General features: G+C 44.3%; 1 long non-coding RNA gene across 1 annotated transcript; it reads right to left on the bottom strand.

The window, feature by feature from the left end:
* Positions 1–12,202: 12,202 nt before the first annotated feature.
* On the bottom strand, positions 12,203–19,894 carry LOC141049858 (uncharacterized). Its single transcript, XR_012220456.1, has 2 exons — positions 19,386–19,894; positions 12,203–17,937 (listed from the first exon to the last, which is right to left on the bottom strand). It is a non-coding gene; the product is annotated as an uncharacterized lncRNA (long non-coding RNA).
* Between the last annotated feature and the right edge of the window lie 52,195 nt (positions 19,895–72,089).

Below are 72,089 nucleotides of genomic sequence, written 5' to 3' on the forward strand. Positions count from 1 at the left end.
ACACACAGCTCACACGTATCACACACCCAGCTCACACGTATCACACACCCAGCTCACATGTATCACACACCCAGCTCACACGTATCACACACACACACAGCTCACACGTATCACACACACAAACACCCAGCTCACACGTATCACACACCCAGCTTACACGTATCACACACCCAGCTCACACAGCTCACATGTATCACACACTCAGCTCACACGTATCACACACCCAGCTCACACGTATCACACACCCAGCTCACACGTATCACATACACACACAGCTCACATGTATCACACACACAGCTCACATGTATCACACACCCAGCTTACACGTATCACACACCCAGCTCACACGTATCACACCCAGCTCAACCGTATCACACACACACAGCCCACACAGCTCACACGATTCACACACACACACAGGTCACACGTATCACACACCCAGCTTACACGTATCACACACCCAGCTCACACGTATCACACACCAAGCTCACACGTATCACACACACAGCCCACACAGCTCACATGTATCACACACCCAGCTCACACGTATCACACACCAAGCTCACACGTATCACACACACAGTTCACACGTATCACACACCCAGCTTAAACGTATCACACACAGCTCACACGTATCACACACCCAGCTCACACGTATCACACACACACAGCTCACACGTATCACACAAACACCCAGCTCACACATATCACACACAGCTCACATGTATCACACACACAGCCCACACAGCTCACACGTATCACACACAGCTCACACGTATCACACACACACAGCTCACACGTATCACACACACACCCAGCTCACATGTATCAAACACACACCCAGCTCACACGTATCACACACACACAGCTCACACGTATCACACACCCAGCTTACACGTATCACACACCCAGCTCACACGTATCACACACAGCTCACACGTATCACACACACAGCTCACACGTATCACACACACGCAGCTCACACGTATCACACACACACAGCCCACACAGCTCACACGTATCACACACACACAGCTCACACGTATCACACACCCAGCTCACACGTATCACACACCCAGCTCACATGTATCACACACCCAGCTCACACGTATCACACACCCAGCTCACACGTATCACACACACACACAGCTCACACGTATCACACACACAAACACCCAGCTCACACGTATCACACACAGCTCACATGTATCACACACACACACACAGCCCACACAGCTCACACGTATCACACACACACAGCTCACACGTATCACACACACACCCAGCTCACATGTATCACGCACACAACCAGCTCACACGTATCACACACACACAGCTCACACGTATCACACACCCAGCTTACACGTATCACACACCCAGCTCACACGTATCACACACAGCTCACACGTATCACACACACAGCCCACACAGCTCACACGTATCACACACACGCAGCTCACACGTATCACACACACGCAGCTCACACGTATCAAACACCCAGCTCACACGTATCACACACCCAGCTCACACGTATCACACACCCAGCTCACACGTATCACACACCCAGCTCACACGTATCACACACACACCCAGCTCACACGTTTCAAACACAGCTCACATGTATCACACACACACACAGCCCACACAGCTCACACGTATCACACACACACAGCTCACACGTATCACACACCCAGCTCACACGTATCACACACCCAGCTCACACGTATCACACACACACAGCTCACACGTATCACACACACAGCTCACACATATCACACACCCAGCTCACACGTATCACACACACACAGCTCACACGCATCGCACACACTGCTCACACGTATCACACACCCACACAGCTCACACACAGCTTACACGTATCACACAAACACAGCTCACACGTATCACACACCCAGCTTACACGTATCACACACCCAGTTCACACGTTTCAAACACAGCTCACATGTATCACACACACACACACAGCCCACACAGCTCACATGTATCACACACACACAGCTCACACGTATCACACACCCAGCTCACACGTATCACACACCCAGCTCACACGTATCACACACACACAGCTCACACGCATTGCACACACAGCTCACACGTATCACACACACACACAGCTCACACGTATCACACACAGCTTACACGTATCACACAAACACAGCTCACACGTATCACACACCCAGCTTACACGTATCACACACACACAGCCCACACAGCTCACACGTATCACACACAGCTCACACGTATCACACACCCAGCTCACACGTATCACACACACACACACAGCTCACACGTATCACACACAGCTTACACGTATCACACAAACACAGCTCACACGTATCACACACCCAGCTTACACGTATCACACACACACAGCCCACACAGCTCACACGTATCACACACACAGCTCACACGTATCACACACCCAGCTCACACGTATCACACACACACAGCTCACACGTATCACAAACACACCCAGCTCACACGTATCACAAACACACCCAGCTCACACGTATCACACACCCAGCTCACACATATCACACACACACAGCTCACACGTATCACACACACACAGCTCACACGTATCACACACCCAGCTCACACGTATCACACACACACAGCTCACACGCATCGCACACACTGCTCACACGTATCACACACCCACACAGCTCACACACAGCTTACACGTATCACACAAACACAGCTCACACGTATCACACACCCAGCTTACACGTATCACACACCCAGTTCACACGTTTCAAACACAGCTCACATGTATCACACACACACACAGCCAACAAAGCTCACACGTATCACACACACACAGCTCACACGTATCACACACCCAGCTCACACGTATCACACACACACAGCTCACACGCATTGCACACACAGCTCACACGTATCACACACACACACACACAGCTCACACGTATCACACACAGCTTACACGTATCACACAAACACAGCTCACACGTATCACACACCCAGCTTACACGTATCACACACACACAGCCCACACAGCTCACACGTATCACACACACAGCTCACACGTATCACACACCCAGCTCACACGTATCACACACACACACACAGCTCACATGTATCACACACAGCTTACACGTATCACACAAACACAGCTCACACGTATCACACACCCAGCTCACACGTATCACACACCCAGCTCACACGTATCACACACACAGCTCACATGTATCACAAACACACCCAGCTCACACGTATCACAAACACACGTATCACACACACACAGCTCACACATATCACACACACCCAGCTTACATGTATCACACACCCAGCTCACGCGTATCACACACACAGCTCACACGTATCACACACACAGCTCACACGTATCACACACACAGCTCACACACGCATGTATCACAGCTCACACACACAAGTAGCTCACTCATGATGACAGACAGCAGTCCTGCATAAACCAAGGAATGACGCGCACAGGACCTGTGATGAGGTCACAGGAATGGAGGAGTCATGGGTCACATGATCAGGGGGCCCTGACACCTTCCCTCCTGTGACCGCATCAATTACAGCCTCTTGCACGACCGCAGCATCAGCGTGCAGAGATTAAATTGTAGGTTCTGCGGGTAGAGGAGCGCATAATGCCGCCCCCTGCTGCCTGCCGCTTGAGCAGCTGGTGTATCGCCTCATTACAGCTGTGGCCCTGCACAGGGGTTTCATGACCATGTTGTGGACTGATTTTTCAAGTCCCGCTCACATGACTGGTAATACTGCATTGATCGAAAGTGACAGGAGACAGCAGTTGTCAACTATGGTAACAAACTACTTCTCCTCCCATATCGATGTTCTCCCTCACCGGTCATTCCCCTTTGACTATTGGGCCAGTAAACTTGGCACCTGGCCTGAATTGGCACAATATGCCTTACAGGAGCTCGCTTGCCCTGCTGCTAGTGTGTTATCTAAACGAGTCTTCAGTGCTGCTGGATCAATCCTGACAGAAAAAAGGACCCATCTGTCGATGTTGAAGATCTAACCTTCATTAAAATGAACCATGCATGGGTTTCAAAGGATTTTGTCCCACCCAACCCTGCTGACACGTAGGTTGCCAGAAAAAAGGCTTGCTTTTGTCCTCCTCTTCCGTGGACTTCTCCAATTACTCCATTTGCAGCTGCTGAATGTCCAACATCAACATATGCCAATTTTTCCACCTCCCTAACTGGGCTGCCTCCCCCCACAGGGTCGGGGTCACCACCTGGCGCACGCACCCGTGCGAGTGCCGTTGCCCTGGACAGGTGGGTGGGCACACTCTTTGGCACTGGCACAAGGTCCCTCGTAGTAGAATCAAGTGTCTCTGACGGCGGGGGTGCACACCCACCGTCAGACACACCGGCATACTATGAGGGGCCCTGTGCCAGTGCAGTTGCCAACGAGTGGGCCCCCCTGCTTGCTCAGCATCACAGCACTTGCAAAGTTGAAATTACCTCTCCCTGCTCCACCGCCGTGACGTCTTCCGCGTTTCCTGACAGTGACATTCTGGTCAGAGAGCGCGATGACATCACGTCTGTACGCCCTCTGCCTAAACAGTCCAAGTGCAGTGAGATGGAAGATGGGGACAACGAGGAGTCCAGACTAGTACAGGGATTCCCTAGCGAGGAGACTTATTTAATTGTTTTCGATGTTGGGACAGCTATTTTTGGGGAGCACTATACTCTGGAGAATGATATGTGAGGCCCACCATACACTGGAGCATTCCAAAGGTGGACATCAGACACTGGAGCAGCATTTACAGGGCCCATTATGCACTGGAGCATTAGAAATGGGGCCCATTATATATGGAGCATTATTTGGGCCCATAACACAGTGGAGCTTCATCCATGGGCACCAACATATACTGTAGCATTATGTGGAGGTCATCATATACTGTTTCAAACATTACACTGGACCAATGATTCTGTATCGAGAAATATATGGGCGTCATTACTCTGTATAGCGCACTACGCGGTGGCCATAATACTGTATGGAGCAATATACTGTCCGTTTTTGGAGCTATTGGAGAATTTAATATGGATATCAGTCATGAGATGTAAGAAGTGAAGTATTTCTCATTGTACTATACCGCTATTTCTCTACCGAATCAGAGGATCATGAATTGTGGTATTGTGTTAAAGGAGCCCATTGACACTCTGGCCCTGGGCCCACGAAAATCTGGAGCCAGCCCTATCCCCCCCACAACTTTAGCCAAATAACCCCCAGTTTTCAATGCCTATCTATTATTATAAAGTAAATTAAGTTGACAAGCTTCAGTAATAAGAATTGATGCTTTTGGCATTAAAATGGGCACTGTAGGTGTGCTTCTTGTCCTCCACTCCCTGCCGACGACATTGGCTCCCCATTGACTTGCATTGGGTTTCGTGTTTCAGTCGGCCTTCGACTTTTCACGATAATTGGCCGATTTCGTTCGACCCGACTTTTGAGAAAGTCGGGTTTCATGAAACCCGACTCGATCCGAAAAAAGGCAAAGTCGCTCATCTCTAATCAACATATTCCATTTTTTAAACCTACCTAACTGGGCTGACCCCCCCAGGACTGGGGTCACCACCTGCCACACCCAGGCAAATGCTGTTGCCCTGAACAGGTGTGTGTCCCCACCCTTGGGCGACGGCACTGGCATAGGGTCTCTCATAGTACAATAAAGTGTCTCTGACGGTGGGGGGGCCACTCGCCGTCAGACACACTGGCGTACTATGAGGGGCCCTGTGCCAGTACCGGCGCCCACAAGTGGGTCACTGCTGCTTGCTCAGGAACACAGGACTTGCAATACTTACCTCTCCTTGCCCCACCGCTGTGTAGTATGGCCAGTTAAATGCTTCACAGGGACAGCCACTACAAATTTGGTGTACTGATAGATGATTGTTAAGATGTAGCTATGTCCTGTCCTGCTGGCCTCTACCTTCAGATTACCAATGGCTACCATTTTTAATGGACGTCAACTCACAATCGGATGCAGTGCTGCTTTCTGAGCACCTTTCACAGTTTTCATAGTCACAGACGTGTGACTTTCCTGCTACAATTTTTCAATGTCTCCTCTCATGGCAATCCAATAGAATCCCCTTATGGCCTGTAGCTTCTGTGTTTTGCACTTCAAAGTGACCAGACAGATCATGATAGGCAGTGATGACCATGTCTAAAGCTCTCCCTGTGATCACAATTTGATGGAGACGAGTAACGGTGATGGGATCGATGCTACTGCAATACAGCAACCCTTTATTCACTAAATTGCGTTTTAGCTGTACCCACAGTAAAAGTCATTGAGGGTCAGCATTGCCTCTGTGAATTCTCCTGGGAGGTTTTCCCGTGATTAGTAATTCCAACATTTCTGAAATCACTCGACTTTTCGTCTGTACTTTTATCCATCTAGCTTCCTCTAGCGAAGAGTCTGGACAGGCTGACTGACACTGAAAAATATACGAAGATGTCAAAGTACTCCAACACTGTATACTGGTGTACGTTTCGAATACATTTCCCTTTTTCTCATTTTTATATTCTGGTGTAATCCATGCTAAGCCTGTGAGAGTTTGTGTCTTACTCTGGTAAAATATAATGAGAGTTAAAATGACTCCAACACTGTATGCAGCTGAACGCTTGTAAAACATTACCCTTTTCAAGTTTTTATATTCTTGTGTAATCCATACTGAGCCTGTGATTGTCTTTGTCTGAATCCTGAAATATAGATGGAGTTTTGCAATTACCCCTAGACTGGAAACACCTGGGATCTGCTGATACAGTACATTTTGTATTATGGTTAAATCCATACTGACTGATAGATCGACCAAGTAATAGAAGACAGAGATGCCCGTATGAAAGGTTCTGCAGCCCTGAGACCACCTTCCAAAGCCTGGCTGGACTCAAAGAAACCCGCTTCTTCCGCATCCAGGGACAATTACTGAAAACACTACCACTGTGAACGAGATCAAGAATCAGCAATGGAATTCCTAATACCTGCCACCTGTGAAGCCGTCACATGAGCATTAAGCGATAAACAAGTCAAAATTAACTCCTCCAATCACTGGAGGAGAGGACGCCGTCAAGCTGTTAATGGAACACACAACTCCCATGTTGTCACAATTAAAATGGATCCTTCTGTCCCGAAACTCCTCCTTCCATAGGTTCACAAACACCAGTATAGGCAAAATATCCAAACAAGCAATATTCCTAACAAGGCCCAGCTGAAACCACTCCTCAGGCCACGCAGCCGCCCACCACAGGCCCCTAAAATATGACACAAAACACACTCCATCACACGCATCTGTGAACAACTCCAAGTAAGCATTTACAACTGCCTCCTCTATGAGCAAAAAACGTCCGTTGTATTGTTCCAAAAAATAGTCCCACAATTCCAAATCAGCCTTATGTTCACTGTAAGGCCGAACAAAATGATGCGGAGCCCACACTCCTGCCGTAGCGCTCACCAACCGCCAAGAAAAGACCCGACCCATTGTAATAATGCGATAAGCAAAAGTCAAATTCAAAAGTAGTGACTGCACCTATGTCAACGACAATTTCTTCAACCGTCTTGCCCGAGACACCTCATCCCGCAACGCCTTTACCTTATCCTCCGTCAAGCGGAACTCACATTTTAATGAATCAATCACGATTCACAAAAACGATAGGCACGTACAAGGTCCCTCTGTTTTACTGGGAGCAAGCGGTACAACAAAACGCTCCGCCACCCATTCCAACGCTCTAAGTAACCTCTCCCAACAACCAGAATTAGCCCGACCGATACACAAACAATCATCCAGGTATTGAATCAAGGAATCAAAAGCCGATACTTCACTGACAACCCATTCGAGAAAAGAACTGAATGCCTCAAAAAACGGACAAGACACCGATCAACCCATTGTCAAACACCTATCAACCCAAAAAACACCACCCCAGTAACACACCAACAACTTAACACTATCCGGATGAACATGGATGAACATAAACGCCACATCAATATCCGTTTTAGGTAAAAGTGCCCCGTTCCAACATTTCCGGACTACTTTTCCGCCTCCTCAAATGACTTATAAAACAAAGAGCACAGCTCCGGGTCAATTCCATCTGTCACCGACCTACCACGAGGGAAAGACAGATAAAGAATGAGCCTGAACTTATGCTGCTGTTTCTTAGGCACTACACCCAGGGGCGAGACTACCAAATCCTCAAACGGAGGATCCCTAAACTGTACAGACATCCTTCCCAACTTAACCTCCTTCCACAACTGTTACGACACCACCTCAGCATATTGGTCAGCTGACCTCAGATTGTTAATCACCCGTGGCATCTCAAAAGGAGGGGTGGGAATTTTAAACCCGTCACTGAAAACGGACAACAGTTCCGACTTAACCCTATCCAGAAACCTACTTACATAAGGGACCATCGCGGCCAGTTTCAATGGTGTCTATCCCTTTTGAATTAGCACTCTCACTCTGCTTCTCCTCTCTGCTTCCTAAAGCATCTGGAAGCACCATGCGAGGTTCCTTTGCAATGGGATCAAAGGTGCTTGAATTTGCATCAATGTAGCCCCAAATTTACACTGGTCATCATTCAATTGCCAGCAGAGACCCTGCTTCTGGCTGACCGATTGCCCCGACTGACCCCCTTGCCCCTTGTCCACTGCTTTGTGCATTTGACGAATCGGCACCCCCAGGAAAGGAATGGCCGAACTTAGTCGGCGTCATAACCTTCAACCACAGACATATGTCTTCCTTTTCCCACCGAATTGCCGGATGAACTGCCTTCCTATGCCCTAACTGTTTGTCGTAACGGAGCCAAGCCTGAACCCCCTACACCCTATAAGCCTCCCCAATCGAATACAAAAAAGAGGAGAACAATTCTCAGGCGCCTTCTCTCCAACCACACTAGCCAAAATATCGAATGCCTGTAGCCAATTAGATAATCTGTGTGGAATCAATCGCCATCTCCGTTTTTCCTCCTCCTCTTTTTGGCTATCATCCTTCTACCCTTTGTCAAAGCTCAACTTTTCCAAAGGAAGCAGTGACAAAATCACGACATATTCGTCCTTCTATATCTTTTCCCACACCTGCTTCTTACGATGAGCGCCCAGTGGGCCCTCAAAGCATACATATACCTCAAACAACAAGATATGGCCTTGCCAAAACCCTGTATGATGACAAATGCACATATAGCAGGATATAGCAGGAGGCCAGCTGCATCCTGCTATATGTGCATTTGTCATCATACAGGGTTTTGGTAAGGCCATATCTTGTGTGAGTTTTTTTGAATTTTTTCTATGTTAGCTGTTTTCATACATATACCTCCCCATGCGCCCTGTCATCTACATTGATCCGACATTCCTTTTCCTTCTCAGTCTGAACCGAAACAGACACAGGGTCAGCTCGGTCAACTGACACCCCGGTAACCGCCCTCGACAAACTGGTCCCTCGCTCCTGTGACCCCATCCAACCGGCTAAATGCGCCGGGGGTGCTCCAAATCCAAATCCTGCATGGAAGTCAACATATCCCCCAGCCCCCCAATCCATGAAGGAACTTGGTCCACAACTCCCTGACCTAACGCCACCGGCCGGCCCCCCAACCCACTCCCAAACGCAGGGGACCTCACTAGAGATGAGGACAAAGAAGACATGGAGCCACACTCACCGGGCTCCGATGACGCTGTGACTCCTCCAGCCGCCAATCCCGTATCCCGCTGTGCGTCGACTCCGGAGCTTCCCCTCAGACCCTCTGTCCCCAGAGGTCCGCCACCTTGTGAAACAGGCTTTCTCGAAGCCGTCGCCCTCACGGGGAACTCCATTCAGGGTTGTTTGCCTCTCCGGCCCTCGCTGAGGAAGCGGGCTGCACAGCCACGGGGGTTTCTGCCTGCGGACACCCACCCCCCACAACCCCCACCAACTGCCTGTCGCACCGTCCATGCTGATCCACCGCCGTTGTTCCGGTCAGGGTGCCCGAGGTACTGGGCATAGCTGACAGCCTCAGGTGACGGGGGTTGCTGTCCGATGACCCCCCCTCTGGGTAACTCCCACTGCCGCCCCAAGAAGAGGAGGCAGACCGCCTGGCTCCATGCGGCCTGCCGTGATGTCATTGTTCATCGCTGACCCGGCGAGTGCAGGCCCCACTTCCCGCTCTGCTCGGGGAGAAGGATTTGCAACCGCAACTGGACCCAGCCCAGCTCGTGGATTCCTCCCAGCCCGGGGCCTGCCCGCACGCTTACCAGCAGGCACCCGACCCGGAGGGTCCCTGGAAGGGGCTCCGTCGCCAGCGCTGGGTCCTGGGATCTGCGTCAGGGGGATAAACGCTCCGTGGCCCTTGACCGCCGCCTCGCACGGGAAGAAACACCAGTGGCCGACCCGCTGCTTCCACCGATGATCCCCACGACCTGCTCCTCAATACACCCTGCAGGCTGCAACTCTGCTGCAGCGTGCAGCCTCTCCAATACAGCTGATATGGACTCCATGCCGTCTGGGCGTGGGACAGTCTCTGCGGCTACGTAGTGGGAACTGAGGTATCTGCCCCATAAGCCCGCTTCAAATACCCCCCCTTATTTCCATACTCCACTCCCCAGGGACAGTTAACCCCCTCCCTCCAATGTCATGTGGGCCTCCACTTACGCCTCTGGGGGGGGTTTGGCTCGCTCTGGCCCCTGTCTTTAGGGAGACACTTAGGCCTGTAAACAGAAGTTCTTATGTGCTTGTGCTGAACACAATTGTTGGGTACAGTTAGTGTGCAGTCACAGGGGAGGATTTTCTTGTGTGCAGCAGCGCCGATTATTAGCCTGCCTTATAGCAGTATTGCTGTGTGCTTTTTACACAGCACTAATACTTTTATTCTTTTTTTCTGCACAGTGAGCGAACGTTCATTATTTCCCACACCGTATACAGCTGTACGCTCCTCACACAGTACCGTGTCCCGGCTGGTATCACGAAGAAATACATGCTGTACCCTATACTATATACACCTCCTATCTTGTGATACAGTACCTTTTGATCGACATTTTGTATTATGGTCAAATCCACATTGAGTGAGCGTCTGAGGTGACTACGGAAATATATAAGCAGATTTAAATTGTACCCTATAATGTATGTACACTTGCTATCTGCTTATCCTGTACCTTTTTTCAACATTTTGTATTATGCTCAAATCCAGACTGAGTGAGCGTGTGAGGGTGACTCCGGAGATAGATCCCAAGATGTAAAATTTGACCAACACTGCAAAAAGCTGTATGCTAATGATACAGTACCCTTTTTTGCTATTTAGATTCTGGTGTAATCCATGCTGAGCCTCTGAATGTCTGTCTGTAACTCCAGAAATATATTTGTAGATTTAAGATTACCCCAACACTGTATACAGCTGTACGCTTGTTATACCTTACCCATTTACTGCTTTTTATATAGTGGTCTAATCCATACTGAGCCAATGAGAGTCTGTTTCTAACTCTGGAAATATATACTGAGATTTACAATGACCCCCTACACTGTATACAGCTGTTCGCTTCTGATCCATTACCCTTTTACTGCTGTTTATATTGTGCAATCCATACTGACCCTGAGAGCGTCTGTGTCTGCCTCCAGAAATAAATAAGGAGATTTATAATGTTTTAACTATACTATACATACCTTGTATCTGGTGACACAGTAACCTTTTTATACTTTTTATATTCTTGACTAATGCATACTGGGACTGAGAGCGTCTGTGTCTGCCTCCTGAAATGTCTACGGAGATTTAGAATGTTTAAACTATACTATACATACCTTGTATCTGGTGATACTGTACCCTTTTTCAACTTTTTAGATTATTGTCTAATCCATACTGAGCCTGTGAGCATATGTGTCTGCCTCCTGAAATACATATGGAGTTTTTTTCTATTTTAAGTATACTATATATACCTTGTATCTGTTGATCCAGTACCCTTTGTGCCCGAAATTCATCCTGTACCCACCACTCAAAGTGTATCATTGACACCTGGAACATTGGCCCACATGTGTGATTATTTCTTGTGAATCTTCTTTTTATATTATGGTGTGATCCATACTGAGCCTGTGAGAGGCTGTGTGTTACTCGTGAAATATATATGTAGATCGCCAAATGACCCCAATACTGTATACAGTACAGCAGTACGCTTGTGTCAAGGGAGTTTCAGTCTTCCAATTAGAAATCGTCCAGAACTGAATAAGTAAGATGCTTCTTTATTGGACATGCCGGCATGGAGAGAGAATGACAGCCACACCAGGTGTGGGCCGTCCTCTGTCTAACTCAATACATATTCTTAAGAGTTTAAATAGCAAAGCCAAAAGGCGTTGAAAACACTACATTTGCAAGAAAAAGAGTACATGGAATATGCTTACCTTGTTAGAAATTCTTATCTACAGTTACCAGAGAAGTCACGCAAGATAAGGAAAGCCAGCTAACATTCACAAAAAGTAACACCCATATATTACATCAGCTAAAAAGAGTTTCAAAGTCTTAAGCAAAAATAAATGGCATATATGCAGTCATGTGCATAGATACATATATGCATACATATATATACATATACACACACTCATACATATATACACGCATGGGTATATATATACATATATATACACATACACCCATGCACAGAAAAGAAAGGACTTTATTACAATTATTATAACATTCCCTCATCTTGTAATAAAATCATTTATCTGTACACATTGGGGACAGATTTCTTTTTGTCAGATTTCACAGAAGATCTTCATATAATCTAGAGGGAGAGTAATATGTATATTTATCATTAAGTCCAAAAATTTTCATTCTTTCGTTGGATTCCAAGATCTCCATTCCTTGATGCATAGTTTTTGTTATGGCAGAGTCAATCAGTCTTTGAACAAGTCCTCAAATGCATAGAACAGCACAGCATCCACAAACAATCAGCACTCCGGCCACGATGGCAAGAGATGTCAACGCAGAAGTGAATACTCCGGACCATTTCCCAAACCATCCTTCAGTCCAGGAATATGTCATCATATCCAGAGTTCCCAGCTAATTCATTAGACAGGGCAGTCAGTCCATCAAGAGCTTTGGAGATACTTCCATCAGAATCTGTATTAAGGATAAAGGGTGCAACAAAATCCTCCAAACATTTTATATACACCTCCCTTTTCTGCTACTAACTTGTCTAATGCCATCCTATTCTACCAAGCCATGAGAGGAGTTGGTACTAATTGCTCAGCTATCCCTTTAACTGCATCTCGGGTATAATTAACAAATCTCTGTTGGTTATAGTATAAGTAGTTTATCCAATCTACATTCATTTTTATAATCACCCACCAAATTATGGATTCCCACCCGGCTGCTACCTGGATCCTAGCCTTGTACTCGTTGGTCACTCCCCTGGGAACTCCAATGTCATCTATGTAGATACTAGAATGGAAGGATCCTTGCGGAGTTTCACGCTTCTGTCTCTTCCACTACGTACCTTTGGCCATATCCCTGTTGACAACAGGTGGAACCGTATGATTGGCTGGACCACCGCACAATCCCCTCGGGAACCATGTGGTAGTCTGGCTCTTATGCTTTTATCACCGCATAACCACCATATATCCGCTCTCAGGGTAGTCTGGTCTGACCATATGGCTGAGTACTTGGCCCTGTGGGAGACAATGATCCATTCTCTACAAGAGTCGCCTTGGAGCTCTCCGAAGTCGTGCCCATGCCCTGGAAGAATAAAACAAGTATAGTTACCAGGATTAGCAATCACCTGTGGTGGGAGATCCGGTTTCTCAAGTGGAGGATATAAAAATGATAACATTTTACATTTTCCTTCCCTTTCTGAGCAGACATAAGTTTTACTATACAACTTAATTTTTTTTTTTTAAGCTTTTTGCAATGTATTGAAGCCATTCTAACCATTCATTCTTCTCCTCAAAGCCTCTCTCTCTAAAGCTAGTTTATCTTCATAAGTTAGGTTAGACAATCTAACTATGAACCCTATAGACTCTGATATGGATTCTCTCTGGCATACCTTCCTTGGGTCTATGTATGCTATTATTCTGAACTTCTATGTAGAAATTTTATATTGGCTCTAATCCTGACATATCAGCTCCTATAAACTTTGATCCCTCATCTTAGGGTTTTTTAAAAGTTCTCAGTAGCGGATTACAATTATTCTTATTTGTGTAAGGGGATTTCCTTTTTCCTAATGGAGAATCAGGCTTTAAATCTATGTAGCTATAAGGCGTATACCTATAGTCTCGGGCTACAATTGTCCACGCTGCTTTACTCCAGTCAGCACACATACATCCCTTCTGCTATTAGAGCTCATAACACAAACATACTTATCAGACTCTGCTAGTTTCACAGCTTGTTCCCTGTCTTTGCATCATTTATACAACAGACAAAAATCCACTAACATGGCAGCCTCCTGCCCAATTTCAAAAGTAGGATTTTAAAGTCCTAAATCTGAAACCATTCTACCACCCTGGACTTTCCTCTCCTGCTGGGTCCATTACCCTCCAATCTCCCATCACTATGGTCACGAAGAATATACCTGTGACTAACCCTGATGTACACATCCTAGATCTGACCGTCTTGTCCGGGTAGGGGGATGAATGGGAGACTTCACCAGTTTGAGACAAGCTTTCCCTTGTGGAAAACCTCCCTTTGTAGCTGGACTTTGACAAGCAAGTCAGATCCTACTCTGTCCCTACCTGTCTGACAAGTTTATAGTGTGAGAGATGGATCCAAGAATCTTGACTGCAGTAGGAGTAGTCCACAGGACTTGGTAAGGACCTTCCCACTTAGGATGGTGCTGGTGTCTCTTCTTTATCACCTTCACAAGGACCCAGTCTGCAGGTTTTACGATCTCCGGTTTTGTTAGTGGGTTTCCTGGAACAAAACTAGGAGTAGAAACTTCTTTGTGAGTTAATATCTTAGCCATATATTCTGCTAATGTGCAATCAACTTCCTCATCTATCCTTTTAAAGAGCTTTAGCTGAGGTAACAGAAAAGATCTCCCGTATATGACTTCAAAGCCTGTCAGCACTACCGATGTCTGTGTGACATACATATTTAGTACAACCAATAGGAGACAGTGCAACCAATTTTTCCTGTTTCCTGTATGGTCTTTGTCAACCTATTTTTCAAGCTCCCACTGTGTCTCCCAACCAGTCCGGCTGACTGAGGATGACAGGCACAGCAGTTTCCCAACTCAATTGACAATGTTTTTAGGTAATAATAACATTACTTAGTTTACTATATATTTTCTGGAACCCCAAATCTGGGTATGATTTCCTTTAGAAGGGCCTTCGGTACCATTAATGCACCAGGGTGGACAGCTTCAATCCACCTGCTGAAAGCATCCATAATAACAAGGCCGGACTTTTTCCCTCACACTTGTTCAATAAAATCCATACAAATGTGTTGGAATAAGTATTCAGGGTGAGGACATTGTCCTCTCTCTGGTCTCAGATTCCTTTAGGAATTATTTTTGCACAAGTAATGCAGATTAAACAAAAATTTTTAATAGTTAGTAAAGCCATACATCATAAATACGTAAGATATGACCTCTACCATCCCTCCTGTTGAGACATAGCTTATGCCATGGCTCAATACTGTGACATATCTTAGGAGGTCACTGGGCAGTTTATACATATAGGTCATCTTTAAAAATAACCCCTTTTGTTACCAATTTTTTTTTTTCTTTTTTTCTTTTAATGCCAATAGCATGTCATCCACATATAAGAGCATCTGGCTACCTTCTGGTGACTCACATTGAGCTAGGTTAGCTGATTTTACCTGGAAAACAATAGTAGGTGATTCACCGTACCCTTGTAGGATTCTGGTGAATGTATACCTGCTCCCCTTATATGTGAATACAAACCAAACCAGGCTATCTGGATGTACCAGGATGCTGAAGAAGACATTACTGAGATCACTGTAAAGACCTTATGTTCCGGCCTCCAGTCATTCAGCAGAGTATAGGGGTCTGGCACTGTGGGGGCTCTTGGAATCACAGCCTCGTTTACAGATGGGGGCGCCCTCCCTACTGGAAACACGGCTGTGTTAAAAGGTGAGCTGGACAGGGTATAATCACCCCTATTTTCAATCCCACATCTGCAGGTCATGAGGACCACAAAGATTCTGGGTATGTGGTCAATTCTTCCTCTAATTCTAGGAAAGGATCAGCATTTCTCACTCGTTCCCGTGCCTCGCTGCAGGTGGACACTGGGTTTCGAAATGGTGTTCCACTTTAGTACCTGTGAATATGCCTGCAGTCTGGCATTGTAAAATGAGCCATCACCCAAATCCTCCCATCGTTACTTTCCTTACACTCTTCAACAAAATCACCAAGGAATTTCCATGATCTACCTTCACATCTGGAGAGGGAAACATGTGGCACGGTGCCTCTAAAAAGCAAAAACAACAATTTAATTTGTTCTGACAGTTTACAACTGACGGCACAGTTCCCTTTATAATTCCAGTATATGGTGTGCAAAGAACACTCTAGAGCATGAAAATTCCCATATTTTATATCAGGACCCCTGAAATGCCTGTAGTACATGGAGCAGTGTAGTTCTTCAGGTGTGTGAAAATCTACATTTGTATACCTTTATCTATTGCTTCCTTGATGAAGGACTCAGTAATAAAGGATGGTCTTGCAGTTATTAGATCTAGACTGTAATAATATCTAGATTCTCCATACCTCTGGAGCACCATTGTCTCAGCCATGGATTTCACCTATAGTCCTGCAGCAGTAGGAATTATTCCCAGGCTCAGGGCTTGCATTATATCTCTCCCACACAGCTGATAATATAATTTGTGTAATTGCAGCTTTACCTGTGCCGAGGGCCCGGTGTCTCCACAGGCGTAGACAATGGCTCTCTGTGTCTTACCACTTGCTCCTTTTACCACTATGCAGGCAGCAGACAGTCCAATAGTCGGTATCTCTTCTTGATGTACTAAGGTTCTAGTGGCTCCTGAATCAACAAGAAAAGTCACCTCATGGCTTCCCACAAGGAGAGTTACTTCTGGAAATACAGTGTTTTTTTATAAATGTATTTCTACTTTAGCCAAATTAAATATTTCCTCTCTTTACACATTTCTTGTACCAAATTTTAAACTAAGTTTATCATCCAATACGACCCATCTGTCAAAGGACACATTCAGGGTCTCCTAGTGGCCCCTTCTTATCTCAAAACCACAACCACATTCCACAACAATCCTCATGTTAACAGCTTATCTCCCCACCTCAGGACTGTGTGCTCTGGGTGGTGCCTACTCCTTATTTGTCAAGACTAAAAAGACATTGACAGCGATATACAATTTTCACTCTCTATTTGTTATAATATATAAGAGTTAGGCCTATAAGTTACCAATAAGGACACATTGCACATTTGATCTGAAGACTGTTCTCTCTGGATACCTGATGAGAAAGGACCATATGCAGTCTCATTCCAGGGATACCTTCTCGGTACAATCTAATAACTTTCCAGCCATCAGATGAAATGGTCAATAACAATCCTGCCTTACAATGAGGATAAGATCTTAAAATATATATCTATGGGATAAAGTCCCATAATGATGTTACATAAAATTCTTAAACACAAAAAGACAAACAACAAGATAAGGACTATACACAATATAAACCCTGGAGCACAATGGATTTCTACCCACTTTTAAGAAGTTTGACAAATATCAGTGAAATTAATATGTCAACAAGAAGATAAAAAACCAACAGCAACAATTCAATTACTGCTCCTAATATCCAGGATCTAAATAATCCTCACTGATTACACTATGTCCTAGATATTTACCTGCTTGTATCTCTATATCTTGCCATTTTCGTCCAATGAAGGCCTGTAAGGGCCTAGTATGACAAAACAGTGTGACAAACGTGAACGGTCCCCAAGGAATGTGGTCACGATGATAAATGTGGTCACTGATCTGAACGAGATAAATATGCTCACAGGGACTTCTGACCAGTGTAACAGTACAAACACACAACGTACAACAATCTTCACAGTTAGGGACTGGACAGACACATGTACACAGAGACATAAGACAAGAGATTAAAGTTCCCTCGTACTCCTATTCCTGAAGTGCTGAGATAAAGTCCAATGACACCGCCTCTTTATATACAGAGACGTTCCCGTTCTTAAAATCAGGTATTCAGAGCACCACAGGCGCAGACTCTCCTCAGTGAAACGAGGAGGGTTCAGTCACTCTGTGTTATTAAAAGAAAAACATAACAAAACAACATAGAATATTCTCTATGGGGATCAGGTGACATGTACCTAGGTGATTTATACCACTATAATAACCTATGAGTTGTCTCCAGTCCACACATGACTGTTGAACACGCCTACTGGACTCCCTCATTTACATTCACTCAAGATAACATTCAAGGAGTCTCATGTGTAACATAAAACATATATTTATGGCGTTTTAGTTCTATGTAATTTTAAAAGACAGACAAAACAGCACACTTAACAGAAAACAACATTCAACAAAGTACAGAAGACAAAACAGAATACCGGCAAAAATTCATCTTATACCGGATTCCTTAACCCCTTAGTAGCCTATTTTTTTTTTTTTTTTAAAACAGCACCCCCTGACATATTGAAAACTTCTGTCAGGTAGTTTATTAACCCTTCAGGTGATTTTCAGGAATTATTTTGCAAAGTAGTATAGCAGGATACAGCAAGTTGTCAGCTATAGTTGACAGCCGACAGCTGCTGGATCGTCACCTGTGTTGGGATGATATTCTCTTATATCTCAGGTCAGTAAAAAGATATATTGGCTGTCATTAAGGGGTTAATCTAACGAGAATCTCCCTCGATTCTCCCATCTAGATCAATTTAACGTGCACACGGAGTTTTTTATTCCACAGTAGCCTTCTCACACTGGCTTTGTACCCATTCAAAAAATAAAAAATAAAGATTATTGTTATTCAGAGGAATATCTTAAAAGAACAAGCAAACCTCAAATCTATGGAGCTTCGCAATTTACAGGAGTTACTATAGCTCCAATTGCATGTAAACCTCCAACATACAGGAGCCTCTCACTAACTCCAATTGGAAAAGTCTACCAGTTCCCTATTCAATTCCTAAAATAACATTCATCCCATTCAAAAAAAAAAATAAAAAAATAAAGATTACTATTATTCTTCGGAATATTTTACAAGAACAAACAAAACCCCATTCCTATGGAGCTTAGCAATTTACAGGAGTTCTTATAACTCCAATTGCATGTAAACTTCCAATTTACAGGAGCCTCTCACAAACCCCAATTGGAAACGTCCACAATCACAGTTCCCATTCAATTCCAAGAATAACATTCATACTGGATTAACAAGGTTACCGAATATAATGAAAATTATTAAATGTTCTTACCTGTATTCAGATACAGACGATTCCAAGACATCCTTAGACTATACGAAATCCGTCACTTTCCCTCAGACCGGGATAACTGATTAATGCCCCTGGTGACACCTAATGTCAAGGCGGAGGACTTACTTAAGGAGTCCCAGACTCCCCCGTGCACGGTTTACAGTACTCACCAGTGAGGGAAAGGTGTTGGATTCCCGGCCAACGCACCAAAATGTCAAGGGAGTTTCAGTCTTCCAATTAGAAATCGTCCAGACCTGAATACGTAAGATGCTTCTTTATTGGACATGCCGGCATGGAGAGAGAATGACAGCCACACCAGGTGTGGGCCGTCCTCTGTCTAACTCAATACATATTCTTAAGAGTTTAAATAGCAAAGCCGAAAGGCGTTGAAAACACTACATTTGCAAGAAAAAGAGTACATGGAATATGCTTAGCTTGTTAGAAATTCTTATCTACAGTTACCAGAGAAGTCACGCAAGATAAGGAAAGCCAGCTAACATTCACAAAAAGTAACACCCATGTATTACATCAGCTAAAAAGAGTTTCAAAGTCTTAAGCAAAAATAAATGGCATATATGCAGTCATGCGCATAGATACATATAATACATACTGTATATATACATATACACACACTCATACATACATACACGCATGGGTATGTATATACATATATATAGATACACATACACCCATGCACAGAAAAGAAAGGACTTTATTACAATTATTATAACAGCTTGGGATCCATTCCCCTTTTACTGCTTTTTATATTGCTGTGTAATCCATACTGGGCCTCAGAGCAGCTGTGTCTGCCTCCTGAAATAAATATGGAGATTTTGAATGTTGAAACTATACTATATATACCGTGTATCTGGTGATACTGTACGCTTTTTCTACTTTTTAGATTGGTGTCGAATCCATACTGGCCATGACATCGTCTGTGTCTGCCTCCTCAAACATATACGTAGATTTATAATGTTGAAACTATACAATATATCCCTGTTATCTGGTTTTAAAATGAAACGCCATGCAGGCCTGGGGGTTACTCAGTACCGGGCCTTTCAGGCTCTTTTAAGGAGGAAGTATGTCACGGTGGTGATTGGGACCCGGTCCGTGGCCCTGGGTGTCCAATAAAGAAGATGACAGTTCAGATGAGGGGGAAGATGGTATGATAATTAATTTGGAAAAGGGGGATCATGACGCCACCCGTGGTAACCGGCTAGGGTAGCCGACGCTGCAATGCAGATCCTCTGAGCCGGTGTTAAAGCAGCCAAGATGATGAAGCTCGACACGGGCAGAACTGTTATGAATGAGTCACCGGAGGAGGAAAAAACAAAAATGCAAGCTTAGTCCAGAAAACCAGAGAGGTTGGTAGCTAGTGGATTGCAGACCCCTGATCCTATTCACAACAACTAACAGTAGCCGTGGAGCGTTCCTACGGTGGTCCTAGACGCCTCTTCACAGCCGGAGAACTAAATAAGCCTAAAGAAAGAAAGGGGAAATCTAAACTGCCCCAGAGCAGACCCCAAAGCAATAGACAGCCCCCAACATGTATTGTCGGTGAAAACAGATGAAAACACAAACAAAGACAGAAAGACAGGCAGCGCAAACGATGGGGCCCAACTAACTAGATAGGAAAGGACAGAAAAGATGCTGACTGCAATCCGCAAAAACCCTACCAAAAATGTCCCAACACGTCTGATAAGAAAAACGGCCCTGAAGTCACTAGACTTCAAAATCCCTATATCAGCACTCCGATATATTCTGAAGACAGAGCAAAAGAGATTTAACCGATCAGGGACAAAAATGGATATTCAGCAGAGCCCCAGCCGGGGCTGGCTGAACACAAAACTAAGTAAATCAGACAAAATCTCATGGAACAATAGCAGAGCAAAACTTAGCTTTAGAAGACAGGAACTGAACTGGAGGCCAGAGCTCAGAGCAGAGAAATCACCAGCAACCCTACAGGGCGTCGGCTGCCTTATATCCACTCAGAGATTCTGGATGTCCAATCGCAATCCACCTATTCAGGTGACAGGTTTCTCCCAGCCAAATCAGTTTCACCACCTCCTTTCACCAGCAGAGGGAGTTCATCGGACATCAAAGGTGAACGAGAAAATGAGCTCACAACAGTACCTCCCCCTTGAGGAGGGGTCACCGAACCCTCATCCACGCCACCAGGCCGATCAGGATGGGCCCGATGAAAGCACGAACCAATCTTTCGGCATGAATATCAGATGCAGAGACCCAAGAATTATCCTCCTGGCCATAACCCTTCCACTTGACCAAATACTGGAGTCTCCGTCTAGCCAGACGAGAATCCAGTATCTTCTCAACCTCATATTCCACATTACCTTCAACCAATACAGGATCAGGAGGTGCCACCACAGGAACTACTGGCTCAACAAACCTCTTCAACAGAGACTTATGAAACATGTTATGGATCTTAAATGTAACAGGAAGAGCCAATCGAAAAGAGACCGGATTAAGAATCTCCAAAATCTTGTAAGGTCCACTAAATCTAGGTTTAAACTTTGGAGAAGCCACCTTCATAGAGATATTCTTTGATGACAACTAGTGTTGAGCATTCCGATACCGCAAGTATCGGGTATCGGCCGATACTTGCTGTATCGGAATTCCGATACCGACTTCCGATATTTTTTCAATATCGGAAGTCGGCATCGGAATCGGAAGTTCAAAGTTGATTGACAGCCTGACGTCATCATGATGCGCGGTGTGTGCGCATCATGATGCGCCGTCATTTCGGGCCTTCCGGGGGTCTCTGCCGGCCTGCCGGGGGGCTGTGTGGACTGCCCGGGGTCTGTACCGGCCTGCCGGGGGGCTGTGCCGGCCTGCCGGTGGTCTGTGCACCCTGTGGGGGTCTGTACCGGCCTGCCGGGGGGCTGTGCCGGCCTGCCGGTGGTCTGTGCACCCTGTGGGGGTCTGTACCGGCCTGCCGGGGGGCTGTGCCGGCCTGCCGGGGGGCTGTGCTGATGTCCGGGGGGCTGTGCAAGCATCGTCCGATGGGACTACAAGTCCCATCTGGCGATGCCTGCTACCATGACAGTGATTGACACATTAGCCAATGATGGGACAGTAGTAGTCCCATCATCCGGCTAATGTGTTAAATGTTAAAAAAAAAAAAAAAAAAAAATACTACATACATACTACATGCATGCTACATACATACTACATGCTACATACATACTACATACATACCACATATATACTACATGCATGCTACATACATACTACATGCTACATATATACTACATGCATGCTACATACATGCTACATACATACTACATACATACCACATACATACCACATACATACCACATATATACTACATACATAACACATATATACTACATGCATGCTACATACACACTACATGCTACATATATACTACATGCATGCTACATACATACTACATGCTACATACATACTACATATATACCACATACATACCACATACATACCACATACATACCACATACATACCACATATATACTACATGCATGCTACATACATACTACATGCTACATATATACTACATACATACTACATACATACTACATATATACTACATGCATACTACATATATACTACATGCATGCTACATACATACTACATGCTACATACATACTACATATATACTACATACATACTACATGCATGCTACATACATACTACATGCTACATACATACTACATGCTACATACATACCACATACATACTACATACATACCACATACATACTACATACTACATACATACTACATATATATTACATGCATGCTACATACATACTACATGCTACATACATACTACATATATACTACATGCATGCTACATACATACTACATGCTACATACATACTACATACATACTACATACATACTACATGCATGCTACATACATACTACATGCTACATACATACTACATGCTACATACATACTACATGCTACATACATACCACATACATACTACATACATACTACATGCTACATACATACTACATATATACTACATGCATGCTACATACATACTGCATGCTACATGCATGCTACATACATACTACATACATACTACATGCTACATACATACCACATATATACTACATACATACTACATACAATACATTCATACAATACATACATAGACATACAGTACATATAACATAGAGTAACATACTTACCAATACTTGTCACATTGTTCCCCGAAGCCATTGTCTTTTACGGAATAAATATTAACATAACAAACCACAAAAATACTCACCCACGATCCGAAGCAGTCCACGAGTGTGTCCCACGACGATCTTGGGTAGAGAACTGCAGCATCAGCTGTTGCTGCCGTTCTCTACGGGCTGCAGGAATCCAATGACGGAAGGTAGGTATCCTTCCGCACTGTATTCCTCCGCCACTTAAAAAAAAAAAGTCCCTAGTCTCACTTTATGCCATTGCTGTGTGGGAAATTCCACACTCGTGGACTGCTTTGGATCGTGGGTGAGTATTTTTGTGGTTTGTTATGTTAATATTTATTCCGTAAAAGACAATGGCTTCGGGGAACAATGTGACAAGTATTGGTAAGTATGTTACTCTATGTTATATGTACTGTATGTCTATGTATGTATTGTATGAATGTATTGTATGTAGTATGTATGTAGTATATATGTGGTATGTATGTAGCATGTAGTATGTATGTAGTATGTATGTAGCATGCATGTAGCATGCAGTATGTATGTAGCATGCATGTAGTATATATGTAGTATATATGTAGCATGTATGTAGTATGTATGTGGTATGTATGTAGCATGTAGTATGTATGTAGCATGCATGTAGTATGTATGTAGTATGTATGTAGTATATATGTAGTATGTATGTAGTATGTATGTAGCATATATGTAGTATGTATGTAGCATGTAGTATATATGTAGTATATATGTAGCATGTAGTATGTATAAAAAAATAAAAAAAAATAAAAAAAAAAAATAAAAAACAAATCTGAACTGAGACAAGTAAGTTAATGGGTATGCACAATGTAAGTGCATTTTAACACATGACCATTAACCAGAGAAAACAGAAAGCAAAAAACACAAATATCCTGAACTAAAAGTTAAAAATATACTGCAAATAATGCATAAAGGTAATAATAATAATAAGGGTATTTAGTAAACATAATTTTGATCAAAATAATGTACAAGCCATCCCGCCACGTCACGGCAACCCTTGTGGGACAGTCCCTACTCTAGTATTTAAAACCTTATTACTTGCCAAGTGGCGTGAATGTGAATAAGGGTCGAGCGGCTGAACCACTTGTAACAGCTTAGGCCAGACTGGATGGCTTTCCCAGCTCAGAAAAAGGGCGGTCACACCCCTATATGCACTGAATGCACAATGAAATGAATAAAAAACAAATCTGAACTGAGACAAGTAAGTTAATGTGTATGCACAATGTAAGTGCATTTTAACACATGACCATTAACCAGAGAAAACAGAAAGCAAAAAACACAAATATCCTGAACTAAAAGTTAAAAATATACTGCAAATAATGCATAAAGGTAATAATAATAATAAGGGTATTTAGTAAACATAATTTTGATCAAAATAATGTACAAGCCATCCCGCCACGTCACGGCAACCCTTGTGTGACAGTCCCTACTCTAGTATTTAAAACCTTATTACTTGCCAAGTGGCGTGAATGTGAATAAGGGTCGAGCGGCTGAACCACTTGTAACAGCTTAGGCCAGACTGGATGGCTTTCCCAGCTCAGAAAAAGGGCGGTCACACCCCTATATGCACTGAATGCACAATGAAATGAATAAAAAACAAATCTGAACTGAGACGGGTTGCCGTGACGTGGCGGGATGGCTTGTACATTATTTTGATCAAAATTATGTTTACTAAATACCCTTATTATTATTATTACCTTTATGCATTATTTGCAGTATATTTTTAACTTTTAGTTCAGGATATTTGTGTTTTTTGCTTTCTGTTTTCATGTAGTATGTATGTAGTATGTATGTGGTATGTATGTAGCATGTAGTATGTATGTAGCATGCAGTATGTATGTAGTATATATGTAGTATGTATGTTGCATGTAGTATATATGTAGTATGTATGTTGCATGTAGTATATATGTAGTATGCATGTTGCATGCATGTAGTATATATGTAGTATGTATGTTGCATGTAGTATATATGTAGTATGAATGTAGCATGTATGTAGTATGTAGTATGAATGTAGCATGTATGTAGTATGCATGTTGTATGTATGTAGCATGTATGTAGCATGTAATTTTTTTTTTTTTTTTTACATTCAACACATTAGCCGGATGATGGGACTACTACTGTCCCATCATTGGCTAATGTGTCAATCACTGTCATGGTAGCAGGCATCGCCCGATGGGACTTGTAGTCCCATCGGACGATGCCTGCACAGACCCCCGAAGCCTGCACAGCCCCCCGGCAGGCCGGCACAGCCCCCCGGAGCCTGCACAGCCCCCCGGCAGGCCGGCACAGCCTCCCGGAGCCTGCACAGCCCCCCGGCAGGCCGGCACAGCCCCCCGGAGCCTGCACAGCCCCCCGGCAGGCCGGCACAGCCCCCCGGCAGGCCAGCACAGCCCCCCGGCAGGCCGGCACAGCCCCCCGGCAGGCCGGCACAGCCCCCCGGACCCTGCACAGCCCCCCGGCAGGCCGGCACAGCCCCCCGGCAGGCCGGCACAGCCCACCGGAGCCTGGACAGACCCCCTGGCAGGCCGGCACAGCCCCCGAAAGGCCCGTACAGACCCCAGAGAGGCTGTACAAGGGAAAAACAGGATTTTTCTTATTCCGATACCGGAAGTCCCATAGACTTGAATGGGACTTCCGGTATCGGAATCGGCGATACCGATACTTTTTTTTAAGATCGGCCGATCCATTCCGATCCGATACTTTGAAGTATCGGACGGTATCGCTCAACTCTAATGACAACCAAACCATATCACCCACCTTAAACCGGGGACCAATGGTCCTATGCCGGTTGGAAAACCGCTGGGCCTTTTCCTGGGAGAGAGACAACTTATCCACCACTTGGTCCCAAATCTGGTGCATTCTCTCCACCACAGTGTCAACACCTGGGCAGGCAGAAGACTCCACCTGCCCTGAAGAGAATCGAGGATGAAACCCAAAGTTACAAAAAAAAGGTGACATCAAAGTGGCAGAACTAGCTCTATTATTTAAAGCAAATTCGGCCAAGGGCAAAAATGAGACCCAATCATCCTGATCAGCAGAAATAAAACATCTCAAATAAGACTCCAAAGTCTGGTTTGTTCTCTCCGTCTGCCCATTGGTCTGAGGGTGAAACGCAGAGGAGAAGGACAACTGAATTCCCAGCTAGGAACAAAAAGTCCTCAAAAATCTAGAACTGAATTCCTCTGTCAGATACAATGTTCTCAGGAATCCCATGCAAGCGAACCACCTGTTGCAAAAACAAGGGCACCAACTCTGAGGAAGATGGCAACTTAGGGAGTGGTACAAGATGGACCATCTTAGAGAATCTATCACAAATCACCCAGATAACAGTCATTCTCTGAGAGACAGGCAGATCAAAAATAAAATCCATTGAAATATAGGTCCATGGCCTCCTGGGGATCAACAACCCACTAGAGCGAGAACAAGGTTTAGACCAGGAGCAAGTCCCACAGGACTGCTCAAAATTCCTGACATCACGAGATAAGGCGGGCCACAAAAAGACATTACTCTCTTCCTCCACTGGTCAGGAACATACAATTTTCCAATGGGACAACGCTCAGGTTTGTCCTCCTGAAACTCTTCCGGAGCACGTCTCAAATCGGGCGTGATGGCAGAAAGATCTACCCCCTCACCTAAGATGGTAGCAGGCTTGGTCGCAATAGGAGAATCAGCAAAGAAACTCCTAGAGAGGCCGTCTGCCTTGACATTCTTAGTGCCCGGAAGAAAAGAGACCACAAAATCAAAATGTGTGAAAAACAAGGCCCACCTAGCCTGTCTAGGATTCAAGCGTTTGGCCGACTCAAGGTAAATCAAATTCTTGTGGTCAGTGAGGACCACGACTTGATGTCTAGCTCCCTCCAACCAATGTCTCCACTCCTCAAATGCCCATTTCATGGCTAACAGTTCCCGATTCCCCACATCATAGTTGCGTTCAGATGGGGAGAACTTTCGTGAAAAGAAAGCACAGGAATTCATTTTAGATGTTACCGGATCTTTTTGGGACAAAACAGCTCCTGCACCAATCTCAGAAGCGTCCACCTCTACCTGAAACGGGAGTGAGACATCAGGTTGCCGCAAAACCGGAGCAGAAGTGAACCTCCGCTTCAGCTCCTGAAAGGAAGAAACAGCCACTGGAGACCAATTCAGCACATCAGCACCCTTCTTAGTCAAATCAGTCAATGGTTGGGCAATACCACAAAAATTAGCTATAAATTTATGATAAAAATTAGCAAAATGAAAAAAACTTCTGGAGGGCCTTCAAAGAAGTGGGCTGAACCCAATCATAAATGGCCTGTACCTTGGCCGAGTCCATTTCAATAGTTGACGGAGACAAAATAAATCCCAAAAATGAAATCCTCTGTACACCAAAAAGGCATTTAACATACAGGGAATTCCCCCTCAAAATCCGGAACACAGTCCGAAAATGTTCCACATGAGAGTCCCAATCCCTGGAAAAGATCAAAATATCATCCAGATAGATGATCAAAAATTTATCAACAAAGTCCCGGAAAATATCATTCATGAAGCACTGGAAGACAGAAGGGGCATTAGTGAGCCCAAAAGGCATCACCAGGTACTCAAAATGTCCCTCCGGAGTATTAAACGCCGTCTTCCATTCATCCCCATGCTTAATGCGAATAAGATTATACGCCCCCCTGAGGTCAAGCTTGGTAAACCAGCAAGCACCTTTAACTCTGGAGAATAGATCAGAAATAAGGGGTAACGGATACTGATATTTAACAGTAATTTTGTTGAGGGAACGATAGTCAATACAAGGCCTTAATGAACCATCTTTCTTGGCCGCGAAAAAAACCCCAGCACCCAAGGGTGAAGAGGATGGTCTAATAAACAGACTTGATAAACGAGGAAGGGATGTCGCATTGTATGTTCGAAACGCGTATATCTGCACAGAGATTGAAGCTTCAGAGACTGGGAGTTCTGTGGAAACTGTTTGGGTAAGAATACAAGGACAGAACAATGGAAAGGACACCATTGTAGGCATTTACTACAGGCCGCCTGTGCAAGCCGAAGATATAGATGAACTCTTTATGCATCAGATGGCCAAGTTCTCCAAAAAATATGACATAGTTGTCATGGGAGATTTCAACTATCCAGACATTTGTTGGGAATCTCTCTCAGGCAAAACTAACAGGTCAAGGAAATTCTTATCCTCTCTTGCTGACAACTTTAGCTTCCAAAAGGTAAGGGAGAAAACAAGGGGAACTGCTACCTTGGATCTAATCCTTATAAACAGGGAGGAAATGGTTGAGGAGGTAAAAGTGGCTGGGACCCTAGGAGGTAGCGACCATGCTATTTTAGAATTTTGGATTACTAGAGGTGGAAGACCTGTGAAGACTCAGACGTCAAGGTTAGATTTCAGAAAGGCAGATTTTAAGGGATTCAGAAAGAGAATTGGAGGGATCCAATGGCTGGATATCCTTAAAGACAAAAATGTCCAGGAAGGATGGGAAATCTTGAAAAATGAAATTCTCAAAGCACAGTTGTTAACAATTCCGAAAAGAGGGAAGAATAGGAAGCATTTAAGGAAACCAGGATGGATGAACACAGAACTTAAGCACATGCTAAAAAGGAAGAAAAAAATGTTTATAAAATGGAAAGAGGGAGGCATATCTAAAGAACAATATAATGCTGTCTGCAGAACCTGCAGGGCACAAATCAGATTAGCTAAAGCTGAAAATGAACTGAGGCTTGCAAGAGATGTCAAAAGCAATAATAAAGGATTTTGGGGATATGTCAAAAGTAAAAGAAAAGTCAAAGATGCTATAGGATTTTTACAGGATGAAAATGATGAAATGGTAAGACAGGATGTTGAGAAGGCTGAACTTTTAAATTCCTATTTTGCATCTGTTTTCTCTCAGAAAGGAAATGCAACATCAACTGTTATTCACTGTCCTATTAAGGGAATAGAAGAATCCAGGATATCTATAAACAGAAAGATAGTGAGGAAACACTTAGCTAACCTAAATGAATTCAAGTCTCCAGGTCCAGATGAATTACACCCCAGAGTACTGAAGGAGATAGCAGAAGAAATTTTTGAACCCCTCTCCATAATCTTTGAAAATTCTTGGAGAACAGGAGTAGTGCCAGAAGACTGGAGAAGAGCAAATGTTGTTCCTATCTTCAAAAAGGGGAAGAAGGTGGGCCCAGGCAACTATAGGCCGGTGAGTCTGACTTCTATACCAGGAAAGATCTTTGAACAAATTATTAAACAACATGTATGTCAATACCTGGATAAGAATGAAGTGATTAAACAGAGTCAGCATGGGTTTCTAACTAATAAGTCATGTCAGACTAACTTAATTTCCTTCTATGACGGTATCACTGATTGGGTGGATCAAGGAAATGCTGTAGATATAGTATATCTTGACTTCAGCAAAGCATTTGACAAAGTCTCTCATACAATCCTTATTGAAAAAATGACTAAGTATGGAATGGACAAGGCAACTGTTAGGTGGATTCATAACTGGCTTAGTGATCGGACCCAAAGAGTGGTCGTAAATGGCTGCACATCCAGTTGGAAGAATGTCTCAAGTGGGGTACCACAGGGCTCTGTCCTGGGCCCTGTATTGTTCAACATCTTTATCAACGATTTAGATGAAGGAATTGAGGGTAAACTGATTAAATTTGCTGATGACACAAAGCTAGGAGGGATAGCTAATACTAGAGAAGAGAGAGAGAGGATTCAAAAAGATTTAAATAAACTGGAGAAGTGGGCAGCAACTAACAGAATGGTTTTTAACAGGGAGAAATGCAAAGTACTACATCTGGGCAATAAAAATGAAAAAAGCATATATAGAATGGGAGGAATAGGGCTAAGTGACAGCACATGTGAAAAAGACTTGGGTATACTAATAGATCACAGACTGAATATGAGTCAACAGTGTGATGCAGCAGCAAAAAAGGCAAATGCAATTCTAGGATGTATTAACAGAAGCATACAGTCTAGATCACGTGAAGTCATTATTTCCCTCTACTCCTCTTTGGTCAGACCTCATCTGGAATATTGTGTCCAGTTTTGGGCACCACATTTTAAAAAAGACATCAACAAACTGGAGCAAGTTCAGAAAAGAGCGACCAGAATGGTGACCGGTCTGCAAACCCTGTCTTATGAGGAAAGGTTGCAGGATTTGGGAATGTTTAGTTTGCAAAAGAGAAGACTGAGAGGAGACTTAATAGCTGTCTACAAATATCTAAAGGGCTGTCACATTGTAGAAGGATCAACTTTATTCTCATTTGCACAAGGAAAGACTAGAAGCAATGGGATGAAACTGAATGGGAAGAGACACAGATTAGATATTAGAAAAAACTTTTTGACAGTTAGAGTGATCAATGAGTGGAACAGGCTGCCACGAGAAGTGGTGAGTTCTCCTTCAATGGAAGTCTTCAAACAGAGGCTGGACAGACATCTGACTGGGATGATTTAGCGAATCCTGCTTTGAGCAGGGGGTTGGACCAGATGGCCCAGGAGGTCCCTTCCAACTCTACGATTCTATGATTCTATGATATGACTCTTCTCCAAAGACTCCTTAATGTTAGATCGCATAACCTCATGCTCGGGTACAGATAAATTGAAAAGTTGACCGTTGGGAAATTTACACCCAGGGCTCAGCTCAATTGCACAGTCATAACTCCTATGAGGAGGCAAAAACGCAGACTTATTCTCACTAAATACATCATAAAAATCAGCCAAATAGTCAGGAACATCATGAGACTGGGGAGAGGTGGAGAAAACAGGAGTGTCACTAAGAGCACACTGACAACCCCAACTCACCACAGACACAGATTTCCAATCCAAAACTGGATTATGGATTTGCAACCAGGGAAACCCCAGAACAATGGTATCATGCAAATTATGCAACACCAAAAATCTGCAATTTTCTTGATGGTCTGGGGCGACCCGCATTACCACCTGGGTCCAAAACTGAGGTTTATTCTTCGCCAAAAGAGTTGCATCAATACCCCTCAAAGGGATAGGCATCCGCAGAGGTGTCATAGGAAACCCACAACATTTAGCAAAATCCAAGTCCATCAGGTTCAGAGCCGCTCCTGAATCCACAAAAGCCTTAGCTGAAAATGTGGACAGGGAGCAGATCAGAGTAATTGCCAGAACAAACTCAGGTTGTACACCACCCACAGCAAATGTGTGTGCAAAACGTTTCTCTCATTTAGGGCAGACAGGAATATTATGAGGGGCATCTCCACAGAAAAAACACAGCTTATTACGCCTTCTGAACTCCTGACGTTGCACCCTAGACAAAACTCTATCACATTGCATAGGTTCAGACATTTGTTCAACAGATGGCAACATTTCTCGTGTAATTTTATGTTCACGTAAACGCCGATCAACTTGAATGGCTAATGACATAGAATCGTCAAGACCAGAGGGAACAGGAAATCCCACCATAGTATCTTTTACGGTTTCTGACAAACCCTTCCGAAAGAGAGCTGCCAAGGCACCATCATTCCAGGTAGTAAGGACCGCCCACTTTCGGAATTTTTGACAGTACAAATCTGCAGAATCCTGACCCTGGCTCAATACCAACAGGGCTTTTTCAGCTTGATCAATAGCATTAGGCTCATCATACAACAACCCCAAGGCTTGAAAAAAATGCATCCACATTAGTTAGAATAGGATCATCAGGTGTCAAAGAAAACGCCCAATCCTGGGGATCGCAGCGCAGCAAAGAGATGACAATTTTAACCTGCTGCGCGGAGCTCCCCGATGAGCTAGGCTTCAAGGCAAGAAATAATTTACAATTATTCTTAAAATTCAAAAATTTAGACCGATCCCCAAAAAACACATCAGGAGTAGGGATCTTTGGTTCAGCAGCATGTGAATGAGCAAGATAGACGGAAATTCCCCGCACTTCAGCAACGAGCTGCTCCACACGATCAGACAATTGCTTAATCTCCATTAAGAAAAAATTCCTCCTACGGCCCCAGAGAAAAAGAGGAAAAAATAAACATTAAAAAAAAAAAAATTCTGACACTTTTCTTTTTACAATTCTTTCCTGCTATTGAGTACCCTAGAATCTGCGGTATGGCTGGTGATTCTGTTATGAATGAGTCACCAGAGGAGGAAAAAACAAAAATGGAAGCTAATTCCAGAAAGCCGGAGAGGTTGGTAGCTAGCGGATTGCAGACCCCTGATCCTATTCACAACAACAACAGTAGCCGTGGAGCATTCCTACGGTGGTCCTAGACTCCTCTTCACAGCCGGAGAACTAAATAAGCCTAAAGAAAGAAAGGGGAAATCTAAACTGCCCCAGAGCAGACCCCAAAGCAATAGACAGCCCCCAACATGTATTGTTGGTGAAAACAGATGAAAACACAAACACAGACAGAAAGACAGGCAGAGCAAATGATGGGGCCCAACTAACTAGATAGGAAAGGACAGAAAAGATGCTGGCTGCAATCCATAAAAATCCTACCAAAAATGTCCCAACACATCTGATAGAAAAACGGCCCTGAAGTCACAAGACTTCAAAATCCCTATATCAGCACTCCGATATATTCTGAAGACAGAGCAAAAGAGATTTAACTGATCAGGGACAAAAATGGAAATTCAGCAGAGCCCCAGCCGGGGCTGGCTGAACACAAAACTAAGTAAATCAGACAAAATCTCATGGAACAATAGCAGAGCAAAACTTAGCTTTAGAAGACAGGAACTGAACTGGAGGCCAGAGCTCAGAGCAGAGAAATCACCAGCAACCCTACAGGGCGTCAGCTGCCTTATATCCACTCAGAGATTCCGGATGTCCAATCGCAATCCACCTATTCAGGTGACAGGTTTCTCCCATCCAAATCAGTTTAACCACCTCCTTTCACCAGCAGAGGGAGTTCATCGGACATCAAAGGTGAACGAGAAAATGAGCTCACAACACAGAGCTGTATCCCAGGGCAGTTGAGATGGTGCTTGTGAGCCATTGATGGTGATGGTGAGTGTAGCGTGTGTAGCAGGTGCGTTGTAAGAGACACCAAGGACACAGTTGGGTGCAGTTTCTGAGTTTTTCCTCAAAAGTTTTGTGCACAAGATGACCCGCTTGGTACTGTGTCATCCGAGGGAGGGGTCCGGCAAACTCCAAGGTAGATCAGGAACACCTGTTCAAGACTCCTCCTTGTGAATCCTTTCTAGGCCGTGTCTCTGTGCTGATCTCTCCCTTCCTTTCTGCTGTGCGCCTTCATAAACAGTGTCCCAAGCCGGCAGCCACGGATCACATCGGGCGACGTGGGTCAGGCTCCGGGGTCCTTTATTCCAATGGCTGCCTTTTTGAGTATTGAATGCGGTTGCGACTGAGGCACTTAAAGTTACCTCAACCTCCGTCTTTCTAGCTGAGCCCTGTATTTCTCCACTACCTTCAGGAGTCACCTTCCCCAACGAGGCCTGGTCCTTCCTCCTCCAGAAACAGGCTTCACAGGTGGCTTATTGCACTTCCTGTGCCCCAAGGACCCCTACCTTCCAGTCTAGGAGCTTGGACAAGATTTTTCTCTCTTCTCTGACCCTCAGCCCTCTCACAGGAATCCTGCTCTTACTCTGTCCTGTCACTGACTGACAACTGCTAGAAAGATCCATTTACCTCAGACTAGCTCCACCCACCAACTGTCACCTTGCTCTCTCTGATTGGTTGCCCACTATCACTGCACTACCTAAGCTCCTCCCACTGTACCTACCTTCCACACTAACCCCCAACACCCTTTCCTAGTCAGTCTGGGATAAGGCCATCCTCCTGCCGGGTACACCCAGAAAGCACTGACTAACTATTGTGTGTGTTTAGTGCAGGGTTAGGAGTTCTGAGTGGTGATCCCTCCTTACCTGAGGGTGGGATACCACACCTTTGGATGAGGTGCAGTACCTCTGTGGCGACCGTACCCTCAGGGCCGCCATAGTACACTTTCTCAACTTTTGATATTGTTGTCGGATCCATACTGTGCCTGAGAGCGTCTGTGTTTGCCTCCTGAAATGTATATGGAGATTCAGTATGTTTAAACTATACTATATATACCTTGTATCTAGTGATACTGTACCCTTTTGCAAATTTTTATATTAGGCTAAGTGCACACGTACCGGGACTCTTGCGGAAATTACCGCGAGAATTCCGGAATTCCAGTCCGCGGGAAAATCGCATTTTAAATTCCCGTGATTTTCCCACGGAAAAACTAGCATTTTGCAAGCGTAATTAGCTTGCAAAATGCTAGCGTTTTCCAAGCGATCTGTAGCATCGCTTGGAGAACTGATTGACAGGTTGGTCACACTCGTCAAACACAGTGTTTGATAAGTGTGACCAACTTTTTACTACTGAGGCCGCCTATGAAGCATCAGTAGTAAAAGATAGAATGTAAAAAAAAATAAAAAATGGTGTTATTCTTACCTTCCGACGTCCCGCGCATCCGTTCCCAGTAATCCTTTGCGAAAATGCCCGCAATGACGTCCGTTCTCGCGGGATCGCGATGTCTCGCGGTAATTCGCGATGACGTCGCGCGAATGACCGCGAGACTTCACGATCCCGCGAGAACGGACGCCATCGCGGGCATTTTCGCAAAGGACTACTGGGAACGAGAGCGTGAAGAGAAGCGGGAAGACTGCGCGGGACGTCGGAGGGTGAGAATAACAATATTTTTTATTTTTAAATTCTATTTTTTACAGGTATATGGTACCCAAAGCCCGGAGGACAGTCTCCTCTCCTCCGGACCGTGGGTACCATCCGCAAATGTTCTGCTTACTTTCCGCATGGTGTGCACAGCCACATGCAGGAAGTAAGCGGAACAATGCATTCCTATGGGTGCGGGATCGCCGCGATTCCGCAAATTAATGAGCATGCTGCGGTTTTTACCGCGAAGCGATTCCGCCGCGGTAAAAACCGCAGCATTAGCACAGCATTGCGGAATCCCATAGGAATGCATGGGATGCTTATTTTTCGCGTTTTCGCGGCAAAATCGCGCAGTTAAAACCGCCGCAGAAACGCGAAAAAAACGCCACGAGTGAACTCAGCCTTATTGTAAAATCCTTACTGAGCCTGTGACTGTCTGTGTCTGACTCATGAAATATCTATGGAGATTTACAATTATCCCTAGACTGTATAGAGCTGTCTGCTTCTGAAACAGTACCATATATCTGCTGGTATTTTGAGTCCATTTTTCAAAAATTATTAAGTATGGTGGAAGAGGCCGTGGACGTGGGTGTGGGGGACCAGCTGGTACTGATGGTGGTGGTGGTGCATCTGCTGGTAGTGCCAAAAGCACAATAGCAGCTGAGGCAGGAGGTGTTGAGCTTGCATCATCATCTGGTACAAGAAGGCCTTTAAGGCTCCCTTTTCTGGGAGTAGGTAAACTGCTTTTAAAGCGGGAGCATCAGGAACTGGTTTTGCCTTACATTGCCGAAAAAGCCTCCAGCTCTATCGCCTCCTCTTCTTAAGTTTAAAAAAATGCAAGCACTGAGTCGTCAGTGCAGGCTTCTGGTCAGGAACCACCTCTTTCCTTGTCTCCTTCACCCCCACTAAAAGTGAAGGATGCGGCAGCCCACAATTCAGATTACTCCATGGAGCTCTTTTCACATGCCATGCCTGTGTTATCAAGTGAAATTCTGAATTCCCCAGTCCAGCATGAATCGGAGATGGAGTGCACTGATGCACAGCCACTGCTAGATGATTCTGTTGGTACATTGACCCACAGCACTACATTCCCCTCGCACTCTACAGAGCCAGAATGTGACACTGATGAAACTCAGGTGCCCCTTCCCGCATACTATACCACCTTACACGGTGACACAGAGGAAGGTGTAGATGAAAGTGCCGGTTCCCTGAGCAGGTGGGGGGTCCTACTCGTGGGTGACGGCAGTGGCACAGGGCCCTTCATAGTACGCAAAGGTGTCTCGGCCGGTGGGAGGGCCCACTCGCCGTCAGACATACCGTCGTACTATGAGGGTCCCTGTGCCAGTGCCGTCACCCACGAGCGGGCCCCCATGCTTGCTCAGGGCCACAGCACTGGCAATATTTATCTCTCCCTGCTCCACCGCGGTGACATCTTCCGCCTTTTCTGACAGTGACATTCAGGTTAGAGAGCGCGATGACATCACGTCTGTATGCCCTCTACCGAAGCAGTACAAGTGCAGAGAGCCTGAAGATGGCAATGCTGAGGAGTCCAGAGTAGAGCAGTGCCCAGCGAGGAGAGGTATTTAATTTTTTTAAATGTTGGGACCATTTTTTGGGAAGCAATATACACTGGAGAATGATATATGGGGCCCATCATACACTGGATTATCATCCATTTGGCCCATCATATACTGGAGCATTCCAAATGGGGGACATAAGATAATGGAGCAGCATTTACGGGGCCCATTATACACTGGAGCATTAGAAATGGGGCCCTTTATATATGGAGCATTATTTGGGCCCATAAGACAGTGGAGCATCATCCATGGGGACCAACATATACTGTAGCATTATGTGGAGCTCATCATATACTGTATGGAACATTATATGGGACCAATTATTCTGTATGGAGAAATATATGGGGCTCATTATTCTGTATGGCGCACTAGGTGGTGGCCATAATACTGTATGGAGTAATATACTGTCCGTTTTTTAGCTATTGTAGAATTTTAAATAGATATCGGTCATGTCATGTAAGCAGTGAAGTACTTTTCATTGTACTATACCTATATTTCTGTGCCGTATCGGAGCATTATGAATTGTGGTATGTGTTAAAAGGGCGCACTGACACTCTTTGGCCCAGGGCACACGAAAACCTGGCGTCAGCCCTACCCCCCACAACTTTAGCCAAATAACCCCCAGTTTTCAATGCGTAACTATTAGTATAAAGTAAATTAAGGTTGACAAGCGTAAGTAATAAGAATTGATGTCGTTGGCATTATAATGGGCACTGTAGGTATGTTTACTGTCCTCCACTCCCTGCCGACTTTTCTTCCCCATTGACTTGCATTGGGTTTCATGTTTCAGTCGGACCCTGACTTTTCCCTATAGTTGGCCGATTTTGTTCGACCCGACTTTTAAGAAAGTCGGGTTTCATGAAACCCGACTCGACCCGAAAAAAGGCAAAGTCGCTCATCTCTAGTTATCTCAGTAAATTAGAATAATTGGCAAAAAACATCGTGCAAAGGCTTCCTAAGCATTTAAAAATGTCACTTAGTCTGTTTCAGTAGGCTACACAATCATGAAGAAGACTGCCGATTTGAAAGATGTTCAGAAGGTGGTCATTGACACACTCCACAAGGAGGTTAAGCCACAAAAGGTCATTGCTAAAGAAGCTGGCTATTCAGAGTGCTGTATCCGAGCATATTAATGGAAGGTTGAGTGGTAGGAAAAATGTGGTAGAAAAAGGTGCATAAGCAACCGGGATAACTGCAACCTTGAAAGGATTGTTAAGAAAAGGCCATTCAAAAATTTGGGAATATTCACAAGGAGTGGACTGCTGCTGGAGTCACTACTTCAGGAGCCACCACACACAGATGTATCCAACACATGGGCTACAAGTTGTCTCTTCAGAGAGGAAGAGGACTAGAACTCTAGTGTCATCTATCAGAAGTAGCAATCCTAAAAGTCAATGTTGACCCTTTAACGAGCCTTGTTAAATGACTTAGGATAAAAGCCAAGCCAGAATCTCAATTTGCAGACATTTTGTTTCATGGTACAGCCCCTCATCAGTGCAAAGTGTGAGATCTGGTTTGGCTGTGAGAGAGGCGTCTGACCGATATCCAAGAAGTATCATTTCTCCTTGCGGAGAATGACATGCTTTTATCCTAAGTCATGTAACAAGGCTCGTTAAAGGGTCAACATTGACTTTCAGGATTGCTACTTCCAATAGGTGGCACTAGAGTTCTAGTCCTCTTCCTCTCTGAAGAGACAATTTGCATAATTAGCATATTTCCCAGAGGAGCATTGAGGCTTTAAGTCTCCTCACCTTGACATGCATAGCATGTCTTTCTCCGCAAGAAGAAATGATACTTCTTGGATATCGGTCAGATGCCTCTCTCACAGTCAAACCAGATCTCACACTTTGCACTGACGAGGGGCAGTACCCTGAAACACAGTGTCTGCAAATTGAGATTCTGGCTTGACTTTTATCCTAAGTCATGTAACAAGGCTCGTTAAAGGGTCAACCTTGAATTTTAGGATTGCTACTTCAAATAGGTGGCACTAGAGTTCTAGTTCTCTTCCTCTCTGAAGAGATAATTAGCATATTTCCCAGAGGAGCATTGCGGCTTTAAGTCTCCTTACCTCGACATGCATTGCATGTCATTCTCTGCAAGGAGAAATGATACTTCTTGGATATGGGCTACAAGTGTCGCATTCAAGGTGTCAAGCCACTCAAGACCAATAGACAACGTCAGAAGAATCTTACCTGGGCCAAGGAGAAAAAGAACGGGACTGTTCCTCAGTAGTCCAAAGTGTTGTTTTCAGATGAAAGAAAATTTTATATTTCTTTTGGAAATCAAGGTCTCACTCTGGAGTAAGAGTGGAGAGGCCACAATCTGAGCTGCTTGAGGCCTAGTGTGAAGTTTTCACAATCAATGATGGTTTGGGGAGCCATGTCATCTGCTTGTGTAGATCCACTGTGTTTTATCAAGACCAAAGTCAGTGCAGCCGTCTACCAGGAAATTTTAGAGCACTTCTCTCTGCCAATAAGCTTTTTGGAAATGGAAATTTCATTCTCCAGCAGGACTTGGCACCTGTCCACACTACGAAAGGTACCAATACCTGGTTTAAAAACAACAGTATCACTGTGCTTGATTGGCCAGCAAACTCACCTGACCTTAAACCTATATAGAATCTATGGGGCATTGTCAAGAGGAAGATGAGAGACACCAGACCCCACAATACAGATGATCTGAAGCCTGATATCAAAGCAACCTGGGCTTCCATAACACCTCAGCAGTGCCACAGGCTGATCATCTCCATGCCACGCCGAATTAATACAGTAATTGATGCAAATGGGACCCCGGCCATTATTGAGTGCATTTACTGAACATACATTTCAGTAGGCCAACATTTCAGATTTTAACATAATTTTTCAAGCTGATGTTATAAAGTATTCTATTTTACTGAGATAATGACTCTTGGGTTTTTATTGGCTGTAAGCCATAATCGTCAACATTAACAGAAATAAGCACTCTCTCTGTAATGACTCTATATAATATATGGCTTTCACTTTTTGTATTGAAGAACTGAAATAAATTAACTTTTTGATGATTTTCTAATTTTGTGGGAAGCACCTGTATGTTCTCTTATCCTGCCCCCATATGTCCTCCCATCTTGCCCCCATGTGTCTTCATCCTGCCCCCATATATGTCCGCTCATCCTGGCCCCATATGTCTCCATCCTAATTGGCTGGCGGATCCTATTGCATTGCATCTGAACGCACGGTCAGTTATTAGCTAACTGTCAAATCCTGCCCCTAGTGCCTGTCGAGGAGGGACTGGGCCCCCGTCCTCACCCAGCCCCATATGCAAGTAAGGGCAATAATGCCCTGATGGCAGCCCTGACTATATGTTGAAGATATTCTTTGTGTACCTTGAAATCTCAAAGAAAAATAAAAATCTCTGTATGTCCCTATTATGGCGCTAAACAACAAAGAACTGTAGTACTGTGTGCATGAGACCTAATAATCTACTTGTCTGATTTACTGTTAATATGTAAAAGAGGTGCTCATAAATGAATCAATGCACTATATTATGGATGAAGATCTTATGGAACAGATCATCAATAAATATAGTGACATTAACTGACAATGAAGCATAGGACCCACAATCAGCTTCTACAATGCACCCAGCCAGCATGGCCAAGGTATATCTGTGTAGCTACTTTATTTAATTAATCTCAAGATGATTTACAGTTATGTTCTCTAATAATAAGATGATTGAAGTTCCTAGATATTGGAAGAAAAATCACTAACACTATGTATCATGATGTCATGTTGTATATTATGTGCAGTATGTGAATAAGGGGCACTCATTTTACAGCGAGATCATTCATTACAAAGCAATTATATTACTGTGCCAGTAGTAAAATGTCATTTTAGGTTCATACCACCCATCTATTCTTTTATTTTTGCATCAGAGACCAGCTGTGATTATTTTGCAATGACTCTGCCAGAATAAAGCTTAGAGGGTTTATATTATTGACTCCAAGTCTGAAAAACAGATTTTTCCTGTTAGTTTTGCTGCACCTAGTATAATTCATATTTCATTAACCTTACATCAAATATTTCTGTCATCCTATACTGTTGAAAAGGCACAAACTGTGTAGAGAAAGAATAGTCTGACATTCCCTGACAGCACCAACCATGGTCCTGCTGCGTCTAATAATTAATGTCACTCCATTCCCACAAACACATTTTCTGCAGGTACTATTAAAAAGGCTTAAACTTGCATCACTCTGTATATATCTATCATCATCTGTATTACTCAGGACTGATATACTTTTAATGATTGGAGAATAATATTTCGGATCTTTCATCTTGGAACCATAAATGATGCAAGAATTACCTTTTTATCCAATATGGTTTACCAAAACCTAAATAGCTATCCCTATCTTTTACAATGATATCATATAAACAGATAAGCAAGTCGGCTCAGCTTATATTTTTCTAAAAATTTGGATTCTCCTGAATCCAATATTTTGCAAATCAAAATCGTGGCCACAGTTTTGCTGATTTGTAGAATCTATATATATAATTGCCTTAAATTGTCCGTCATCCACTTCCGTCTCGTTGTCCTCGAATCCCACAATCCACTGCGCCGACCGAAAGTACGCCGGCCACCATATTGAAATACCCAAGTGATGGGTATTCCAATATGGTACCCGCTGGTGGTAGCAGGCCCTTCCACGGTATCTCCAGCGGGACACCGCCAGGACCCCCCCGCCGCTGCCGCTGCTGGACCTGCCGCTGATAGACCCCCCCACCGGACCCGCCGCTGCCTGCCCGCCCATCTCCGTCACAGCCGGCAGTAAAGACCGCGGCTTGCAGCCTGTGCACAGGCCACAAGCCGCAGTCTTTCCTGCCGGCTGGCTGCCGCCAGGACCCCCCTGCCGCTGGACCTGCGCCGCTGAACCCCCCCACCATGTACATACACACACATGTACACACACATACGTACACACGTACTCACATGTACACACACGTACTCACACATACACACACACGTACGTACACATACACACACACACGTACTCACATATACACACACACACGTACATACACACACGTACTCACATACACGCACACACGTACTCACATACACGCACACACGTACTCACATACACACACACATACTCACATACACACACACATGCGATAGCATCGGGCACACCTCTAGTACTGGATAAAGAGGCTAAAAAACCCTGATTCTTATTTGTCAATCACTTGTTCTGCTACTGCTGAAGCCCCCCATTTTGTCCTTCGCTACATCTGGCCTCTTCTTTTTTTTAACACAGAATGTCCTTCCAGTGTCGAGTTTGTATTTGACGTCACTGTCCAAGGTGCTCTCTAGGTTCTTGAAAAATGCATGCCATAGCATCATTATGTGTGATGTGATGTTAGAGACCTACCCGGTAACATAAGTTCCAGCCCAGAGTGAAAATGACCAAAGAGGACATTGTGCGATGGAGGGAAGAATATACCAGGCAGGGTGAAAAAACAGACATAGGAGACAGCGGCAATGGGACATGTGAGAGGCAACGTAATATTTGTTTTTACACCTTCCATTTATTATACTCTAGGGTTGGGAGAATTGGACCTCTGAGATCTACATCTTTTATCAAAACCTACATTAAGTTGTGCTGGCAGCCTGCTGAAAAGTCAGTATGTGCAACCACACATTCGTGTTTTTTTCTCTCAAGCACAGTCTGCTCACCGCAGCACAGTTGAGCAGAAGGTGTAGCTGTTTTAAAGGGACAGACTGGGGGGAATGTAAGAAGATAAAATAGGAAGGAAAAACGTGAGAGGATAGTATGGGGGAAATTATGAGGGGACAGTAAAGGGGAAAGTGTAAGAGAACAATATGGGAGTGGAAGTGTGAGGGCAAAGTATTGTCGTAAGTGTGAGGGGACAGTATGTTGGGAGGAGCATAAGGGGACAGTATGGAATAGGAGTGTAAGGCAAAAGTATTGGGGGAAGTGTAAGGCATGGTATTGAAGTAACAGTGGGAACAGAGTATAGAGACTGGGATGGGAGAAGTATGGGAGAAGTGTAGAGAGGGATAAGCGTGAGGGTACAATATGAGCAGGTATGAGGTGAATAGTGTGAGGGAGCTGTATGGGGGTGGTAGACAACATGAGGGGGAGTTTGAGAGGACGGCATGGGAGAAAAAGTGTGAAGGGACAGAATGGGGAAAAAATCTGAAGGGACAGCATGGAATGAAAGTGTGATGAGACAGTATGGGAGAAAAAATTTACAAGGAAACAGCATAGGGGCGTGATCGTATGGGGACCTTATGGGGGAAATTTAACCCCTTTACCCCCAAGGGTGGTTTGCACGTTCATGACCGGGCCAGTTTTTACAATTATGACCACTGTCCCTTTATGAGGTAATAACTCTGAAACACTTCCATGGATCCTGGTGATTCTGACACTGTTTTCTCGTGACATATTGTACTTCATGTTAGTGGTAAAATTTTATTCAAATAACTTGCGTTTATTTGTGAAAAAAATGGAAATTTGGCGAAAATTTTGAAAATTTCGCAATTTTCAAAATTTGAATTTTTATGCCCTTAAATCACAGAGATATGGCACACAAAAAACTTAATAAGTAACATTTCCCACATGTTTACTTTACATCAGCACAATTTTGGAACCAAAATTTTTTTTTGTTAGGAAGTTATAGGGGTTAAAAGTTAACCATCGATTTCTCATTTTTGCAACACCTTTTTATTTTTACGGACCACATCACATTTGAACTCACTTTGAGGGGTCTATATTATAGAAAATCCCCAAAAGTGACACCATTCTAAAAACTGCACCCCTCAAGGTGCTCAAAACCACATTCAAAAAGTTTATTAACCCTTCAGGTGCTTCACAGGAATTTTTCCAATGTTTAAAAAAAATGAACATTTAACTTTTTTACACAAAAAAAATTACTTCAGGTCCAATTTTTTTAATTTTACCAAGGGTAACAGGAGAAATTAGACTGCAAAAGTTATTGTGCAATTTATCCTGAGTACACTGATACCTGATATGTGGGGGGAACCACTGTTTCGGTGCATGGCAGAGCTCAGAAGGGAAGGAGCGCTGTTTGACTTTTTCAATGCAAAATTCGCTGGAATTCAGATCAGATGCCATGTCACGTTTGGAGAGCCCGTGATGTACCTAAACAGTGGAAACCCCCCATAAATGACCCCATTTTGGAAACTAGACCCCCCCAATGAACTTATTGAAATATGTGGTGAGAACTTTGAACTCACAAGGGCTTCACAGAAGTTTATAACGTACAGCCGTACAATTAAAAAATCATATTTTTTCCACAAAAATGATCTTTTCACCCTCAATTTTTATTTTTCCAAGGGTAACAGGACCCCAAATGTTATTGTGCAATTTGTCCTGAGTATGCTGATACCCCATATGTGGGGGTAAACCACTATTTGGGCGCATGGCAGTGCTCGGAAGGGAAGCAGCGCCATTTGACTTTTTTGGCTGGAATTGAGATCGGACACCATGTCGTGTTTGGAAAGCCCCTGATTTACCAAAACAGGGGAACCCCCCACAAATGACACCAGTTTGGAAACTAGACCCCCCAAGGAACTTATCTAGATGTGTGGTGAGAAATTTGAACCCCCAAGGGCTTCACAGAAGTTTATAACGTACAGCCGTACAATTAAAAAATCACATTTTGTTCCACAAAAATGATCTTTTCACCCTCAAATTTTATTTTTCCAAGGGTAACAGGACCCCAAAAGTTATTGTGCAATTTGTCCTGAGTACGCTGATACCCCATATGTGGGGGTAAACCACTATTTGGGCGCATGGCAGAGCTCAGAAGGGAAGCAGCGCCATTTGACATTTTTGGCTGGAATTGAGATCGGACACCATGTCGCGTTTGGAAAGCCCCTGATTTACCAAAACAGTGGAACCCCCCACAAATGACACCATTATGGAAACTAGACCCCCCAAGGAACTTATCTAGATGTGTGGTGAGAACTTTGAACCCCCAAGGGCTCCACAGAAGTTTATAACGTACAGTCGTACAATTAAAAAATCACATTTTGTTCCACAAAATGATCTTTTCCCCCTCAACTTTTATTTTTCCAAGGGTAACAGGACCCCAAAAGTTATTGTGCAATTTGTCCTGAGTACGCTGATACCCCATATGTGGGGGTAAACAACTATTTGGGTGCATGGCAGAACTATGAGGGGAAGCAGCGCCATTTGACTTTTTTGGCTGGAATTGGGATTGGACGCCATGCCGCGTTTGGAAAGCCCCTAATGTGCCTAAACAGTGGAAACACCCGACAAATGACACCATTTTGGAAACTAGACCCCCAAGGAACTTGGCTAGATGTGTGGTGAGCACTTTAAACCCCCCAGTGCTTCATAAAAGCTTATAACACGCAGGCATGAAAATAAAAAAACATTTTTTCCACAAACATGATCTTTTAGTCCCCAAATTTTTTTATTTTCCCAAGGGTAACAGGAGAAATTGGACCCCAAAAGTTGTTGGCCAATTTGTCCTGAGTACCCCGATACCCCATATGTGGGAGAAAACTACTGTATGGGCACACGTCGGGGCTCGGAAGGGAAGTAGTGACGTTTTGGAATGCAGACTTTGATGGAATGGTTTACGGGTGGTCATGTCGCGTTTGGAGAGCCTCTGATTTGTCTAAACTATTGAAACTCCCCACAAGTGACCCCATTTTGGAAACTAGACCCCCCCACGGAACTTATCTAGATGTGTGTTGAGCACTTTGAACCCCCCAGTGCTTCACAGAAGTTTATAACGCCCGGACGTGAAAATAAAAAAAATCATATTTTTTCCACAAACATGAACTTTTAGTCCCCAAATTTTTTTTCCCAAGGGTAACAGGAGAAATTGGACCCCAAAATTTGTTGTCCAATTTGTCCTTAGTCCGCTGATACCCCATATATGGGAGAAAACTACTGTATGGGCACACGTCGGGGCTCGGAAGGGAAATAGTGACGTTTTGGAATGCAGACTTTGATGGAATGGTTTGCGGGTGTCATGTCGCGTTTGGAGAGCCTCTGTTTTGCCTAAACTATTGAAACTCCCCACAAGTGACCCCATTTTGGAAACTAGACCCCCCCACGGAACTTATCTAGATGTGTGGTGAGCACTTTGAACCCCCAAGTGCTTCACAGAAGTTTATAATGTCCAGGTGTGAAAATAAAAAAAATCATATTTTATTCCACAAAAATGATATTTTTGCCCCCAATTTTTTATTTTCCTAAGGGTAACAGGAGAAATTGGACCACAAAAGTTGTTTTGCAATTTGTCCTGAGTAGGCTGATACCCCATATGTGGGGGTAAACCACTGTTTGGGCACATGGCAGAGCTTGGAAGGGAAGGAGCACCATTTGACTTTTTCAATGCAGAATTGGCTGGAATTGAGATCAGACGCCATGTTGCGTTTGGAGAGCACCTGATGTGCCCAAACAGTGGAAACCCCCCAATTATAACTCCAACCCTAACCCCAACACACCCCTAACCCTAATCTCAGCCCTAACCCTATACCTAGCCCTAACCCTAGCCTTAACCCTAGCCCTAACCCTGCGCTAGCCCTAACCCTAGTCCTAGCCCTAATGGGAAAATGGAAATAAATACATTTTTTTTAAATTTTATTATATTTCCCTAACTAAGGGGGTGATAACGGGGGGTTTGATTTACTATTTATGGCGGGTTTTTATGTTTGGCAGCTGTCACACGCTAAGACGCTTTTTATTGTAAAAATAGTTTTTGCATCACCACATTTTGAGACCTATATTTTTTCCGTATTTTGACCCACAGAGTAATGTGAGGACTTATTTTTTGCAGGACGAGTTGTCGTTTTTATTGGTACCATTTTCGGGCGCGTGACATTTTTTGATCACTTTTTATTCCAATTTTTGGGATGCAGAATGAATAAAAACCAGCATTTCAAGAATTTCTTTTGGGGGGTGCGTTTACACCGTTCCGCGTGCAGTAAAATTGATAAAGCAGTTTTATTCTTCGGGTCAGTACAGTTACAGCGATACCTCATTTAGTTCTCTTTTTATGGTTTGTCGGTTTTATGCAATGAAAACAATTTTATATAAAAAATAATTATTTTTGCATCACTTTATGCTGCGAGCTATAACTTTTTTATTTTTTCACTGATGATGCTGTATGGTGGCTCGTTTTTTGCGGGACAAGATGACGTTTTCAGCTGTACCATGGTTATTTATATCTGTCTTTATGATCGCGCGTTATTGCACTTTTTGTTCGGCGGTATGATAAATAAATATTTTTTGCTTTTTTCATTTTTATTTTTTAAGGGATTTGCTAAAGGGGTTAACTAGTGGGACAGTTTTATAGGGCGGGTCGTTACGGACACGGCGATACGAAATATGTGTACTTTTATTTTTATTTTTTTATTTCCTAAAATTGAATTTATTAGGGAATATTTTTTTTTTAAATTTATTTAGCGATTTTTTATAAATTATTTTTACACTTTTTTTTTTTTTTTTTTACTTTATTACAATGTCCCATGGGGGACATAACTGTCATGTGACAGATCTCTGACCTGTCACATCACAGATCGCTGTGACAGATCAGTGATCTGTCACAGGCATTGAAGCAGACTTCCTCCTGAGGAAGTCAGCTCCTTGCAGGCCCCCGGAGGTCCCCGTCACCATCTTGGATCCGGGGACCTGCAGGAAAGGAGCCCCCCGCAGCAGCGCTGCACATTGCGCTGCTGTGGGGGGCTCAGGGAGGCATGGAGGGAGCCCCCTCCCTGCTGATGCTTCCCTTTAACCCCCAGTACACCGCGATCATGTTTGATCGTGGTGTGCAAGGGGTTAACGTGTCGGGGGCAGTCCGTGACCGCCCCTGACACATAGTGCCGGGTGTCAGCTCTGATAATCAGCTGACACCCTCCGCGAGCAGCGGCGCTCACCCTGTGAGTGCAGCTGATCGTGCTAGTCGTGCTATTCCGTCCATGGGCATAGGGGCCCGGGTACCATGGACGGGATAGTACGTCTGATGTCCAAAAGGGGTTAATGGACAGTGTGGGGGAGTGTGAGAAGATAGTATGTGGGGAGAGTGAAGGGACAGTATGAGGGGGGAAATTGTGAGGTCAGTGTGGGGGAATAATTTAAGTGGAAAGTATGTGAGGAAGAATGAGAGGATATTACAAGGGAAAGTGTGTGAGTACAGTATCTGGGAAAAATTGTGAGAGGACAGTGCAGTGGGAATAGTAGAGAGGGATGGGGAAGTGTGAAGGGAGGTGGGGGAGGTAAAAGGACTGGACAGTGTGTAGGACATGTAACATAACAGGAGCAGTGTGAGGATTATATTTTCTACAGTGAGAAAAGTGAGAGGAAATCATTATTTTGGGGCATAGCATTCGATAGATACTTTTATTTAGAGGTGTTATAATGATAATATTTTTAATGACATCATGTTCAGGGGTACTGCTGAAGACCGAAGGAGATTTGAGCCTGCAGAAATGAGCTGTGGATATGAAAAGTCATCACGTCTTCATGTCATCTGGACAAGTTGGAGAAGAGAAAAAAACATTCCAATCTGAGATGTAACCTAAGGTACCTGGATGTAAATTATTTGTGGTGCTGACTACTATCATAAGTACTATGGTTCCTGTAGATCTGAAGTCTGATAATGACTGCTGACAGCAACTCCCAGTATCTCTTCAGCTTTGTTAAGGACAAATAAGGAGTTACAGGTTCATATGATACACTTGGGTCTGATCAGACATTGCAGTTGAGTACTGTGATAAGCATAGTTCTGTATTCATGTACTGATGGTGTTTTTTGCCCTGAATTCATGTGCTAATTGTGGTTCTTGGGATGTATCCTTGTAGTGATTGTTCTTCTGGTGATGTATTCATGTACTGATGGTGGGTGTGATTTTGTATTTCTATATTTTGGTGACTCTGATGATGTAATCATCTTCTATTATTTGTTTCAATCCTGTACATATATAGCAATCCATAAGTTGGCAGATAACGTGATACATAGCTATGTTAAAAAAATATTGTGCAGTTTGAAAAGTAACCTCAGTACTAGAGTTGAGCGAAACGGGTCGAAAAAATTCAAAAGTCGCCGACTTTCGCCAAAGTCGGGTTTCATGAAACGAAACCTGACCTTAGCGTGAGGTCGGCCTCTTTAGCGCCAAAGTCGCGTTTCAAAAGATGCTTTAGCGCCCTTGTTCAGCCAATCAGGAAGAACGGACACTGTGGGCAACGTGATGACATAGGCAGCAGTCGCCGCCATCTTGGAGAAGGGCATGCAAGTGATTGGCTTGCTTTGTGTGGCGTCACAGGGGGTATAAAAGGGCGGGGATGCCGACCGCCATGTTACTCATGCTGATCTCAGAATAGGGAGAGCTGCTGCAGCTGGTGATTCTGTAGGGAGAGCGTTAGGAAGGCAAAAAAAAAAAAAAACTGCTTCTGCTGCTAGCGCTTTTCACTGTAGTTACTGTGCAGTGAAAGGTGAAGATTTTTGCTTTTGTGCCGCAGCGCTGGTGGTGATTAGCCTGCCTTTTAAGGCTAGCTGCATTGCTGTGTGCACACTGGTGTTCAAACTGCTTTTTTAAAAGCAATCCAAATTGTATTGTTTTGTCCTGGTGAGGTAGTGAGCGTTCATTTTTTCACACACCGTACAGCGGTGTACGCTCCTCACACACAGTACCATGTAACGGCTGTTATCACCGCCAATTTGAAGCTGGTTTAGTATATTTGCTGTTTGATTACATTCAAAACTAGAGAGAGACAGCGTGTGTCAGTCCGTATACAAAAACACGGAGCTTGACAATTTTACATACACCGTACAGTGGTGTACGTGCACGCTCCTCTCTCAGTACCGTGTAACGGCTGTTATCACGGCCAAATTGAAGCTAAGTGTGTGACTCTGTAAGGAAAAGCCAAGGAGTTTGTCCGTTCTTACAGACCTACACTCTAGGGAGATTCCAATTCTATAAACACCTTGCAGCTTGTCATACACTAGGCAATTTCTGCCGGTCACATTGCGGTGTTATAGACACAGGGCCTGACAGAATCCAACTGTGTCCTGAAGTGTAGAGAGATTCCAATTCTCCACAGTCCTCTATCCACCTTTATTACACCATCCAGAATCTGCCTGTCACATTGTGGTGTAAAATAAACAGGGCCTGACAGAATCCAACTGTGTCCTGAAGTCTACAGAGATTCCAATTCTCCCCTCTACTATATACAACTTGTACCTTGTTTTACAGTACCATATAGTTGGTGTTTTTTGTGTACATTTTCCCCAAAAATGAGGAAGTGTGGTGGAAGAGTCCGTGGAAGTGGGCGGGGGTTGGCAGCTGGTAATGATGGTGTTGGTGTTGGTGGTGGATCTGCTGGTAGTGGCAAAAGTAAAATAGCACCTAATGCAGGAGGTGTTGAGCCTGCATCATTGTCTGGCTCCACAAGGCCTCGAAGGCTCCCTTTTCTGGGAGTAGGCAAACCGCTTTTAAAGCCGGAGCTTCAAGAACAAATTTTGACTTACATTGCTGACTCAGCCTCCAGCTCTATCGCCTCCTCTTCTGAAGTTTTAAAAAATAAAATCACTGAGTCATCATTGGAGGCTCATGTTCATGAACCACACCTTTCCTTGTGTCCTTCACCCCAACCAAAATTGAAGGATGCGGCAGGCCACACTACAGATTACTCCATGGAGCTGTTTTCACATACCATGCTTGGGTTATCAAGTCAAATCGTGAATTACCCAGGCAAAGATGAATCTGACATGGAGTGTACTGATGCACAGCCACTGATAGATGATTCTGCTGATACAATCACTCAGAGCACTACATTGTTCTCGCAGTGTACTGAGCCAGAATCTGACCCAGATGAAACTCAGGTGCCCCTTCCCGCATACTATACCACCATACATGGTGACACAGAGGAAGGTGCACATGACATTGAAGAGGAGGTGATGGATGACCCAGTTGTTGACCCAGATTTGCATCCAATGGGGGTAGAGGGTGCCGCTGCCAATAGCTCAGAAGAGGTGGAGGAGCATCCGCAGCGGGCATCGACATCGCAACAGCTGTTATCTGGCAGGCCTGGAGCAGTCCAAAAACGGGTTACAAAAACCAAACGAGTTGCAGGACAGCTTGGCCAGACGGTCAAAATAGCACAGCGTGCAAGGCCTCAAAATGTCTTCCATAGTAGGAAGAGTGCAGTGTGGCACTTTTTTGAACAAAATCCTAATGATCAGGCAAAGGTTATCTGTAAGAAGTGCGCAAAGACCTTTAGCCGAGGGAAAAATCGGAGAAATTTGAATACCAGTTGCATGCTAAGACATTTAACCACCATGCACTTGCAAGCGTGGACGGACTACCAAAACTCACGTACCACATGTGCTACTGCTCCCAGAGAAGGTAGTCAGCAAAGCTACATTGTTTCCCCCACTGTAAGTCCACCGGTTAGCACACCACCAGCAGCAAATGTTGAGTTGTCATCGCAAGGGCAAATCAGTCAGGGAATCACACTGTTATTGCAACGAAAGACTGAATCTAGGCCATCAGAAAGAACACCAACTCCATCACCATCATCAACCCTCTCTCAGTCCGCCATGTCCACTGCTAGTTCCACCATATGCAGCTCTCAAGTCCAGCTCACCCTACCAGAGACTATGAGTAGGACAAGAAAGTACTCATCCTCTCATCCGCATACACTGGGTTTGAACACCCACATTGCCAAACTAATCTTGTTAGAGATGATGCCCTATCGGTTGGTTGAAAGCGCAGCTTTCCGCGAACTCATGGCCTACGCAGTACCACGTTATGACCTACCCAGTCGCCACTTCTTTTCTCGCAAAGCCAACCCAGCCCTCCACCTTCATGTGAAAGACCGCATTGTCCATGCACTCAAGCAATCAGTGAGTGGAAAGGTGCACCTCACAACTGATGCATGGTCCAGTAGGCATGGCCAGGGCCGTTACGTGTCCATCACTGCGCACTGGGTTAATGTGGTGGATGCAGGGTCCACAGGGGAAAGCTATGATGGCACAGTGCTGCCTAGCCCACGGTATAGGAAACAGATGGCTGTAGGCATTCGACCCTCCTCCTCCTCCAGAAGCGAAAGCTCATCCACAGAGCGCAGTCGCACGAGCACTGCATCCGCAGCTGACAGTGGTGCACACGATGTGTCCCACTATCGATCAGCTAGTGAAAAGCGTCAGCAGGCTGTGTTGCAGATGATGTGTTTGGGCGACAGACACACAGCGGAGGTACTGGCCGACTACTTTCAGCGACAAACTGAGTCATGGCTGGGCAGTCTACATCTTGAGGCAGGCAAGGAAGTTAGTGATAACGGCAGGAATTTTGTGGCAGCCATATCCCTTTCAAAACTCAGACACTTACCTTGCTTGGCTCACACCTTGAACCGGTGGTGTAGTGCTTCCGCACTAATTATCCAGAGTTAACAGGCCTGCTCCATAAGGTTCGAAGACTGTGCTTGCGCATCTGCCGGTCGCCGGTACACTCCAGTCATATGCAGAAGCGATTGCTCCACCTTCCCAAGCACCGCCTAATTATCGATGTTGCAACAAGGTGGAACTCCACCCTGCACATGGTTGAGCGGCTGTGCAAACAGAGGCAGGCCGTAATGCATTTGTGGGAGGATACATGGGCAGGCACTTTGAGGGCAGACATGGAGTTGACAAGTGTGCAGTGGTCGAAGCTGAAAGACCTCTGTAAAGTCCTTCAATGTTTTGAGGAATGCAAACGGCTGGTAAGCGCAGACGACGCCATCATAAGCATGAGCATCCCACTTATGCGTCTGCTCATGCAAGCTTTGACGCACATCAAGGAGCAGGCGTCTGCAGCCGAGGATGATGAGGAAGAGGAGGAGGGAAGCCTTGATGACAGTCAGCCATTGTCTGTTCAGGGAACTGTCATGGACGAGGTGGAGGAAGAAGAGGAGGAGGATGATGATGGGGATGATTATTTAGGGGAGGAGGATGCTTCTCGTGGGGCAACAGAAAATGTTGGCGTGGCAAGGTCTGGTACTGGGTTTGTGCATGACTGGAGTGATGTGGATTTGCCTGAAAGTGCTCCTCCACCCAGCACTCGCAGTGCATCATTGACACCGGGAACATTGGCCCACATGTCAGATTATGCCTTGCAGATCCCAAAAAAGGACCCCCACATTGCCAAAATGATGAACGATGATGACTACTGGTTGGCCAGCATCCAGGATCCACGCTATAAAGGCAAATTCCAAAACATCATGCCACAGGAGAACCTTAACCTAATATTGGCTAGCAAACAAGCAACTCTGGTAAACCGGTTGTTTGAGGCATTCCCAGCACACAGCAGCGGTGATGGTTGTCACATGAGCCGTAGGGGCCGGGGGCAACTTGGAAGAGGTGTTGGTGGTGCACACATCAGAAGTGGCGTTGGAGACAGGGGTTTCATGACCATGTTGTGGACTGATTTTTTAAGTCCCGCTCACACGACTGGTAATACTGCATCAATTGAAAATGACAGGAGACAGCACTTGTCAACTATGGTTACAAACTACTTTTCCTCCCATATCGATGTTCTCCCTCACAGGTCATTCCCATTTGACTATTGGGCAGCTAAACTGGACACCTGGCCTGAATTGGCACAATATGCCTTACAAGAGCTCGCTTGCCCAGCTGCAAGTGTGCTATTGGAAAGAGTCTTCAGTGCTGCTGGATCAATCCTGACAGAAAAAAGGACCCGTCTGTCGACCCAAAATGTGGATGATCTAACCTTCATTAAAATGAACCATGCATGGGTTTCCAAGGATTTTGTCACACCTTACCCTGATGACACATAGGTTGACAGAAAAATGGCTTTCTTTGGTCCGCCTCTTCCTGGGACTTGACCAATTTCGCCTTTAGCAGCAGGTGAATGTCCCACATCAACATATGCCATTTTGTAAACCTCCCTAACTGGGCTGCCTCCTCCCCCCATGGCCAGGGTCACCACCTAGCGCACGCAACCGTGCGAGTGCCGTTGCCCTGGACAGGTGGGTGGGCCAACTCTGGGGGGAAAAGGCACTGGCACAGGGTCCCTCATAGTGCAATCAAGTGTCTCTGACGGTGGGGGTGCACACCAGCCGTCAGACACACTGCCGTACTTTGAGGGGCCCAGTGCCAGTACCGACGCCCACGAGTGTGCCCCCCTTGCTTGGGCAGGGCCCCAGCATTTGCAATGTTTACCTTTCCCTGCTCCTCCGCTGTGTAGTCTGGGCTGTCAAATAATTCACTGGGACTGTCACTACAAATTTGGTGAATTGATAGAAGATGATCGTTAAGACGTAGCAATGCCCTGTCCCGCTGGCCGAGATCTAGCTTCAGATGATCAATGGATTCCATTTCTTATGGACGTCGACTCACAAAGAGATGCAGTGGTGGTTTCTCATCAGCTTTCACAGTTTTCCTACCCACAGACATGTGACATTCCAGTGCACATTTTTAAATGTGCCCTCTCATGCCAATCCAAATGAATCGCCTACGTCCTGTGGCTTCTGTCTTTTGCACTCCAAAGTTACGTGACAGAGCATGATAGGCAGTGAGCACCATGTTTACTTCTCTCCCTGTGATCAAAATTATATGGATATGAGTAATGGCGATGGGATCAACGGTACTGCGATACAGCAACACTTTCTTCACAAAGAGAGGTTTTCGCTGTCTCCACACACTAATTAATTGAGGGTCTGCATCGCCTCTGAGAATTGTGACAGAGTTTATCCCGTGAATAGGAATTCCTAGAATTCTGCAATCACTAGAATTTATGTCAGTAATTGTATGCATCTCATTTCCTATTGCGGAGAGTCTGGACTGTCTTACTGAGACAGAAATGTATATGAAGATTTAAAAATACCACCAAAAGTGTATACTGGCGTATGCTTCAAATACATTTCGTTTTTTCTACTTTTTAGATTGTTGTCTAATCCATACTGAGAACATGGAGATTTTAAATATTTAGACTATGCTATATATACCTGCTATCCAGTGATAATGTACCCTTTCTCACTTTTGTCCAATCACGTCTAATCCATACAGGGCCTGAGACTGTCTGAGCCTGCCTCCTGTTATATAGACATAGGTTTTTAATGTGTAAACTATGCTATACATACCTGTTATCCAGTGATATGGTACGTTTTCTCACCTTTGTCCAATCACGTCTAATCCATACTGGGCCTGAGACCATCTGAGCCTGCCTCCTGATATATAGACATAGGTTTTTAATGTGTAAACTATGCTACATATATACGTGTTACCCGGTGAAACTGTACCCTTTATCAACTTTCTAGAATCTTGTCGAATCCATACTGGGCCTGAGAATGGCTACGGAGCTGTTAAGCAAGCTACAGCAACTGTGGTTTGGACACGTAATTTTTTGCATTTTTTCCGGAATGCCGGTTAGGCCTAATTCAGGAATTGTGGTTGACCTGCACTTACTGGGAAATCATCGTTCGCGGGGAATAATTGGAATCACAGATCCCCATCACTAACGGTGTTCTGCTGGTTATCTGCACCTGTAAGTGACAAAAGCTGGTCCTTTCAGTGTAGTTCGCATGCAGCCCCAGACATGTAACGCCATGATAGACCATGATAGTGCCAGAGCCTCGCGTATCCCTCTAGTAAGCTTGACGTGTACCGCGGGGGCATGCCGGAGTCTCGTTCGTTAACGGAATAAAGCTGACAAATTGCTAGCACAACTACAAACGGACATACCACACCACACACACAATCGACAAAGCTTTCAATATGTGCATCTTTTCTTGAGGTGGCATGGTTGTGGTTTCCCGGGTGGAGTCCAATTAAGCCGCAGGCTCCACTCCTGGTGGTGCCCTTTTGGACATTCCTTTAAGGTTCAGCTTTGCAATCATACTGCCCCCGGAAAGCAAATACTTTGCCTTCATGGACGCTGTTTGGAGGTTCGTGGGAATAACGCCGCCCGATCGCCAGTTGGCATAATTTATTGGTGGGAAGTCCGACGGTATATGATCGTGTTCGATTTCAGAATTTTTTTTTTTTGGTTGGTATTTTACATTTTTATTCCAGCCTTTCTTGACTTCATAAGGGAATGACAAGCCTATATCTGTGTCTCCTCCACCTCCTCCTTTTACTCCTCCACCATTTTTCTAAATGTAGTTGCCCTTTTCCATATGTAATTTTTGTCTTCTGAGCATTCTCTCTGCTTTGGGACACCTTTTAAGGTGTTTTGTAATTGTTTTCTATTTGTTTGTATATGTTTGTGTTTGCCTGCCATTGTTTTCAATGGGGTTTGACGAACATTCAACGAACTTGCCTCCTGTGTGACGAACCAAAACACTAGCGTGGTGGCTCAACACTACTCCTGATATATAGACGTACATTGTTAATGTTTAAACTATGCTATATATACCTGCTATCTGATGATATTGTACACTTTGTCTACTTTTTATATTCTGGTCTAATCCATACTGAGCCTGTGAGCGTCTCTGTGTGACTGATGGAATGTATATGGAGATTGACAATTATCCTTTGACTGAATAGAGCTGTACATTTCTGATACAGTACCATATATCTGATGTTATTTTGTGTCTATTTTGTGCAAAATTTTGAAGTTTGGTGGAAGAGGCCGCGGACGTGGGCGCGGGGGGCCAGCTGGTGATGATGGTGGTGGTGCATCTGCTGGTAGTGGCAAAAGCACAATAGCAGCTAAGGCAGGAGGTGTTGAGCCTGCGTCATGGTCTGGCTCCGGAACACCTGGAATGATACCTTTTCTGGGAGTAGGTTAACCGCTTTTAAAGGCGGAGCATGAGGAACTGGTTTTGGCTTATATTGCCGAAACAGACTTCATCAAATATTCCTGCCTCGTCTGAAGTTTCAAAAAATGCAAGCACTGAGTGGTCAAGTGCTGGCTCCTGGTCAGGAAGAACCCCTTTCCGTGTGTTCTGCACCCCCACCCAACTGAATGATGCAGCAGGCCACACTTCACATTAGTCCATGTAGCTCTTTCTATCATACCATGCCTAGGTTATCAAGTCAAATCGCGAATTCCCCAGTCCAAGATGAATCTGACATGGAGTGTGGGTGGCCAGCCAGGGCAGTGGGGTTAATCGGTACCGGGCCGGTGTCTCACAGGGATGTGTCACGGTGGTGGTGACCCGTTCCGCGGCCCTGGGCATCCATGCAAAGGGGTGAATTATGTTTATAGGTGAACGATACATGACGCCACCTCTGGTTTCTGATTATATTGACCAGCGCTGCAGTGTCGCTTCTGTGGGACAGATGTTGTGGTGCAGCTAAGATGTAGAAGACCTGCACACGTAGGGCCGTAGTCGCAGAGCAGATGAAATAGTTGGTAGATGGTGTGCAGTGCAGGATGTAGCTGAGCCGTGCGCCAGGCGCAGGAGAAAGATGACAGACACAGTCGTGCAGTTCCTTTACCTGTACTTGGTAGGTACTGTCCAGGACACAGAGTACAGATGGAGAAGGAGTTGGTCAGCCTGGAAGCCAATTTGGATTTCTCTCTCTGCAGATAGGCAGTGTGGCCTCTGTTCTAGCGCTTATCTGAGGTACTCGCAGTGCTGAGTTCAATGAAGTTCCCCCTGTTGACTCTCTTTTGGAACTTTCTCGTATGGCTGGCAGCCATAGGCTTTTCCTTCTGGCTCACACACGTCGATGCTGGGGCCTCCGAGCCTCAGTTGGGTACAGAGCATTTACAGCTGCTACTTCCTCCGGATTCTGCTGCAGGAACATCAGTGTCCCTACAAACAAGGAGACCGAAATCCGGACCATGCGTTCCAGCTAGGAGTGAGCCTTAACTCTGCTCATCCTCCAGCTCCCCTTCTCACGTCCACACACTTCCCCTTCCCTGCACAGAATGGCCTAACTTACCTCCTCCCGACCACAGAGAGCAGCTCCTCAGCAGTCATGTTCAAAGGTCTCCCTGCTGGCGTGGAGTGGGAACTGTGTTGTGTGTTGGTTTAACTGCTAGAGAGATCCTTCGTTGCTCCCAAGCTTGACATCACACTCCCTAGGAGGAAGGTAATGTCAATGTGGCGACCGTACTCCTGGGGACGCCACAAGTGCACTGATGCCCAGCCACTGCTAGATGATTCTGCTGCTTCATTGACCCAGACCACTACGTTCCCCTCACACTATTACAGCCAGAATCTGACCCAGAGGAAACTCAGGTTCCCCTTCCCGTATACTATACCACCTTACACGGTGACAAAGAGGAAGGTGCAGATGAAAGTGCAATTTCCTTGAGCTGGTGGGGGGGCATACTCATGGGCGACGGCACTGGCACAGGGCCCCTCATAGTATGCAAAAGTGTCTCTGCCGGTGGGAGGGCCCACCAGGGCCCACCCCCACCCGCCGTCAGACACACCGCCACACACCGCTGTATTATTAGAGGGGTCCTGTGCCACTGCCGTCGCCAATGAGTGGGCCCCCCCTGCTTGCTCAGGATCACAGCACTTGCAAAGTTGAAATACTTACCTCTCCCTGCTCCACCGCCATGACGTCTTCCACGTTTCCTGTCAGTGATAGTCTGATCAGAGAGCGCAATGACATCACGTCTGTACACCCTCTGCCTAAACAGCCAAGTGCAGTGAGATGGACGATGGGGACGACGAGGAGTCCAGACTAGTACAGGGACTTATTTAATTGTTTTCAATGTTGGGACAGCAATTTTTGGGGCGCACTATACTCTGGAGAATGATATATGGGGCCCACCATACACTGGAGCATTCCAAAGGTGGGGCCCACCATACACTGGAGCAGCATTTACAGGGCACATTATACACTAGAGCATTAGAAATGAGGCCCATTATGTATGGAGCATTATTTGGGCCCATAAAACAGTGGAGCTTCATCCATGGGGACCAACATATACTGTAGAATTATGTGGAGCTCATCATATACTGTTTCAAGCATTATATGGGACCAATGATTCTGTATGGAGAAAGATATGGGCCTCATTACTTTGTATAGCGAACTATGCGGTGGCCATAATACTGTATGGAGTAATATACTGTCCGTTTTTGGAGCTATTAAAAATTGATATCAGTCAAGAGATGTAAAAAGTGAAGGATTTTTAATTGTACCATACCGCTATTTCTCTGCGGTATCGGAGCATCATGAGTTGTGGTATGTGTTAAAGGGGCGCTCTTTGGCCCAGGGCACATGAAAGCCTGGAGCCAGCCCTACCCCCCCCACAAGTTTAGCCAAATAACCCCCATTTTTCAGTGCGGAACTAGTATTATGAAGTAAATTAAGGTTGAAAAGCTTCAGTAATCAGAATTGATGTTTTTGGCATACAAATGGGCACTGTAGGTGTGTTTCCTGTCCTCCACTCCCTGCCGACTTTGCTTCCCCATTGACTTGCAGTGGGTTTCGTGTTTCAGTCGGCCTTCGACTTTTCACGATAATCGGCCGATTTCGTTCGACCCGACTTTTGCGAAAGTCGGGTTTCATGATACCTGACTCGACCAGAAAAAAGGCAAAGTCGCTCATCTCTACTCAGTTCTTATGTTAGGAGCCAATAGCTTGAAACACCGTGTCTGCAAATTGAGATTCTGATTTGGCTTTTATCCTAAGTCATATTACAAGACTCGTTAAAGGGTTGATTGTGACTTGTAGGATCGCTACTACCAATAGGTGGCGCTGTAGAGTAAAAGTCCTCTTTCTCTCTGTAGAGGCAATTTGCATATAAAATTTCCCAGAGGAGCATTGCACGGCGAATAAGCCTCCTTACCTTGACAGGCCAGAGCTGGTATGTCACTCTCCACAAGGAGAAACCTTACCCCGTAGACCTCAGTCCAGAGCCTCTAACCTAGCCAAATCAGATCTCATACTTTGCGCTGACGAGGGCCAATAGCTTGAAACACCGTGTCTGCAAATTGAGATTCTGATTTGGCTTTTATCCTAAGTCATATTACAAGACTCGTTAAAGGGTTGATTGTGACTTGTAGGATCGCTACTACCAATAGGTGGCGCTGTAGAGTAAAAGTCCTCTTTCTCTCTGAAGAGGCAATTTGCATATGTTAGGAGCAGGATTGCAAAATTAAGAACTGTAACTTGCCAAGCCTTAACATAATGTAATATACTCACTAGCAGAATTTTCTCTGTTTGCAGATTCCAGCAGCCATCACATGATAACTCAATGTGATTTTAATATTTATGGTCACATGCCAAACAGTTTCCTTTCTTGCATGTCTCAATGAAGCGGGGGTTGTAGTTTTCCACAGATCATTGAGAGAATTGGGAAGATAAGCTAGTTGGCGCATAAATATGAGCATGCAAATCGCATATGTGCAGTCACGTGAAGACTATGCTTAAGCTATGTACAGGAGGGAGCGCCAAACTGAATTTTTACCTGAGCTGCAGGAAAACCTAGATTTACCTCGTGAACTTTAATGTAAAAGATATTTATCATTTTGGGGATAATCCACAATGTGTATGAATAGAAATTCAGCACAAACCTTAGAATTTTTTACCAGCTTTAAAACTGTATCAAACACTGGCTTCTAGAGATAATATTACTGGTAAGTGACAAAAACATTGTAGAATGTACATAGAAAGCATCTTTGATACATGGTGAATTTTTCAGTGATAAAAGGATTTGTCTGTTTCTTTTTAAGTCATATGTCCTTTACACCTCTCAAGTCTGCAAAACATTCACAATAAGTGAATCTCTCCACCTTTAAAAGCTTTTATAGCAACAGTCATTCTTGCCAGCATTCTGCAATAGAGTCAGGTAGTCAAACTGACCTTTTATGGCTTACAAAACTTCTCAGTGTTGGGTAAAGCAGCAACCTATTAAATGGGAAACGCACTTCTTTGTGTAGATTGGTAGCTGCATTCACATTGATGGAGAAGAATGAAAGAATGTTTAGAATACTTTGAATCCACTTCATTTTTAGAATAGGTTTTTGATTTTAAAAACGGCTTTGTGCAGTGTCAGAGTATGTGTTTTTTGTGAAATTTCAACATACAATATGTTGAGTTTAAAGGGGTTGTCTGGTCTTAAGGTACAAGTCTGCAGTCACTTTGCGTGACTGCAGACTTATGAATCCTCACATCACTGATTGCTGTGAGGATTCTCCGATGCCAGGAATGGTGGGCAAGTAGCTACAAATATGTGATTTGCATACATGCACAAGCAGACCAGATGGGTTCAGCCTTGCTCAATGTAAATCTATTGAGCGAGGCCTGATACAGTCATTCTTCTAATTTTTCATTAAATGGTGTGCTGCCTTCATTTTTTATTAACTATTTGGAAGACTGGTGATTGCCTGGGAGGTTTGGCACTCGGATTAACCATAGTTGTTTGCTTGTGCTGCTTTCTTTTTCTAGATAGATTAGAGCGAGAGATGTCCTTGATATATGTAATTAGTGTTGTGTGTGTAGGTTACTGTACGTGCATTTAGCTAATAAATAAATTAATTAGAAAAATGAAGGGGTGGGGTCCCAACTATTTTTGATAACCAGCACAGGTAAAGCAGACAGCTGGGGGTTGATATTATTAGGCTGGGAAGGTCCATGGATATTATGCCCTTCCCAGCCTAAAAGTACCAGCCTACAGCCACCCCAGAATTTGTGTATTCCATTAGATGTAGATGCCCGGCTCTTCCCGGATGCCCTGGTGCGGTAGCAATCAGGGTAAAGGAAGTTGGGCTTCATGACAGCTGTGATTTCTTAAAAAACACATCTGGCGTCAAACCCTGTGGTTAGTAATGGAGAGGTGTCTATCAGACACCCCCATTACTAACCATAGCCAGTAATAAAAAATAAACACACATACACACAGAAAAAAAACACTTTATTTGAATAAAGACTCCCACACACTATCCCTCACACAAGGAATCCGACGTGGTCCTGAAATGGAAAACTGAAAGACAAAAAAAGAGAGAAATAAAAAACACTGCACACCTACTTCATTCACCAATCTATTCATAAAAATGTTGCCAGGAAGTTCAGCTGTAGTCCACGTTCCTTGCATCTGGCTATGGTGTCTGTGAATAGCAGTTAAGTGACCGCTATTCACAGGTGCTGGCCTGGGCAGTAACGACAACGCTCATCAGAGCCACCAAGTCTTGCTGAGCAAAGTTTTTGATTAGACATTTTTGTCCGATTTGTTCATGGAAGAGAATATGAGATCTAACCCAAATCCTTCTCTTCCAGAAGAGACGTCTTCATGGTTACATTTGCTTCAAATATGAATTGTTCTAGTTTTCACTAACTTAAAAATAGAACAGAATACAAAGCAATTACGGGCCCTCATTTCTCAAAACTATTTTCCACCTATTTCCTTTGTGAAGTTTATTGGTATGCCTGCAATGTGAAGAGATTAAACGTTTAGGTCACTCAGAGACTGACAAAAGGCTAAAGAGGCTGGTAAGTCTCACACAAAGTTTGCAAGGGGGGTAGATGTGTGTGTTCTATAGCATAAATTCATAATATCAATGTGTGAGATTTTGTGCTGTGGTTGGAGGCAGACGCGGCTGTGCATCTACAGGAGTGGGCACCAATCAGTTAATGCTATGGGATTGCCATCTCTACTTATCCTTGTCCTACAAGTAAGGAGCAGTGTAAAGGGGGCTTTACACATAGCGATATCGCTAGCAATATCGCTAAAGCGTCACCGATTTTGAGCCGCAGCAGCGATATTGCTAGCGATATCACTATGTGTGATACTTACCTCTGACCGGCTCCCCCGCTGGCTATCGCTGATCGCGCGAGATCATCCACGTCCATTTCTCATCGGCCGCTTCCTGCTGGGCTTCCTGCTAGTGCCGAAGAGCGATGCGCGGACGCGGGCGGGAGGACGTCATCATCGCCGCGTATGAAAGGTAAGTAACGACCACTGCTGCGTCGCTACGTCGCTGTGAGATCTGCCTGTTTGGCAGCTCACTAGCGACCATTTAGCGATGCACCAGCGATCCTGACCGGGTCGTATCATTGTCGGGATTGCTGGTGCATCGCTAACTGTAAAGGGGGCTTAAGTGCCACCCATCATCAAGAAGTTTAAATAACAAAGTTATTGTCTAGTTGCTCTGTACTGTTACGTAACAGGAAGTAAAAGGTACGATCTCCTAGTTTATGGACTAATTGTGTTAAAAAGGATTACTTGCTGTTAATAGTCAGTGTTCTCAGTGAAAAAAAGCTACAAAAATACATATCATGTAGACAGGGAAAATTCTGGAAACAGGAATTGGTCTAACTATTGCAGAGACTCCGACCGGCTCCAGCACACTCATACATGAGGCTGGTGCAATGCCACTGTAAGGTTAAGTAGGAACGCAGGAATCAGTGACAAGCAGGAGGCAGATCAAGAGTTATCCGCTGTTTAATACAGGGAATACTCCACGCAGGTAGAGATTAAGGGAAGTATAGGGGATTAAAGTTCAAGACGAGAATAAGTGTTCAAATAACGGGTAAACTTATCAGTCTGATGTTTCCAGAGGATGGAAGCTGGGAGATCCCGCGGTGGCATCATAGGAGATGCATGAAGTCTCTGGCCTAGAGGAATGTGAGGCACTGTCTTCTAACAGCTGCGACGTATCCTGTCTCTCCTAGGCGTCGCCTTGCGGTACCGGGGCGACATGTCTGTGGAGGAGGCATCAGTGGCGCCGGTGTAGAAGGATGGATGGTCCCTCTCTAGGCTATTAATGTCTGCCCTCAGTCACTGGCTTCCCCTCTCTGGCACAGAAAATTGCGCGGGAGTCCACGCTACTTTTTTCCGTGAATACATTCTTTTATTACATACATACAGGTCCCATATTTTACACACACATACTACTAACAGTATTAGACACTGACATAATAAATCTAACTGTTCTGCATGGGTTTACTGTATGTTAACCATGTCTCCTATCCTGTCGGGTTCTGCAATGATTTTACAGAAGCCGACAAATGAATTATCGGCTAATCTGCTATCTATCTCTCTATGAAATATAAAGATATATTTCATAGAGAGATAGATAGCAGATTAGCCGATAATTCATTTGTCGGCTTCTGTAAAATATAAATATAAAGATATATGGATCGCCCCCAGGGGTTCGCCAGGGAAGGTGGGGTACTCGGAGCCGGGCCCGATGATTTCAATGGGAAGTGACAAGGCAGCGGTGACCCGGTCCGTGGCCCTGGGCGTCCATTGTAAAAGGGGGTTAAGTGATGTTGGAATAAAGTTTATGAGTGAATGATTTGTGACGCCACCTGTGGTGTTCGGCAATGAAGATGTTAAGCCGACGCTGCAGACAGATCCTCTGGGACAGATGGTGTGGTGCAGCAATGATTGTGTAGCCCTCCACAGGTAGGGCTGTAGTCCCAGGGCAGAGTAGATGAAGAAGATAGGTGTTAAGGAAGAGAGTGTAATGTCCGGCACCGAGATGTAGCAGTGCTGAGTGGGTTAGCGCAGTAATAATCGAAGGACACCAGGGTATGTAGTTCCAAAGCTTTACTCACAGTCTGTTGAACATACAGGTGCCCGCCTCGGTGCCGTGTTCTTCAGGTCAGGGGCTCAGCCAACTTCCAGGCAAGATGAAGTACTCCATTCCAACACTCCACCAACATATGTGCCTTTTCTGAACGTCTTCCTTTTGCGCCTAGAGTGAAGTACTCTCAGTATTAAGTTACACTGGAGTTCCTCCTGTCAGATGTTCCTATGAGCTCTACTTGTACGGCAGACAGCTGTAGCCTGCTTCGGGGACTCCTTGCTACTAAGTCCCGGCTCACTATCGTTGCTGTTGTGCCCCCAAGTCTTGTGTGGGAATAAATTGGTGACAACTTCTATTCCTCTGGTGTCTGTCGCAGGGCCATTAGTATCCATACAACCTGGGGGACTGGACCCCGGCCATGCGCTGTGAACTTGGGAAGGGTTCTGCTCTAGCCCGAATCCTTAGTCCTCCTCTCCTCACGTTCCGTACTAATCCTTCCTTCTTATGGAGAGAGTCAGGCTTTCCATCAATGTCTCTTTCCTGTGCCAGCGGACCCAGGTCACTGAGGTCGGCTGCAGCACTTCCTTCATCCATCCCACTCAGGGAATCTTCACTCTTCCTCTCACTCTGTCTGACTCACTGAGTCAGACTGACTAAATCCTAAACTCTTCCCGCTCTTTTGGTGCAGACTAAACTCCACCCACCTCCCATCACTCTTCGTGTTCCAAGCAGGGAGCCACCAAAGGGTGCTTTGCAACACTACTATGTTGTGTGGGATGTAGGTGTTGGAATGTGGTCAGATGTCTCCACCTTACCTGAATGGTGGGGTACCACACCTCAGGAGGAGGTGCAGTACCTCTGTGGCGACTGAACCCTCAAGGGCGCCACATATGCTGTATATCATATATATATATATATATATATATATATATATATATATAAATAAACACCTATTTACGTGTATATATCTATTGGATATAATTCCACACCAAACATAAAAAAGAGGGCGGACAAAAGTATTGGCACTGTTCAAAAAATCATGTGATGGTTCTCTAATTTGTGTTAATAACAGCACCTGTAACTTACCTGTGGCACCTAACAGGTGTTGGCAATAACTAAATCACACTTGCAGCCAGTTGACATGGATTAAAGTTGACTCAACCTCTGTCCTGTGTCCTTGTGTGTACCACATTGAGCATGGAGAAAAGAAAGAAGACCAAAGAACTGTCTGAGGACTTGAGAAACCAAATTGTGAGGAAGCATGAGCAATCTCAAGGCTACAAGTCCATCTCCAAAGACCTGAATGTTCCTGTGTCTACCGTGCGCAGTGTCATCAAGAAGTTTAAAGCCCATGGCACTGTGGCTAACCTCCCTAGATGTGGACGGAAAAGAAAAATTGACAAGAGATTTCAACGCAAGATTGTGCGGATGTTGGATAAAGAACCTCGACTAACATCCAAACAAGTTCAAGCTGCCCTGCAATCCGAGGGTACAACAGTGTCAACCCGTACTATCCGTCGGCGTCTGAATGAAAAGGGACTGTATGGTAGGAGACCCAGGAAGACCCCACTTCTTACCCCGAGACATAAAAAAGCCAGGCTGGAGTTTGCCAAAACTTACCTGAAAAAGCCTAAAACTTTTTGGAAGAATGTTCTCCCTCAAAGGTCATGGGTCTTCCAGCAGGACAATGACCCAAAACACACTTCAAAAAGCACTAGAAAATGGTTTGAGAGAAAGCACTGGAGACTTCTAAGGTGGCCAGCAATGAGTCCAGACCTGAATCCCATAGAACACCTGTGGAGAGATCTAAAAATGGCAGTTTGGAGAAGGCACCCTTCAAATATCAGGGACCTGGAGCAGTTTGCCAAAGAAAAATGGTCTAAAATTCCAGCAGAGCATTGTAAGAAACTCATTGATGGTTACCGGAAGCGGTTGGTCGCAGTTATTTTGGCTAAAGGTTGTGCAACCAAGTATTAGGCTGAGGGTGCCAATACTTTTGTCTGGCCCATTTTTGGAGTTTTGTGTGAAATGATCAATGTTTTGCTTTTTTCTTCATTCTATTTTGTGTTTTTTCATTTAAGACAAATTAAATGAAGATAATAATACCAAAGAATTTGTGTTTGCAATCATTTTCAGGAAGAAACTGAGTATTATTTGACAGAATTGCAGGGGTGTCAATACTTTTGGCCACAACTGTATCTATCTAGCTATCTATCTGTTTTTTAAGATTATTTGGTATTAAAACAATGTTTACAATTGTGTTTTACAATGCGATTTTAACGTGAGCTTTTACATAGAGAGAACTGCTGTATGTAAAAGGTCATGTTAAAATCGCATTGCATACGTATGTCACACTGTCACTAGATGCGAGGAAATCGCATCCTTGCATTGCAAATGTATTAAATACGAATCACTTTTCAAGGAACATTTGTGCGATTTTCGGCCGTCAAAATCGGATCGATTTTTTTATACGGTAAGTTTGACTCCAGCCTTAGGCCATGTGCACGCATTGAGTATTTGGTGAGTTTTTTTATCCCAGTATTTGTAAACCAAAACCAGGAGTGGAACGGACAGAGGAAAAGCATAATAGAAACATTTGCACCATGTCTACATTTTTCACCCACTCCTGGTTTTGGCTTACAAATACTGGGGTAAAAAACTCACCAAATACTGGATGTGTGCATGTGGCCTATGCTAATACACACCTATACACTTTTTCCCCTGACCATACCCCTGCTGTACTACAGAACACCAGAGATTGTCTATCTGCAGTTTCCAACATCATGTCCGTTCTCTATCTGAAATTCAACCTTTCCAAAACTCCTGCCTCCGTCTTCTGACCTCCCTAAATCTGACATCTCCCTCTCTGTGTGTGGCACCACAATAATGCCCCGGCAGCAGGTGCACTGTCTGTTATGGCTCTCTGGCTGTTATGTTTGACATCAACCTTTCCATCATCTCCTATATACAATCTCTTGTCCGCTCGTCACTTGCATCTAAAAAATATCTCTAGAATCCGCCCCTTTCTCTCAATGGAAACAAAAACCCTCGCTGTTGCTCTGATCCACTCCCGCCTTGACTACTGTAATGTTCTATTACCTGGTCTCCCCCTCACTCGACTTTCCTCTCTCCAGTCCATCCTTAATGCAGCATCCAGGTTCATCTATCTGGCTAATTGGTACCTAGACGTCTCCACTCTGTGCCAGTAATTTCACTAGCTGCCCATACATTATAGGATCCAATTTAAATTGCTAGTTCTCACCCACAAAACTCTTCACAGTGCATCACCCCCCTACATCTCCCTCATTCCTGTTTATCAACCTACCCGCTTGTTACATTCCGCAAGCAACTTTGGACTAATATCCTTACTAATACATACCTCTCACTCACGGCTCCAAGACTTCTTTGAAGTTGCACCAATACTCTGGAATGCTGTACCCCAACAAATTAGGCCTAACCACAACTTACATAGTTTTAGGCGCTCCCTAAAACACATCTGTTTAGGGTGGCCTATCACGTTCCCTAATCTAACTTCTTTTATATATAGCCTATTCACTACTTCTCTAAATATATCTTTCCATCAAACTCCACCGCACCCAAAAACACTACAAATAGTGGCTGGTCATAAACCATAACTACCGTTAGTAAATGGCAGAAAAAGAGGCAAAAAGCATGATAATAAAACTTCTTCAAAATGTATTATTTTCTCAATACATAAACTAAACAAGGGAATATGCACAAAATGCCATGATAATACACAGACCAGAAACCATATCAGAAAAGATGACAGGGAAACACCATAAAACTCATGTAATCAAAAACTTATTGTTTGATAGATAGCAAAAATGATAATAAATGCTTGATGTAATAGACAGATTATGTGCAAAATTCACAATGAAAAAAGTGCTACATGCAAGGAGGTGCCAATAATTGTCTGCTGCATATAAAATGCTAGCCACCCTATAGAAAAAAGCACAGCCTTTTAGTAAATGCACAAAAATCCACTGTTGAGAAAATGGTGTATAGCACCACTCAGAATGAGCATTCACTTATTTCATAATTGTGTATTCACTTGTAACTTATTTAGAGATACAAGCATATTGTGTATATTTATGCTATGTGTAAGTATTTATGTATTTTCACTAGTGTTGAGCGATACCAGCCGATACTGAAAAATATCGTATTGGAATGGATCGGCCGATCTAAAAAAAGTATCGGGTATCGCCGATTCCGATCCCAGGAGTCCCATTCAAGTCAATGGGACAGAAATATCGGAATTGAAAAAACCCCTCTCTTGACTTGTACAGCCTGTTCGGGAGGGGGGAAGAGTGTGGGTGGTGCGTGGGCAGACACTGTGCGTGTCTGTGTGTGCGGGCGGGGTCTGTATGGGCCTCTCGGTGGTCTGTATGGGCCTGTCGGGGGCCTGTGCTGGCCTGTCGGGGGCCTGTGCGGCTGTCGGTGGTCTGTATGGGCCTCTTGGGGGCCTGTGCCGGCCTGCCGGGGGCCTGTGCCGGCTGCCGGTGGTCTGTATGGGCCTCTCGGGGGCCTGTGCCAGCTGTCGGTGGTCTGTACGGGCCTGCCGGGGGTCTTGTGTGTGCAGGCATCGTCCGATGGAACTACAAGTCCCATCGGGCGATGCCTGCTACACTGACAGTGATTGACATATTAGCCAATGATGGGACAGTAGTAGTCCCATCATCCGGCTAATGTGTTGAATGTAAAAAAAACCAAAACAACATACTACATACATACTACATACATACTACATACATACATACTACATACATACTACATATATACATACTACATACATACTACATATATACATACTACATATATACTACATTCATACAACATACATATATACTACATACATACAACATACATACTACATATATGCTACATACATACTACATATATACAACATTCATACAACATACATACATACAACATACATGCTACATATATACTACATTCATACAACATACATACATACTACATACATGCATCATATATACTACATTCATACAACATATATACTACATACAACATACATACATAGTACATACATACTACATACATACAACATACATATATACTACATACATACATACATACAACATGCTACAGACATACAACATACATACTGCATACAATACATTCATACAATACATACATAGACATACAGTACATACTCACCATTACTTGTCACTTTGATCCCCGAAGCCAGTGTCATCTAAGGAAAAATCTGAAAATAACAAACCACCAAATACTCCCTGATCCGCAGAAATCCACGAGTGAGTGTCCCACGCCGATCTTCCATGGAGAGCAGCAGCATCAGCTGATGCGACCGCTCTCTACGGGGCTCAGGAATCCAGTGTCGGGAGGTAGGTATCCTTCCACACTGTATTCCTCCGCCACTGTAAAAAAATAGTCCCTGGTCTCACTTTATGGCAAATGCTGCGTGGGAACTTTTTCACACAGCAATGCCAAAAGTGAGACTAGGGACTATTTTTTTACAGTGGTGGAGGAATACAGTGCGGAAGGATACCTACCTCCCGACACTGGATTCCTTGAGCCCCTAGAGAGCGGTCGCATCAGCTGATGCTGCTGCTCTCCATGGGAGAACGGCGTGGGACACGCTTGGATTTCTGCGGATCAGGGAGTATATGGCTTGTTTGTTATTTTCATATTTTTCCTTAGATGACACTGGCTTCGGGGAACAATGTGACAAGTATTGGTGAGTATGTACTTTGTGTTATATGTACTGTATGTCTATGTATGTATTGTATGAATGTATGAATGTATTGTATGTAGTATGTATGTATTGTATGAATGTATGTATGTTGAATGTATGCAGTATGTATGTATGTTGTATGTCTGTAGCATGTTGTATGTATGTAGTATGTATGTAGCATGTATGTAGTATATAGGTATGTTGTATGAATGTAGTATATATGTAGCATGTATGTAGTATGTATGTTGCATGAATGTAGTATATATGTAGCATGTATGTAGTATGTATGTATGAATGTAGTATATATGTAGCATGTATGTAGTATGTATGTATGTATGTTGCATGAATGTAGTATATATGTAGCATGTATGTAGTATGTATGTACTATGCATGTATGTTGTATGCAGTATGTATGTTGTATGAATGTAGTATATATGAAGCATGTATGTAGTATGTTGTATGAATGTAGTATATATGTAGCATGTATGTAGTATATATGTATGTTGTATGAATATAGTATATATGAAGCATGTATGCAGTATGTAGTATGTATGTATGTTGTATGTAGTATATATGTAGTATGTAGTATATATGTATGTTGTATGAATGTAGTATATATGTAGCATATATGTATTATGTAGTATATATGTATGTTGTATATATGTAGCATGTATGTATGTTGTATGAATGTTGTATATATGTAGCATGTATGTAGTATGTATGTATGTAGTATGTATATATGTAGTATGTATGTAGCATGTATGTAGTATATATGTGTGTTGTATGTATGTAGTATGCATGTATGTAGTATGTATGTAGTATGTATGTAGTATGTACAGTATATATGTAGTATGTATGTAGCATGTATGTAGTATGTATATATGTAGTATGTATGTAGCATGTACGTAGTATATATGTATGTTGTATGAATTTAGTATATATGTAGTATGTATGTAGTATGTATATAGTATGTATGTAGTATGTATGTAGCATGTATGTAGTATGTATGTAGTATATATGTATGTTGTATGAATGTAGTATGTATGTAGTATGTATATATGTAGTATGTATGTAGCATGTATGTAGCATGTATGTAGTATATATGTATGATGTATGTATGTAGTATGTATGTAGTATGTATATAGTATGTATATAGTATGTATGTAGTATGTATGTAGTATATATGTATGTTGTATGTATGTAGTATGCAGTATGTATATAGTATGTATGTAGTATGTATATATGTAGCATGTATTTAGTATATATGTATGATGTATGTATGTAGTATGTAACATGTATGTAGCATATATGTATGTTGTATGTAGTATGTTTTTTTGTTTTTTTTTATATTCAACACATTAGCCGGGTGATGGGACTACTACTGTCCCATCATTTGCTAATGTGTCAATCACTGTCAGTGTAGCAGGCATCGCCCGATGGGACTTGTAGTCCCATCGGACGATGTGTGTACACACACAAGACCCCCGGCAGGCCCGCACAGACCATCGGCAGCCAGCACAAGCCCCCCGGCAGGCCCGTACAGACCCCCAGCAGGCCCGCACAGACCCCCAGCAGGCCCGCACAGACCACCGGCAGCCGGCACAGGCACCCGGCAGGCCCGTACAGACCACCAGCAGCTGGCACAGGCCCCCGAGAGGCCCGTACAGACCACCGGCAGTCGGCACAGACCCCCCGCAGTTGGCACAGACCACGCATCATGATGCGCACAGACCGTGCATCATGATGACGTCATTTCAGCAGCCAATCACAGCCATGCCAATAGTTAACATGCCTAACAGGATGTGCCCACACTTCTGAGGATTCCCATTGGCTGAATCAAATCGAGCAGGCTGATAGCTTTATGGGAACTTCCGATTCCGGTATCCGATACGAAAAAAGTATCGGAAGTCAGTATCGGAATTCCGATACAGCTAATATCGGCCGATACCCGATACTTGCGGTATCGGAAAGCTCAACACTAATTTTCACTCATTTACTTGACATTTTATATGAATGTATAGTTGGCTTCCCATTTATATGTATATCGTCCTATTAGCCAACGTGGTGTCGGTAATTTCCTGCAAAAACAGTGTTTTTACAATATAATTTCGGCGTCCGGGTT

The sequence above is a fragment of the Dendrobates tinctorius genome, unplaced genomic scaffold (assembly GCF_039654945.1).
Source record: "Dendrobates tinctorius isolate UK_male_01 unplaced genomic scaffold, ASM3965494v1 ptg000150l, whole genome shotgun sequence".
NCBI classification, from domain to species: domain Eukaryota; kingdom Metazoa; phylum Chordata; class Amphibia; order Anura; family Dendrobatidae; genus Dendrobates; species Dendrobates tinctorius.